The sequence below is a fragment of the Zingiber officinale genome, chromosome 1B, assembly GCF_018446385.1.
Source record: "Zingiber officinale cultivar Zhangliang chromosome 1B, Zo_v1.1, whole genome shotgun sequence".
NCBI lineage: Eukaryota > Viridiplantae > Streptophyta > Magnoliopsida > Zingiberales > Zingiberaceae > Zingiber > Zingiber officinale.
Genome location: NC_055986.1, coordinates 108,659,799 through 108,711,831, shown reverse-complemented (window position 1 = coordinate 108,711,831; position 52,033 = coordinate 108,659,799). Strand labels below are relative to the sequence as shown.

The 52,033-nt window shown below is 39.1% G+C and overlaps 1 protein-coding gene and 1 long non-coding RNA gene across 2 annotated transcripts; both read right to left on the bottom strand.

Moving 5' to 3' along the window:
• Positions 1-13,094: 13,094 nt before the first annotated feature.
• LOC121986197 lies at positions 13,095-14,386 on the bottom strand. Its single transcript, XR_006113358.1, has 3 exons — positions 14,080-14,386; positions 13,785-13,970; positions 13,095-13,457 (listed from the first exon to the last, which is right to left on the bottom strand). It is a non-coding gene; the product is annotated as an uncharacterized LOC121986197 (long non-coding RNA).
• Positions 14,387-32,319: 17,933 nt separating this feature from the next.
• Positions 32,320-35,518, bottom strand: LOC121986122 (plant UBX domain-containing protein 7-like). The gene is made up of 10 exons (XM_042539971.1): positions 35,360-35,518; positions 35,035-35,141; positions 34,821-34,934; positions 34,493-34,652; positions 34,108-34,185; positions 33,964-34,032; positions 33,700-33,843; positions 33,247-33,352; positions 32,693-32,952; positions 32,320-32,612 (listed from the first exon to the last, which is right to left on the bottom strand). Exons 1-10 carry the CDS (start codon positions 35,459-35,461, stop codon positions 32,448-32,450), a joined length of 1,305 nt encoding a protein of 434 aa, XP_042395905.1. The 5' UTR covers positions 35,462-35,518; the 3' UTR covers positions 32,320-32,447.
• Positions 35,519-52,033: the final 16,515 nt, after the last annotated feature.

The following is a 52,033-nucleotide window of genomic DNA, read 5'->3' as shown; positions in this document are numbered from 1 at the left end:
ATATATATGGAAATGTTCGGCTGCACATTTGGCGTGCACGACTGAGTCGGGTTATTCCTTTTCTAAGTAATATTGAGGTAAAAAATAACTATATAAGGAATAAATAGAATTTTTGTCGAATAAATCCTATACAGGCTAAGTATGGGAGGCAATCAGCCTAAAAATTCTGAAAAAAGTTGGGCAATGGTTCAAATATGAGATCCTTTATAGGCGAGACTCATTGGAAGAGAATATATTAAGTATTAGGTTAAAGAATAATGTATCCTCTCTACCGACCTAGTCTATTCAAAAATCTCGTAATTACGAAACCCTAATATCTTAATTCAAAATCACAAAAACTACAAAAATAATATAATTTAAAAAAAAATCTCACATAACCCCTTCCAAACCACAAGCAACACACATCCCCAAAAATTAACACAAACCTTCTAAATTTGGTATCAGAGTCATAAGAATATGTTGACCATGGATGAATGACTTCTATAGAATTTCAAGACTTTCATAAGCTAGACTATCTAGATCTAGCTTTACAATCTTTAGCTAGGAAGATTATAACTTCATATCAAGAGATTTCTTTGGTCTTGTCCTTGTTGTCGGATCTTTCTTTGCCAAGAGGCTCCTTACGTCCGGTTCTTCATCCTTGCCAAAAAGCTTCTCTCTCCCAGGACTTCACTTGACAAGAGCTTCTCGCTATGGGACTTCATCCTTGCCAAGAGCTCCTCGCTCCGGGTCTTCATCTTGCTAAGTCACACTTGGACTTATACAACCAAGCCTCAAGCTTGGACTTACGCCGCCAAGACTCTCATGCTTGGACTTCACCTTTGTCAAAATCATACTTGGCTTTTCCTGGCACCTGTCACCTGCACACTTAACAGCGCATATCAAATACAGATGCAAACCTTAACTCAGGGACAGATCTAGAAATTAGAAGTGCACTGGGATGATCCTGTGTTGACCAGTCCACCATAGAAGAAGTCTGAGTTTCACTTTATGCAAACCTATTGTCATCTCTTCTTTAACTATTTGACCCAATTTTATTTTATTTTATTTTGTTTTTTATTATTTATAAAATTATTAAGTTAATTTATCAATAATAATATTTAATTCATAGACGTTGAAAATTTAGGACTATAATAAAAAGCCTAGCCGCTAATACTTGCGTTAAAGAGCATGTTGTCAACTATGAAATAGAGGTAGTCGATCCACAAGCATAGCGCGAGGCCGTGTTCGAGTTTCTTGTGCAGGACCTCAATCCACAACTACTCACCTCCTGCGTTGACATAATTGTAAGGGCACACCGACGCTTCTACATGTCGACCCGGTCATGGCCAAGGTGGCGTATAGTCGCCGCTGTCACTATAGACTTGCATCGTTGTCACTGTTGTAGCCTTATGTCGTTGTGGACTTATCGTCGTGGCCCCACACCAACTACGCTCTATGCCATCTTTGCACCATGTCTTCACAGTCATGGCCTCACAATGCAATTCTCATCGTGCTTGACATTGTTAATTGTCGTCATTGTGGCCTCAGGATGCCACCACCAACTCACGACTTCATATATCAATTCACCACACTATTGTTGATATTAGAAACGTGCTTCTTGTAGAATGAAAATAAAAAAAAAGAGAGACACACAAATTAAATGGATTACATATTTGCATGTGACGCACTGATGCAGAAGAAACTTTTATATTTCTTTTTTACAGCAGCCTATAGTTAATCGAAGATTATTAAGCGTCAGCCGCCTAACCCTATATGTTTAGGAGTTGGACTGGGCTATAGCCTAGGACAGCTCCTTACTAGATCCGTCAATGTCCTAATTTAAATCTTTTGTTCAAATATCAAAATCTAAAGGTACATTAATTGCTTCAACAAATTAGACTTAGTTGAAGTCCAATTAAATATTTCTGATGTTTCCTCTATCTATTTCATTATTTTAGTAGATGACATGGAAGAAGTAGAATTTTCCTCCGATTATAAACTAATAAAATCATTTCTTGACACTCCATATAGAATAACTGAGAAATATGGACCTAATAGTAATTTCCAACCAGAAATTGATGACTTAACAAATCAATGGGACAACGTGTTCCCCTCTGAGGGCAGTGACCTCATGCTTACACAAAGCTCAACACCAGTAAGAATTGATTTGTTGACATGTCTTCATGATTGGAACTCGAAAACAGGAACCAATAATGTTTCCTATTTTCTATATGATTTCTATCCAGCAATAAACAAAAGAGGAATATGCAAACTTCGTAGAAAACAAATTTGTAACCTATGCCTACAACAAACTTATGTCATTACAATCCCTACTACCCATCAAATACGAGGTAGTATAAGAAATGTACTCTTGAAATAAGCGTATTTGTTTTAGAAACTAGACTTAACCTAATGGAGGTTGAACTAGATAGTTTCAAACCAAACCCTACCTCTTTGCTTGATACTAGAGGCAAAGGAGTAATGATACATGAGCCTACTTTAGATAGTGATATGGTTTTAATAAAAATCCAAAGTATCTATAATACTAGTCGCATTATTGATATACGAGTCTGATGCTTGGTCAATATACATGGCCATGAATTCATACTTCACGCTTTTCTTGATAGTGACACTACCAATTCCGAAGCTACCATTCTCTCTATTTTACCTCCAACACATTAAAATTGCTACTTAACTTTTGGTCAGTACCCAATTTGATAGCCAAAAATTATCTTGTACAAAGTTTGTTACTAATATTCACTTATGCTTTTATAATAATTGTGATATTTTTAGCTCTCCTCTCTTCCTTCCTAAACTACGGATCAAGCCTTTGTTACATCCTAATATTCACTTAATTTAGGACTTAACTTCCTTATTGCTCCTGATAGAGCCTTGTTATTTATCAAAGATTATGCACTTTTTCTATCCACTCGTCCTAGTTCATCAAAGTATAGTTCCCAATCATTATCCAGTTTTTTTCTTTTTTTTTTCAAAGTTTTCAAGTTCAGCCAAGTCATTTGGAATTAAGTTGTCATTTTTGCTGGCATATATACATATTCATCTAGATCAAAAACACCTAACTGTGTATCTTGCTTAAGCATACAATTCATATTAGTTGTATGTTTGAATAGTAGTTGCTTAGCAATTTGTAGATGTTTCTTGCCTCTTTGTTGAAGAGTATACAAATTGTCTTCAATATGTTTAAAACCTCTAGAAAAAGTTTTAATATTTTTCTAACTTTTTTTGTATTTTCCCTAACATGTTTTTGACGTGATCAAAGGAGGAGAAATTAGGTATTAAGTTAAGGGGGGTGGTATAGAATTTTTTTCCTCTTGTATTTGTTGCACTATTTGAAGGGGAGCCTTGGCGTAATCGTAGGTTATTGCTTTGTGACCAAAAGGTCACAGATTTAAATTCTAGAAACAACCTCTTGCAAAAAGCAGGGTAAGACTGCGTACAATGAATCCTTCCCCAAGACCCTGCATAGCGAGAACTTCATGCACTAGGTTGTCCTTTTTTTATTTGTTACACTATTTATGAGAAATTTATTTGTTTACATTATTTTATTATTTGTTTTATCCTAATTTAATTTGGGTTGATGCACATCAAAAAGGGAAAGATTGTAAGTACCCTGGGTTGATTTTGATGTAATCAACTGAGTTAAGTTAGGTTTTGTGCTTTTTGATGCTTTGTGTCTAAATATACAGAGGCTTAGGAATACAAGAAGTCGAGCAGAAGACACAGTGAGAAAAAAAGATTACACGGGAAGCGAGTCGATAGACTCGGTGCATTTGAGAGATGAGGAGGTGTGAAAGAGTACACTAACTGATGAGAAAGGCGCAAGCGGCGTTTTTGAGAGAGGAGAAGTTGGGGAGGAAGACTACTCAAAGAGAAGGTCAGAGTCAGATTCGGGTAAGTTCAACACTAAATAGTCAGAATATCACCCAAATAACCAGACAAAGTCAACCACTGAGTTGACTGTATCCGGGCACATGGACCAGGTCTAGGCGCCCGGACTCAAGGCACCCAAACCTGGTACAAGCGCCCAGATTCCTTTGGGCCACATTAAAGAGCCATTGTCGAAGAGGATCAGCAAGGAGTCCACTTCAACCAACTCCAGGTATCCGGATAAGGTCCAAGCGCTAGCGAAGCCAATAATCTTTGGAAAAGAAGTCGTTGCGAAGTTGATCAAGTCAACCATATTCAAATGCCTAGGAGGTGTCACATTAGCTAGTGGCTAACTTCAACTAATGAGCTATAAATAGAGCCCTTGTCCTCAAAGTTTACAACAACAAACTTGTACTTTCATTCTGCATTCTATTTTTGTCGTTCTATGCTTTCAACACTTGTACAGAGGTTACTCCGCCTACTTGGAAGGAGATTTCTTATTGGAGCTTCCATTGCTTTGGATTAGCAACCTCCCCGGTTGCAAACCAAGTAAATTTGCTGTGACTCTTTTTTCTTTAATTCATGTTGTTTATTGTTTTTAATTAACTATGTGTCTTTGCTAAGCCGATAGCAAAATAAAATTTTTACTCTTTGTGCAGGCTACGCTCACCACCATCGCTCCCCTCACGGCCCCATCCACGACGTTCGCGCACCCATGTTGCCGCCGCTACCCGCTGCCAACCAACACCTTATCCTCTTTGTCCCCCTCCTCCGCAAGCCACTGGCGCCACCTCCTCGTGTCCCTTCCATTATTGCTACCTGCCAAAACACATTCAAGGACGCTTGGTTTCGGTGGCATCTCGATCCTTTTAAATGTAAGGTCACCCAATTACACTCGATATTGTACGATTTCGATGATTCCATTTCGATTCCACTACAAAATTGATCTTCGATTATTCTAGATCGATTTCCTACTTTCGGATCATAGGATTGTATGATCCTATGATTCGAATCATGATTTTACAAACCATGGTTCCCATATCTCAGGGCTAATAGATTTTCTCCATATAAGTTTCACTGGCTAGACGGTATTTTGAGAGATCATTGTGGTTGTCCCATAACCAATTGTTGCCTTGAACAAAAGAACGCCAATATTTTAAGTGTTGACTAGTTTAGTAAGTGGTACGAAGGATAATCTTCTAGTTCTAACTAGAGACCATTAACTTCATGAATATCCATTTGGATTAAGTGTCATACTGGTTCATTTTGAAATTTATCCACTCAGGTGAAAAGCTTTCAAATGTCTCAACTTCAAGGGCATAGGTTAAAATAGTGCCCAATGTTTTTGGAAAATCTCAGACAAAATCTAGGTCATGTACCTAGAGTTTATACAGTAGTCTATAGTCCATATATGTGAAAGGAGTAATTAATCTGCTTTTAAATTTATGTGAAACAAATTTTTCATAGTCGATATTCGCCTTTCAGAAGGAGTAAATCAATTGGCATTGTCAGCCAAAGTTTGTTAAATTGTCATAGGATTTAGAAACCTTTTAACATTTCTATTTCTAATTGAATTCTACTTCATAAACTATTTTCATTCAAACTTATGGAGTTTCATGAAGCATTTTAAATAGCTCATATAAGTCTAAAAAGGTTTCAAATGTCAACTTTTCTGCTACGCTGTGAATGTAAGTAGAAATATCCTTTGGTATGGTATTGGGTAGTCCCATAAACCTAGACTGCCTTTTCTTTGTCTGAAAACCTAAAATCATATAATCGAAGTAATAGCTTGCCTCCTGTACTCTTCTGAGTTAAACCTCTGAGACCAAATATGATTAATCCTAAATGAAAGTAGTTATGTCTATGTGTTAAAAGTTCTCTTGTTGACTCTTTAGTCATAAAGTTTAATCTTTCTTCTCCTCCATCAGGAAGGTGAAGAGATTGTGCCCTATGCTGGTAAAAAAATAAAGTAGTAAAAGAAAGTCTTCTAGGATTTAGTGTAGTTAATTGTTCAGTTGAGAATATGGGAGTTCTATATCTATCAATTCTTCTAATCAAGGATTAGAAATACTGTTACATCTTCCTGTTATGATTTTGTCTATTCAAGAAGTTGTATTTGTTTTAGTTCTTCGTCCTCCTAATATTTAGGAAGGTCCTATAAAAGTCTCAATTTGAGATCTTGTTAGACTCATTTTGAATGAGGAGTGTAGAAAGGGTAAGTTTTAGGTTGTCTCCAAGGAATCATGTTTCTAGTGAATAACCTACTTAATCTTTGGTTAAGTTGTCTATACTTTCTTTCCACTTTGTGACCTGAGTTGTCTTTTGAATTTGTGTTTCAACTTAAAGTAATTTATTTTCTAATAGTGTAAGTTTATGGTATAACGATGTTAATAATTCTATTATGGTTTTGTTGGGTCAAGATTTGATCACCTTTCCTAGTTAAGTGTACTGTGTAATAGCCATCGTCTTTAATTTTTTAGTATTGTTGTGTGTAATCTAGTTCTTCATCATAATGTATATTTTCAAATTTTAGTTTGTTCATTTATATTTTATGGCTTCAAGTATAGTATGTAGAAGTTCAAGCTCTTCTTCTATCTAAGTTTTATTTGTTAAATTAATTCTTTTATTTGAATAAAATAGTTTTGAACAGGAGTTCAAAATTTTTAGGTTTGTTTTCTTCAATAAGTTTAGAAAGACTTAAGATTTCTTTCTTGATAGGGATACTAAGTAAATTTAGTTGATTAAATCTTTTGTTTAAATAATCTTGTGATTTTTTCAGGAAGTCTATGTTTCATCTTAAGTCATTTATTATCTGAGTTTGTTATAATAAGTTATTGGACACTTGCTCCAATATGTGATCAGTCCATCTTTGTTGGGATTCTAGAGATGTTCCTAAACTAATCAATAGATCTATGATCATCTTTAAGTGTGGATTATCATTATGTAAACAATGATTATATGATCTAGATATAACATAATAACTATGTTTATGTTGATATGAAGTAGTAAGTTTTCTAACTGGTGATTGTAATGCTAAATCTAAATAGTCTAGTTTTTGTAAGTTTTAAAAGTCTCTAGAAGTAGAAGTCATGCATTGCATAATGGGCTGGGGATCTTAGGGCTTTGATACCAAAAGTTAGGTCAGTCAAAGGTTGGGTAAAAGTTTGGTTTGTCAAAAGGTTGGGTCAATCAGATTTTTGAAGGTTTGATACCAAAGGCTGGGTCGAAGGGTTAAAGGTTGAAGGTCAGGTTGGATTTTTCAAGGTTTAATTTATTCAGATTTCTCAAGTTTTAGTCAAAGGTTTTGATTTTGAGTATTCTAGGAGTAGAGCTAGATCAGAAAGGATGCTAGGTTCTCCTCTTTGTTGTACTTTCTTTGAGTGAGCCCCATCTATTAACGAACGACCATTTGAGCTATAGTCCCGGCTATTTTCAAGTTTTGCCACTTGCATACCTTACTTAGCTTAGCTTGTACAGGTCTTATATGGTCAAGGTTGATCATCCTTGTATAGTTACCATTCATAGCAGCATTGCTTGGATAAGGACCAAGAAAGATTGTAAAACTTTAGAGAAGAAGAAAGCAGAGCCTTTCTTAGACTTAGAAAAGAGTTTAGTTCTTCATAAAAAACAATAATGCATATTAAAAATTTAGTAGAGCTACACACATAAGCATGAACTACTTGAACTTTCAAACAGGGTTTTTAAAGGAAAGGAGCTTACAATAGGAAATTACATAAGGACATTATGGAAAGAAACTTGCACAATTACAGAAATCTCGCACACTAGTACTACTTTGAACTTGCACACTTGTTCTCTGCTATTTTATCTATTATCCTTCTACCCATAGGTCTTATTTATAGAGCAGTCGGGTTGCTTCAGACACGCCAACTTCTTTTCTATTCTACTTCTAGAAAAGTAGTGGAGGGGTCACTAAGTAGCATGAGTGGAGTGTATGAAGGTCGCTGGAATTCCGTTCTGTTTAAATTTCTCTGTACAAAAAAATTATATAAGAACAAAACTTTTCCTAGCAACTCTCATATTCGATCAAACATGTGTTTGATCAATCAAGCAAGTTCTTGAATGATCAAATCACGCATTGATCGAATTACAAGATTGCTGGCCTCTTGTGTTGGTATTCAAAATAGATACGCAAAATCGATACAAAGAAAAATGAAACTAGATACGCAGTGGAATTAAAGAACTAGTTGTACATTTTCTTTGTAGCTAAAGACCTCTTGATCTTCTGTCATATTCCTCTCCTCTCCTTGGACGTCATGTGGGCGATGATCTACCAAGAACAAAACCACCCTCCTTCTCTTCTCTTCCAAAACCACCGGCCACCAAGAAGTAGTCTCTAGGATGGGGCACCTTCTAATCTTCTTCTTCTTCCTCTCCTTTTTCTTCTTCCTTGCGTTCCTCTTCTTCCTTTTCTTGAAGTCGACGACCACCAAGAAGAAGAAGTGCCGCCGGCCCTAGCTAGGAGAGGAAAGGGCCTTGCAATGTGAGAAAGGGGCGGCCCTTGGTGGAGGTGGCGCCGACCCTAGGTGGGGTTGAAGGTGGCGCCGGCCACAAGGAGAAGAAGATTGTGGAGAAATAGAAAGTTAGGTTTTAGGAGCCACATCCTACTCCTTTTTATAAACTTGCCGTCGGTTATAAGTGTTAGAGTGTATACTAAAAGCCTAGCTTTTGTAAACATTTATTTTTGAAATAAAAGAATCACATTGGTCAATATCTATATTTATTTGTTAAATGTAATTGTTTAATTAATTTATATTGTAGACAACATTGTGTGTGGTGTCACACATAGAAGATCATGTTGTCGGTTCTTTATAAATTATAAACAGTTACTCACGACTAAGATGGAAAGGAACAAACCATCAGAATAGTCGTAGTGTAATTAAGTATTAGTTTATCTTGATTAAATAAATTACACTGATACACTCTAAGTGTATTGAGTAGGACCATTTTAGGTAAGTTCTTTTTGTACTGACTTAATAAAAGAACTAGACCTTAGTTATTATGGAAGTGTGTGCTCTTAATCTTAATATAATAACAAGCACATATATTTAATATTTATTTCTTTGACTTATCAAAGGGTGAGGTTTAGCTCGATAAATCAATATGCCCGATAAGTTAGGAAATGATATTACTTATAGTGTGTGTTGTTGATTATAGAAGGCATCTGTGTCCTAGTTATCTAGGTTGAGAATGCCCCCAAGAGGAGCTCATAAGGATTGTCATGTTAAACCCTACGGGTGGACTTAGTCCGACATGACAATGAAGTTGAGTGGTACTACTCTTGGAGTTAGATATTAATTAAGTGAGTTGTCAGTAACTTACTTAATTAGTGGACATTCGTTATCTTAAACACAGGGAGACTAACACACTCATGATAAGAAGGAGCCCATAATATAATTTGGGATTGGTGCGGTAGTGCGATAATAACTCTCTAGTGGAATAAGTTATTATCGATGAACTTGAGTTGTGTGTTTGGAGCGAACACGAGATACTCAAGCTCATCGGAAGGTCAAAACCAATTTCTCCTCTAGGTCCCTGTCGTAGCCTCATTAAAGCCTCAAGTACATCCAAAGAAAGACCCATCTTGGTGTCCAAGAAGGGGGCCGGTCCATTGCTTAGTGACCAAGCAATGGCTGACCACATCTTCTCTTAAAGGGTCGGCCCTTTGCTTGGTGCCCAAGCATGTAGGGGCCGACCACAATAATTCAAACAAGGAGGGGTGTTTTGAATTTTTAAAATCTTCTCTTTGTAGAAAACTACAAGTTTTAAAAGAGAGATTTTAAATTTAAAAACTTTCCTTATTTGAAATAGGCCACATGTTTTAAAAGAAAGTTTAAAAGATTTTAAAACATTCCTTTTTTAACCATCCTCATGGTTTAAGAAAAAAGGAAGAGAAGTTTTAAAATTTAAATTTTCTATTACCATGTTAAAAAGGAAATTTTATAAGAGAAGTTTTAAATTTTAAAACATGGTTTTAATTTTTGAAACTTTCCTTTTTTAACTCCTACACTACAAGAAAAAAGCCTAACAACAACGGTTTTTCACCGTTGTCGTAGCCCCTTTCGGACTGTTGTTAAAGGTCGTGTTGTTAAAAGGGGTGCCCAAAGACAACAGTTTTTAACCGTTGTCTTTGAAGGCAAAGACAACAGTTGTACAACGGTGAAAAACCGTTGTCTTTTCCTTCAAAGACAACAGTTTTTCACCGTTGTCTTTGAGCGTCTACCTTTAATAACAGGATCTTCAGCAACAGTTTTAAACTATCTACGACAACGGTGAAAAACCGTTGTCTTTTTTAGATAAAAAATAAAAAAAATTAATACACAATTTTCCAATATTATAAATCATTCAAAATACTAAATTTCAAAATAAAATTTAATATATAATTTTCTAACATTCAAAAATAATATCTATAACATTATGAAGAAATTTCATAAGCAACCAACAAAATGATAACACTATTAAAACAAAGGTAGAACAATATAACACGAGATTTTCTAATCTGTTTTGACTGTTGAACTTTTGCTCCTAATCTGTTTCAAGGACCGCAGCGCTGCTACGTGTTAGGATCCTTTGTACGGCTAGAGAGGGGGGTGTGAATAGCCGACCCCAAACTTTCGCGTTTCTTCCTACGATTAGGTTAGTGCAGCGGAAATACAATGTAGAAAGAAAACAAGAGAAGAAAGACAAACCATATAACGAGGTTCGGAGATGAACTCCTACTCCTCGGCGTGTCCGTAAGGTGGACGAAGCCTATCAATCCGTCGGTGGATGAGTCCCCGGAAAACCGGCTAACAAGAACTCCTTATGGGTGGAGAAACCTCGCCACAATCTTTTGCAAAAGCAATACAGGAGATACAAAGAAGAGCAAGAACAATATGAATGTAAAACAAACAAGCTTGCCTTCTCGTCTGGAGTCCGTTGATAAAGCAGCAGCTTCACGGATGCCAGCAGCTAGAAAACCAGCACGAAGCTCACGCGAAGCTTCAGCAAAGAGGAGCTCAGCAAAGCTCAAATCGCAGTGTCGTGAGGAAGAGAGTTGTTATCTTCTTCGTCTCCTGTAGAGGTCTTATACCTGCACCTGTGAAGAAGACACAGAATCTAGCCGTTGTGTCGCAACGGCTAGTGTGTGGACCGATCAGGCATCACCCTGATCGGTCTGGGGCTGGTCTGATCGGTCGTGGGGACCGATCAGTTATGCTGATCGGTCCCCGCACCGATCAGAATAGCATGCAGAGTTGCCCAACTCTGCAGGACTCGATCGGTCCCGTGGATCGATCAGGGCTCCTCTGATCGGTCATGGGGACCGATCAGGCCCCATCTGATCGGTCCCCGGACCGATCCCACTCACAGAGAGGTGGCTCAACTCCTCTGATCGGTCTCCAGACCGATCAGATGTCTTACAGAACCCTTCTGTTTGTTATCTGATCGGTCACCAGATCGATCAGATACACAAACGTATCGCTGGATCGATCTGCAGACCGATCCAGAGCTTGGTTTTTGCCCAAACCAAGTCCCAAGTCTCCTAAACCAACATCCGGTCAACCTTGACCTGTTGGTACATCATGCTTAGCATCCGGTCAGTCCCTTGACCTGCTAAGACTCTCCACCAAGTGTCCGGTCAATCCCTTTGACCCACTTGGACTTTTCTCTACACCAGATGTCCGATCATCCTTGATCCATCTGGATTTTCCCTTGCCTGGCTTCACTCACCAGGACTTTCACCTGGCTTCACTCACCAGGATTTCCACACTGCCTAACATCCCAGTTAGGACTTTCTCACTGCCTGGCTTCACTCACCAGGACTTTCCAACTGCCTAACATCCCAGTTAGGACTTTCTTACTGCCTGGCTTCACTAACCAGGACTTTCCAACTGCCTAACATCCCAGTTAGGACTTTCCCACTGCCTGGCTTCACTCACCAGGACTTTTCCACAGCCAAGTCTCCATACTTGGACTTTTCCCGTGCCAAGTCTCCATACTTGGACTTTTCGCGTGCCAAGCTCCCTGCTTGGACTTTTCCAGTGCCAAGTCTCCATACTTGGACTTTTCCAGTGCCAAGCTCCCTGCTTGGACTTTTCAGGTCAACCAGATCAACCTTGACCTATGGTTGCACCAACAATCTCCCAAGTTTGTATTCTTGTCAACACATCAGAATACAACTTTTCTACTCTCGTCAAACATTGTCAAACATCAAAATACAACTCGAGTCAGGTCACCCTTTACCAACTCGAGTCAGGTCAACCAAGTCAACCTTGACCTAAGGTTGCACCAACACTACGGTGCTCTTCATGTATAAGCTCTGCATATATTTAATCTCCTCCAACTCCGGAACCCTCCCACCTGATTGTGCCGGCTTTGGCACTCCATTTTGTCCGTCGCATTCTGTTGAAATTGACAGGTTGTTGCTGGGGAAGAGGTGGTCGAGCATAGCCACACACTCCTTCACGAGTTTGTATAGGAGATCAGTTGTAAAGAATGGCTGCTGCAGCACCTTTTCGATGAAGGGCTACCTGATAAGTGTTGCTGTTCTCTTGTCATACTTCTTCAGTATTTTCACTATACCTGAATTCATCACAACAAGAATAATAAACCATCTAAATGAGTGTACAAATTTTTAAAAAAAAAAGAACCAGAAGAAAGAACAGAACAGTTAATCAATAACACTCAGATAATTGTAAACTATAATTAGGCTCTGATCATGACTATGCTAACATGAGTTTCCTTGTTAACAAATTGAGAAATAATGGTTTGGAGAAATTAACAAACAAGACATGTAATATCTAAAACAAATGGGAGAGTTTGATACCTAAATAAAATCAACCTTGTTCAGTCAATGTAAAATCAGTTAAACTACATTGGTAGTAGGCAAATAACATAAAATTTTCTGTTGTGGAAGTTATAATGAGAGTGGATTGATTGTTTCACCAATGACAAGAGAAATATTACTGTGTGATTTGAAGAAGAAATCCAAACATCTATTCTGCTGAATGCTAATTTATCATAACCTAGCAAAACAAATTTACCAAGCTACTCCAACACCCTTCTTAATCAATCTAATCAATTAGTAAACATGATTGTAGAATAAAATCCATAAATTGCCTTTTAAGCGAAAGTGCTCAGTTTATACTGGACTGAATGTAATTCATACACCATATGGATTGTTTGCAATGAAAATTACAAGCTCCAAAAAAACATAAAGTGATATCAATCCATCACAACTTAGATTGTTTGGAGGATCCACAGAAGTGTATTAATTTACATGTTAGAATACTGAAAATAAGCTACAGTGAAATCTTTAATGTGTACCATGGACTACATAAGAATAGATCAAGAAAAAGTTGAATTCTTACGGAAACCTACCCGTGTAGTTAATTACGTGATCTTCTCCTTAGCCTTTACTTTCCTTTGAACATTCTTCCTTGATAGTGATCTTCAAAATTATATTAATTGTCAAGATGCATGCTATAAAACTGTTCAAACAATCACTTAGATAAAGCACAAACAATCACTTTGTTTGTGCTTCAAGATCCTACAAAGATTGAATTGCACATGGCAAAGATGTCGTCAGCCTGCAAACTTCTCGCTTAAATCAATTTCCAAACATGAAATACTAGTAGCGATATTGAACTATTTTTCTAGTTGTCAGTCTTTCTTGCAAAGGATGCAGTTTAATTTTCATTGACAGATAACATGTTGCATAAATACTTGACTAGCTGTAATATGAGTATGAAGTACTCGGGGATTAACTGTTGGAGTTATCTTTCAAATGTCAAATTAATGGAGAAGGACCTAACCTATCATAGTTTTCAAATAAAACATCTCAATAACCTGGGAAATGATGGGATAAAATGATTATCACGGCAATTTATATTAAACAAAAAGAGATTCCTACTTACATTGCAGGATAAGCCTATGAGTTTTTTGAATTAGATGATGATGCAGATTGACTGCCTTTTGTTTCCTTGACATTCTCTTTCATATCAGGACAATCTTCATTTTTTGGGTTCAAGGTACTTGAATCCATCTTCTAGACCTCCTCTTTTGTGTATATAAAAATTTGACGGACCATAGCACAAAATTCCCTACAGAAAATTATACAACACCAATTGTCAACATATCCACTTTATACATAGAAAATGGAAGATATATATACATAAGAGAATAACATTAGGAATGTAGAAGCATGCTTACTGCCAAGGGTCATCTCCAACAAGCATCATATCATCCTAATTATCAGTAAATACAATTATCCAATTTTTATTTGGAGCCATCAATTCTCCTTTGAATTCAAATAGCTGATCTAACTCCTCGATCAATTGGTCATAACCATCAAACTTTGTCAAGTCAACAGATCTTCCAAGTGCAACACCTTGCTTATGAACCTGATATCAAAATGGAAACAGAATCATCTTCTCCAATAAAAAAGAGGTACATTCTATAGCATGACATTCTTGATCTACTAAGGGACTGAATGGAGATGGACACTACACATTAAGTCAAATCTAAAAATGTGATTTAAAATCATTGGATCTTGCATATACACCAAAATTCAAAAAGCAAAGGAACTAGAAAGATAGTAATCAGTCAGAAGCGAAGAACTAAATGGATGTTACTGCAAAAGGGAGAAATCATTTGATTTTAATGGAAGTTATCAGTTCTAGCATAGGCAGCATAAAGACTGCTGAAGAGTCACAGAGAAGTGGAGGGGATCGTCTTCGCCTTCGGCGGAGGAGGCGTCAGGGTGCTTCTCAGTGAGGGCGCTGTGGGGGAGTTGCGGCTGGCGGTTGAGAAGGCGGCATATGTTTTTTGGCCGGACGGATCTGTAATAAATGATCACACAACCAAACTCAACATCCCAAACAATGTATACAATCAAGTCAGGAGCGAAGGAAGAACGTCCGGAGGTGAAGGTTCTTGCCGGAGAACCCCTCTGGCAAGGTGGAGTTGTTCGGATCTGTCGCCGAAGGTTGCTGCCCCCTGCCGAGTTGTTGCTGCCACTCGCCGCTGGAATCTGAGAAGAAGAAAAGAGTGGACTGTATTGGCTGGCCGGCCGGAGGCAGTGAAAGCAAAGGAGAAGCCGCCGGCCGGAGAGAAGAAAGAAGAAGGAGGCACGGTGTGGGGAGTTGTCGCCGCTGCCCTAGCTTGGCGCGAGGAAGAGAATCGCGCAAGAAGAGGGATTCCAGGGTTCTGTTCTGTGCGTGAGGAAGAAAAGGGGAGGTGGGTTTTCTTAATGGGTTCGGGTTTTGGGTTAAGGGGAGGAATCCGAATCCAATAACCTAGGATTAAAAGTGGGCTTTTGGATTTTGGATATTGGGTTGAGAAGTTGAGATTTCGGGCTAATGGGATCCGGATCCATTAAGAGGATGAAATTGGACTTTTGAAATTGGGTTTGAAGAGTGGACTTTTGGATTGGATTTGAATTGGAGCTCCACTTCTTGAATGAACCCTTGGATGCCTTAAGCTCTAGATCAACGGTCCAGATCGCTTTAAATCATGATGAAAGGCTGGATCACTTAGATCTGAATGAAGGGGCAGGATTTCACTGGATCTTGATCAACGGTCCTCATTAATTTAGCTTGATCTTCCTCATTTAACCTCCAAATCAAGCCAAATTTGATCCAGTTCAACCCTAATCCATGACTCTTTGAATTTCCTACAAAACCACATCATAATATGCAATTAAATTCCACAATTTATAGAAAATTTATAATTAAGCCCAAAATGAATTCCTACTCACAAAATATAATATAAACACCAAATTAAGCTTGTGAGAAGGTAAAAATACTAAGTCTAAGAGTCAAAATAACTAATAAAAATGCTCATTATCAGTGACCTAGCCTCACGCGAACAAAAAAACTCTTTGTTCGTGAGGTTTTTTTCGTGAAGTTAAAAAAAACTACTATTTTTTTGGGATTCAACAACATTCAATAGACAACAGTTTAATAAAACTGTTGTATATTATCATGTAAGCAACGCTAAAAGACAACAGTTTTTTAAAACCGTTGTCTTTGATATACATTAGACAACAATTTTTTAAAAATCGTTGTCTTTGACATACATTAGACAACAGTTTTTTAAAAACCGTTGTCATTTTAAAAAAATTATGGTGAACAACAACGGTTTTCAATAAAATCGTTGTTAAATGGCAAAAAGACAACAGCTTCTCGAAAAACTGTTGTCTATTAGGTGTGGTTAAATCTAAAATTTCTTGTAGTGCTACTTTAGGAAATTAGAAGAGAGCTTGTAAAATTTTATAAGGGCTTATAAAATTTTATAAAAAATTTTTTATTTCTTTCCTTGATGAGGTGGCCGGCCACCTTGCTTGGTGCCCAAGCAAGGGGCCGGCCAAAACAAAATAAAAAAAAATCATCATCCAATTAATGTTTGGTGATTGATTCAATCAAGAGGAAAGAAAAAGAAAAATTAAAAGGGAAAAGGAAAACTTGAGGAAGATTTTAATTTTTGTAAAAATTCTTCCCTTATTTGCCTTGGGCAAGTAATATAAAAGAAGGGGTGAGGAGGCCTCATGATACAATTCTTATTCTCTTGGTGGCCGGCCCTCCCTCTCCCCTCTTCTTTTTCCTTTGCTCTCTTCTCCTTGGTGGTGTTGGTGGCCGGATTTTAGAGAAAGATGAAGAAAGCTTTTGGGTGGTGTTCATCTTGGAGGATCGTCGCCCACACGACGTCCAAGGCGAGGTGAGGAATACGACAGAAGATCTCGAGGTTATTAGCATACAAAGAGAAGGTATAACTAGTATTTTTCTTCCGCATCATACTAGTTATTTTTCTTTGTAAGAATTCCAAACACAAGAGACATTAGATCTAGTTTTTCGAATTAGTTTTTCGAGTTTATGTTTTCTTCATTTTTCAAATTTGTGATTCAATTGTTCTTTTTGGTTAACCTAGAGTTATTTAAGGAAATTAAATATTAGCTTTCCTTAAAAGGCTTTGTCTAGGCGGTGGTGGTTGCTCCCATATCCAAGAAGGCCATGTGCCTCGCCATACAATCCTGGAAGCCAATTTTAGAAATTAATATTTAATGGAATTAATAACATGGTGGATTTGAATCAATAGTGTTAAGTTTCGCTTGCGATTCAAATCTAAACTATTAACAACAGATAAGTTAAATTTGGAATCAATGATGTTAAGTTCCGTCTGCGATTTCTAATTTAATTTCTAAAGAACACAATAGGTTATTTAAGGAAAGATTCGACACTTGTACAAAATTTTTGTACAGTGGAACCGGTACGATTTTCCTAGGACTAACCAACAACAAGGAAAGAAAAATTAACAAAATTTTGTTTAGAAAAATCTAAATAAACTATGTTAAACCAAACCAAGTTAAGTTAAATTAAATCAACCCAAGTTAAGTTAGACTAAACTAAGTTAAGTTAAACCAAACCAAGTTACACCAAACCCGATTATGGATGGGTGGATACGAGGCTTTATATATAGAGGCTATAACAGGGACCTAGAGGAGGAATCAGTTTATGTCTCCCGATGGGTTTAGGTTTCCCATGTTCGCCCCGAACACTCAACTCAAGTCCATCAATAATAACATATACCACTAAAGGGTTATTATTGAACTACTGCATCAATCCCATATTACAATATGGACTCCTTCTTATTATGAGTGCGTTAATCTCTCCGTGTTTAAGATATCGTATGTCTGTTAATTAAATGAGTTACTGACAACTCAATTAATTAACATATGATTCCAAGAGTAGTACCACTCAACTTTATTATCATGCCAGACTAAGTCCACCTGCAGGGTTTACATGATAATCCTTATGACCTCCTCAAGGGGATATCATCAACCTAAATAATTAGGACACAGTTTCCTTCTATAATCAATAACACACCATATGAATAATACTATCTCCCAACTCATCGGGCCTATTGATTTAACGAATAAATCTCACCCATTGATAAGTTAAAGAAATAAATACTAAGTATACGTGCTTGTTATTATATAGGGATTAAGAGGACACACATCCATAATAACAGAGGTTCTGTTCTTTTATGTAGTCAGTATAAATCGAACAACCTCAAATGGTCCTGCTCAATACATACATAATGTACTAGTGTAATTTTATAGTCAAGACAGACTAATACCAAATTATACTACAATCGTTTCAATGGTTTGTCCCAATCCATCTTGGTTGTGATCCACTATTTATAGTTTATAAGGAACGGATAACATGATCTTCTATGTGGCACCACACACCATGTTATCTACAATATAAATTAAATGGACAACTGTATTGACATATATATAAATATAAAATGCAGACATTTGGCTAAAGTGATTCTCATTTCAAAATATTTCAAAATAGATGTTTATACAAAAGCTAGGCTTATAGTATATATCCCAACAGTGTCCACTGAGGAGACTTGTCCACTAACCTATCGGTGGAGAGTAAAAGTAGCATGAGTGGAGTCTTCACTGAGGAGACTTGTCCACTAAGTAACTTGTCAGTGGAGAGTAAAAGTAGCATGAATGGAGTGTCCATTGAGGAGACTTGTCCATCAAGTAACACCCGTCAGTGAAGAAGTAGTGTTGTTGGACGTCATGACTTACGTATTGAATTTGCTATGACATCAGGGCTTGCGTCTTCGTTTATGGCTTCATCATGTTGTCGAGATTATGTTCACCAATAGTATCTAAGGAAGGTGGGACAAAGCTAGTAGCTTTGGCTTGAGCATGGAAGTAGGAGGTGGCCACCCTTGCTGAGCTGGCCAATTTAATTAAAATCCATTAATGTTCATTTTTCTTTTTTAATAAGTTCGAGTTCTATCTTCTAAGTGTGCTACCACCTCAAGAAGTAAACTGAAACAATGCCTACAACTTAGCAAGAGAACTCTGGAAAAAATTCCTAGAGTTACACTAAGGAACATTGGAAGCAAAATTAGCCAGGAGAGATATTCTCCAGAGTCAACTGAACAACCTCTAGCTTAAGAAGGGGAAATAGTTGCTCGGCTATACACTAAACTTAAGGAGCTGATCATTAGAATCACCAACCTTAGAGAAGCAATAACAAATTGAGACTCATTAAGATATGCACTTAATGCATTCTCAAGGACCCTAGACTGGATGTCGATAATAGATTCTTACTTATATCTCTAAGAATCTTGAGGTAAATACCTTAAAAAGATTATTTTCAACCTTAGAATTACATGAAATTTGATGTGCATGTCTAAGAAAGAAAAAAAGAGCTAAGTCAGAACCTAACATTCAAAGCTAAAGAGATCGATCTAGACTCAAAATCGTCGCTCAATGAAAATGAAGAAGCTTACATGGTAAGAAAGTTTAGTAAATTTTTAAAAACTAATAAATTTGATAAGAAACATACAATGAAGCTAATTGAAATAAAAGGAAGGTTTGGTGTTACAACTGTCAAAAAGAAGGTCATATCAAGGATAACTGCTCGAAACTGAAAAGCAAAGGAAAGGAGGAAGACAGAAGGTCAAGACACATGAACCTTAAGGTAACTTGGGACGAAACATCATTATCCGAATCCAAGAAGGAGCAATACGCCAGACTACTATTAACGATAAGTTACCAAGAAGAAGACAACGAAGCAACTTCGAAAGCAAGCAATGATGAAAGGGGAGCATCTACTTACGAGTCCGACATAGTAAGTGAGGTATAATTACTACCATCCATCAATTATATGAAGCTATAAAAATGGTAAGCAGATCTGTAAAATACCGGAAAATAGGCGAATCTTAATAAAGGAATTTTCCAGAATTTTTGGAGATTTTTCGGGAATTTTTCGGAGCTCGTACGGACGAGTTGACGGGGATAAGAACGGGGCCCGGGAAAAGCCTGTTTAGGCTACACGATTTAAGTGAGTAAAAGTTTATTTTTTTTTATATTCCTTTTTCTTTTTCCTTTATTTCCTCTCATTGTCGCCGATTCCCTCACTTCTCCCTCGCGCACCCGCACTTCCCTATTTCCCCGACGCCGCCGCACCCTCTCGAGCCCTAACCGCCGGCCCCGACGGTTCTCTCCTCTGCCGACGCCGGCGACCCTCCTCTCTGCCTTTGTTCTACAGCCGGCCGAACCCCGAACCTTGTTTTCCTCTTCTTTCCGTGTGCCCTAGCGCCGCCACCCGAGAACCCGCGCCTTCTCTCGACTGGTGGCAGCGCCGAGACGAAACCGAGCGCCGGCCACAGGTTCAACACCAGTCTCCGGTGCCTAGTTCATCCCTGTGTACTGCCGCTGTTGCTCTTTTGCACAGTACCGGCCAATTTCTTCTCTGCCGCCGGCGACTAGAGCCATCGCCGATCGCTCTGTGCCCTTCTACTTCTCTGCCGCCACTCTAACCGGAGCCGAGACTTTCTCACAGCAGTGCTGCCGGCCGGAAATCCTCTGTGCCCTAGTTGTGAGCATTTTCTTCCTCCTCAGAGCAGTGGTGATACGGTATTGTGACAGAAAGGTAAGGGTTTAGGTCGTGATCTAGTGTTCTGTTCTTGTTCTATAGCTACTGTTGATCATAACATTAGATCGGTACCTTTTGGTTTTTCAGATCCTTGGTACAACAGATCGGCGATATTAGAGTTGCCCTATTCCAGCAGCCACTTTTTGTAGCAATCGACAGCACCTTTCCTGCCTGTTGAATTAAGGTAAGGATTAGGGTTTTGATATTTGTGGTAGATTATTGCTAGTTGAGTTAGCAATAATTAATAACTAGGTTTGGAAGTTATGTAATGGTGTAATTGGGGTTAACAAAACTAACCCTAACTGGTTAGTGGGTTAGAAATTCATTTAGCTATTTGTTTGTAATTAAATTAGCTAAACTGTGTGATTTAACACAGGATTTTGATTCGAGACGAGCATCTCGACGTCCGAGTTGGACCATTTCGATTGGAGGCGGGTACTTTGACTTATGTCTTTTGATATGCATGATAATATGTTTAACATATAACAGTAATTGTGTTACCTGTTTATTTCGGTTGGTCACTACATGATTAGTACATGTTGTTTGTTTATTTATTCTGCACTGCATATTATCTACCTGATCACATATGCCTTAGGTAGTGACCTAACCACATGCTCGGTTATATTCTGGATCTAGGGTTTATTTGATACCCTCTTCGATTAGTGTACCTTCTATTTGATACGTCTTCTTGTGGTACACACTTTGTATCTATTTATATGGATCATGCCATGTTATTCATGAGATTGCCATGTTTAGTATCATGCATCATGATTGCATGCTGTGCGATTTGTCGGCTCTACTTTGGTTGAGCTCATCGCCAGTTACATGTACTGCACACATCACCCATGGATTTGTATATCTGGCTGGTGTGTGGCGGTTCTGCTGTTTGGCTCCGTTGGTCAGGTGACTCAGCGTGGTTGATCTGTTTGGCTCCGTTGGCATTTAGGGTAGCAGTGGTGGCCGCAGATGGTGGACTCGTTTGGCTCCGTTGGTCGAGACTCAGCGTGGTAGCGGCAGAGATATCCTCCCCGTCAGTGTACCGGGAGATGAGAGCATTGAGCCCCCATTTATGATTTGGGGTCACAGGACAGGAGTACTCCGACATTACTCTGTCATTGCACAGGAGCATTGATTTGAGTATGGGGTTGACATATGCATTTATTGCATTTTTATTTGCTTGTGATTGCTGCACTTATATGCTGCATTTGTTTGGATGCATTGATTGACATGCATACAGGATTATGACTCACTCGGTCCGACGACTTGTTACCTTTATACTTTGATCCGGTCAATACAGTTATCTTCGATTTCATTTCAGTTGCATTTATCCTCCTCCTATTCAGGAGACTGTACGCATGATTAGTGTTGTCTGTTATTTGTTTTATTATGCATATCAGTTGTATTGTCCGGAGCAGTTCGAGTCGCTGGCCCCCCATCTGCACGTAGAGCTAGTTCTCTACTAGGTTGTTATTTGCTTTATTTTGGTTTTCATCCATCGACTATGTGTTAGTTTTGTTTTGAATTTTATTTATGGATATTGTACGGATTGTTACCGTTTGATGGACTTTTGGATGGTTTGGTTTTTATTCTACTATATGCCTGCCTGGACGGCAGAAGAGGTGAGTTCGTTGGATTTGAGCTTTACGAGTGTAGTGGAGTAGGGTGGATTTCGAGTCAGAGTCCTACTATTATTGATTACTGTTATTAACTGCGTGGTTGTGACAGCCAGAGGCTGGATATCTTTATTAACTGCGTGGTGTTTGTCTTTATTTTTTTTTGTTATCATTCCAGCCGCCTGTGGCTGATGTATATGTGATATGTAGAAAGTTTCATATTGTCCGCCGTACAGGGGAGATGCTGCCGGAATTTCTTCGGACAGAGACTCCTTTGGGGCGTGACAATTTAGTGTATATTCTTCGGACTGATAGATACTGGTAGCTCACATTCGTTTATATCTCGCACTTTTATGCGGGAGGTTGGTAGATTACCCACTCTCAGACCCCAGCGATTGACCGTCTCCCTACCGTCCGGTGATTCATTGGATGTCACCCAGGAGGTCCGAAGTTGTCCGTTAGATTTTGGCAACCTAATACTTACGGTGGATCTTTTAGTATTAGAAATGGTCGATTTCGATATTATTCTTGGCATGGACTGTTTGTCAGTATATCATGCCACAGTTGATTGCCAGACGAGGGTGGTCACATTCCGGCCTCCGAACCAACCCTCGTGGGATTTCACTGGCATTAGAGACGACGGATTATCGATCATTTCGGCGCTTCAGGCTCAGAAGTTATTGTCACATGGCTGTCAGGGTTTTCTGTTATCTTTGATCAGTACTGAGGACAGCAGCAGTTCGCAGCTCTCCGACGTTCCTGTAGTCCGGGAGTACCCAGATGTATTTCCAGAGGAGCTGCCAGGTTTGCCTCCTAAAAGGCAAGTGGAGTTCGCTATTGAGTTTATTCCGTGGACCGCACCGACATCGAAAGCTCCTTATCGTATGGCACCAAAAGAGTTGAACGAGCTGAAGGTTCAACTCCAGGAGCTTTTAGACAGGGGATTCATTCGCCCTAGTGTTTCTCCATGGGGTTCTCCGGTGTTATTCGTCAAGAAAAAAGACGGCACCATGAGGTTATGTATTGACTACAGACAGCTGAATGCAGTGACCGTCAGAAATAAATATCCATTACCACGGATTGAGGATTTGTTTGATCAGCTCAGAGGTACATCAGTGTATTCTAAGATTGATCTGCGATCCGGATATCATCAGCTGAGGGTCAGAGACTCAGATATTCAGAAGACAGCTTTCCGTACTCGATACGGTCATTATGAGTTTTTGGTAATGCCATTTGGGCTTACCAATGCTCCAGCGGTGTTTATGGACTTGATGAACCGCATATTTCTGGAGTACCTGGATCAGTTTGTTATCATTTTTATTGATGACATATTGGTCTACTCTCATTCCGAGGAGGAGCACGCACAGCATCTTCGCATAGTCTTGGAGATTCTTCGACGACATCAGCTGTACGCGAAGTTCAGCAAGTGTGCGTTCTGGTTATCCAAAGTCGGTTTTCTGGGACACGTGGTTTCTAGTAGAGGTATTTCAGTTGATCCTCAGAAGATCGAGGCTGTCACCAGTTGGGAGCAGCCGAAGTCAGTTCAGGAGATCCGCAGTTTTCTGGGATTGGCCGGATATTATCGACGTTTTGTCGAGGGTTTCTCGCGTATTGCTATGCCGCTGACACGCCTTACCAGGAAAGGCGTGAAGTTTACGTGGACCGAGGATTGCGAGATCAGCTTTCAGGAGCTGAAGCGGAGATTAGTGTCGGCTCCAGTTTTGGTTTTACCTTCTGGAGAGGATGGGTTTGTACTTTACACCGACGCATCTCTTCAGGGTTTGGGCGCTGTTCTGATGCAGCACGGCAGAGTAGTCTCTTATGCTTCTCGTCAGTTGAAGGAGCATGAGAAGAACTACCCAGTTCATGACCTAGAGTTAGCTGCCATCATTTTTGCTCTGAAGCTATGGCGACATCATTTGTACGGTATTACATTTGAGATTCTTACTGATCATAAGAGTCTCAAATACATTTTCACTCAGAAGGAGCTTAATCTCCGACAGAGGAGATGGATGGAGTTCCTGAAGGACTACGATTGTACCATTAGCTACCACCCGGGGAAAGCTAATGTGGTTGCCGATGCACTCAGCAGGAAGTCCAGAGGGACTTTGGCTTGCCACCGGACTTCAGTCACAGACTTGATTCAGAGTTTTTCCGAGTTAGACCTTGAGGAGCAGGGATCTACAGAGCAGGGTATTCTTGTTACCATGGTTGCTCAGTCGTCGATCAGGACGATGATCCGAGAGGCTCAGGCTGGTGATCAGCATTGTCAGTTTATTGGCAGTCAGATAGCTTCCGGGCAGCAGACCGGGTTTACACGAGACGAGGAGGGTGTTATATACTTCCGAGGCAGATTATGCGTACCTCAGTCTCATCCGGTCTTACAGGAGCTACTTCAGGAGGCTCATCGTTCTCGATTTGCGATCCATCCAGGTGGGACTCGTATGTATCGAGATTTGAGACGTTCCTACTGGTGGAACGGTATGAAGAAAGACATCGCGGATTTTGTAGCTAGATGTCTTGTCTGTCAGCAGGTGAAGGCTGAGCATCAGAGACCCGCAGGATTACTTCAGCGGATTCCTATTCCTGAGTGGAAGTGGGATCACATTACCATGGACTTTGTGGTAGGTTTGCCGAGGACACGACGAGGTCATGATGCGATTTGGGTAATCGTTGATCGATTAACCAAATCCGCGCATTTCTTAGCGATCCGGAGGACTGATCCCCTGGATCGATTAGCAGATTTGTATTGTCGGGAGATTATCAGACTACATGGTGTTCCGTTGAGTATTATTTCGGATAGAGATCCACGGTTTACGTCTCGTTTCTGGCAGAGTCTGCAGCAGGCCTTGGGCACACAGCTCCGACTTAGTACAGCTTTCCATCCACAGACAGATGGACAGTCAGAGCGGACTATTCAGACTCTTGAGGACTTACTGAGATCATGTGTTATGGATTTTGGAGGCAGTTGGGAGGACCATCTGCTGTTAGTAGAGTTTGCTTACAACAACAGCTTTCATTCGGCTATCCAGATGGCACCGTTTGAGGCGTTGTATGGTAGACCTTGTCGGACACCTGTCCTCTGGGATGAGGTTGGAGAGGCCCAGTTGTTGGGACCTCAGAGAGTTCAGCAGGATGCAGAGTTGGTCCGTACTATCAGACGGAGGATGTCAGAGGCGCAGGATCGCCAGAAGAGTTACGCTGATCGGAGACGCAGACCACTAGAGTTCTTTGTTGGTGACCATGTATTTCTGCGAGTTTCACCCACGAAAGGGGTGAAGAGATTTGGTATCAGAGGTAAGCTAGCTCCGCGGTATATTGGCCCTTTCGAGATCTTGGAGAGGATCGGAGCAGTAGCTTACCGACTGGCATTACCACCGTCCTTGTCAGGCGTTCACGATGTATTCCACGTATCTATGCTGCGGAGATACGTGCCCGACCCGACGCATGTGTTGGCAGATATCCCAGTTCCAGTTCAGCCTGACATTACATATGAGGAGATTCCGGTACGGATTCTCGACCGGAAAGAGCGTCAGTTGCGGAACAAGACTATCCGGCTGGTTAAAGTCGGATGGCAGCATCATTCGGACGAGGAGGCTACTTGGGAGCTCGAGGATACTATCCGAGCTCGATATCCCCATCTTTTCACTTGAGGTATGTGAGTTTATTTACCGTTCAGCATTTATTATTATATCTGTTGTTAGTTCTTGCTGATGGTAGATAACGAAATTTGGGGACCAAATTTTTATTAGTGGGGGAGAATGTAAAATACCGGAAAATAGGCGAATCTTAATAAAGGAATTTTCCAGAATTTTTGGAGATTTTTCGGGAATTTTTCGGAGCTCGTACGGACGAGTTGACGGGGATAAGAACGGGGCCCGGGAAAAGCCTGTTTAGGCTACACGATTTAAGTGAGTAAAAGTTTATTTTTTTTATATTCCTTTTTCTTTTTCCTTTATTTCCTCTCATTGTCGCCGATTCCCTCACTTCTCCCTCGCGCACCCGCACTTCCCTATTTCCCCGACGCCGCCGCACCCTCTCGAGCCCTAACCGCCGGCCCCGACGGTTCTCTCCTCTGCCGACGCCGGCGACCCTCCTCTCTGCCTTTGTTCTACAGCCGGCCGAACCCCGAACCTTGTTTTCCTCTTCTTTCCGTGTGCCCTAGCGCCGCCACCCGAGAACCCGCGCCTTCTCTCGACTGGTGGCAGCGCCGAGACGAAACCGAGCGCCGGCCACAGGTTCAACACCAGTCTCCGGTGCCTAGTTCATCCCTGTGTACTGCCGCTGTTGCTCTTTTGCACAGTACCGGCCAATTTCTTCTCTGCCGCCGGCGACTAGAGCCATCGCCGATCGCTCTGTGCCCTTCTACTTCTCTGCCGCCACTCTAACCGGAGCCGAGACTTTCTCACAGCAGTGCTGCCGGCCGGAAATCCTCTGTGCCCTAGTTGTGAGCATTTTCTTCCTCCTCAGAGCAGTGGTGATACGGTATTGTGACAGAAAGGTAAGGGTTTAGGTCGTGATCTAGTGTTCTGTTCTTGTTCTATAGCTACTGTTGATCATAACATTAGATCGGTACCTTTTGGTTTTTCAGATCCTTGGTACAACAGATCGGCGATATTAGAGTTGCCCTATTCCAGCAGCCACTTTTTGTAGCAATCGACAGCACCTTTCCTGCCTGTTGAATTAAGGTAAGGATTAGGGTTTTGATATTTGTGGTAGATTATTGCTAGTTGAGTTAGCAATAATTAATAACTAGGTTTGGAAGTTATGTAATGGTGTAATTGGGGTTAACAAAACTAACCCTAACTGGTTAGTGGGTTAGAAATTCATTTAGCTATTTGTTTGTAATTAAATTAGCTAAACTGTGTGATTTAACACAGGATTTTGATTCGAGACGAGCATCTCGACGTCCGAGTTGGACCATTTCGATTGGAGGCGGGTACTTTGACTTATGTCTTTTGATATGCATGATAATATGTTTAACATATAACAGTAATTGTGTTACCTGTTTATTTCGGTTGGTCACTACATGATTAGTACATGTTGTTTGTTTATTTATTCTGCACTGCATATTATCTACCTGATCACATATGCCTTAGGTAGTGACCTAACCACATGCTCGGTTATATTCTGGATCTAGGGTTTATTTGATACCCTCTTCGATTAGTGTACCTTCTATTTGATACGTCTTCTTGTGGTACACACTTTGTATCTATTTATATGGATCATGCCATGTTATTCATGAGATTGCCATGTTTAGTATCATGCATCATGATTGCATGCTGTGCGATTGTCGGCTCTACTTTGGTTGAGCTCATCGCCAGTTACATGTACTGCACACATCACCCATGGATTTGTATATCTGGCTGGTGTGTGGCGGTTCTGCTGTTTGGCTCCGTTGGTCAGGTGACTCAGCGTGGTAGCCGGCAGTCAGTTCCGCTCTGTTTGGCTCCGTTGGCATTTAGGGTAGCAGCGTGGTAGCCGGCAGATGGTGGACTCTGTTTGGCTCCGTTGGTCAGGAGACTCAGCGTGGTAGCCGGCAGAGATATCCTCCCCGTCATCGTGTACCGGGAGATGAGAGCATTGAGCTCCCCCATTTATGATTTGGGGTCACAGGACAGGAGTACTCCGACAGCATCCCGTTTACTCTGTCATTGCACAGGAGCATTGATTTCAGAGTATGGGGTTGACATATGCATTTATTGCATTTTTTATTTGCTTGTGATTGCTGCACTTATATGCTGCATTTGTTTGGATGCATTGATTGACATGCATACAGGATTATGACTCACTCGGTCTGACGACTTGTTACCTTTATACTTTGATCCGGTCAGTACAGTTATCTTCTGATTTCATTTCAGTTGCATTTATCCTCCTCCTATTCAGGAGACTGTACGCATGATTAGTGTTGTCTGTTATTTGTTTTATTATGCATATCGGTTGTACCTGCTGAGTGTTGGACTCCATTGTTGATAGTTGTCCGGAGCAGTTCCAGTCGCTGGCCCCCCATCTGCACGTAGAGCTAGTTCTCTACTAGGTTGTTATTTGCTTTATTTTGGTTTTTCATCCATCAGACTATGTGTTAGTTTTGTTTTGAATTTTATTTATGGATATTGTACGGATTGTTACCGTTTGATGGACTTTTGGATGGTTTGGTTTTTATTCTACTATATGCCTGCCTGGACGGCAGAAGAGGTGAGTTCGTTGGATTTGAGCTTTACGAGTGTAGTGGAGTAGGGTGGATTTCGAGTCAGAGTCCTACTATTATTGATTACTGTTATTAACTGCGTGGTTGTGACAGCCAGAGGCTGGATATCTTTATTAACTGCGTGGTGTTTGTCTTTATTTTTTTTTGTTATCATTCCAGCCGCCTGTGGCTGATGTATATGTGATATGTAGAAAGTTTCATATTGTCCGCCGTACAGGGGAGATGCTGCCGGAATTTCTTCGGACAGAGACTCCTTTGGGGCGTGACAAGATCACCTTGTAAAACTAAGATAAAATATTTATATTCAAAGAAAAACCTCGCCTCATTAGTAGAAAATTTTAACAAATTAAAAATGGAAATGCAAAACTAAAAGAGTGAACAGAGTTACTAAAAAAGAATGATGCATGCTCAAATTTTTCACCAATTTCAAATTTTAGGCTAAATTGATATATTAAGAATTATAGGCATCAAATTACAAAAGTAGTTAGAAATTATATTCTATAAAATACTTGATAAATCTAGTAGGTAGGAATTTATTTTGAGTTCCTAAATCCGTTCTAAACTATTAAATTGATTTTATTTACATATTTAAATATTAATTTAATTTAATTTTATTAGAAAAATTATTTATTTTGTAAATATGTTATTCATGTTTTCTGTTGAAAATTTATTTTGTGATGCACAAATGGATTACTTGTTAGTATAATTTTTTTTTTCCAAATTTTCTGACTAGAAATTAATTTTTTTATAATTTTTTATTAAAAAATTAAAATTTCTTAAAGATTTATTTTGGAAAACCTAATTTTTCAGCTAAAGACCATTATATTTTGAATGATTAGAAAAATCATCAAGATTTTTAGATGACAAATTCTATTTTTCATCATTTAATTTTGAAAATGATTATTATTGATCAAAAATATTTATTGCAGCTAAAACAAAAATATTGTGTGCGTAAAATTTTTTATCATGTTTTGAATACTTATGATTGTAATTGACAAAAATTTTAAGGTTTTTTTAAAATATTAAAATTATTTTTAAATTATTTTTACGAAACTGTGGATTAATTAATAAAAATTATTCTTTTTGAGAATTAATTTCGATAAAAGACATATAACTGATTTTTTTAAAAAAAAACCACTAGAAAAAGTTCTAATATTTTTTATATTTTTCCTAACATGTTTTTGATATGATCAAAGGGGAAGAAATTAGGGATTAAGTTAAGGTGGAGGTATAGAATTTTTTTTTTCTTCTTGTATTTATTGCACTATTTATGAGAAATTTATTTGTTTACATGATTTTATTGTTTGTTTTTTCCTAACTTAACTTGGGTTGATGCATATAAAAAAGGAAGATATTGTAAGTACCCTAAATTGATTTTGATATGATTAACGGAGTTAAGTTAGACTCTGTGCTTTTTGATGCATCATGTCTAAGTGTACAGAGACTTAGGAACACAAGAAGTCGAGCGGAAAACGCAACAAGCAAGAAGAATTGCATGAGAAGCAAATTGATGGGCTCAGAGCATCTGAGGGACGAGGAGTTGCAGAAGAGTATACCGACGGACAAGAATGACGCATGCGACGCTTCTGAGGGATGAGAAGTTGGGAGGAAGACTGCTCGATGAGAAGGACAAGTTGGGTTTAAGTGAGCTCAAGGTTGGGTAATCAAAACATCACCCAAGGGACCAAACAAAGTCAACCACTGATTTAATTGTATCTAGGCACCTGGACTAAATCCAGGTGCCTGAACTCCAAGCACCCAGACTTGGTCCACGTGCCCAGATTCCTATGGGCCATATCAGTGAGCCATTGTGGAAGAGAATTCGAGAATTAGCACGGAGTCCACGTCAGTTGACTCTAGGCGCTCGGACCAAGTCTTGGCACCAAGGAAGCTAATAATCTTTGGAAAAGAAGTTGTTGCGGAGTAGATCAAGTTGACCATGTTCAGGGTCTCGGACCGGGTCCAGGTGCTCGAACCAGTTCCAAGCGCCTGAGAGGTGTCACATCAGCCAACGACTAACTTTGACTAGTAGGTTATAAATAGAGCCCTGGTCCTCTAAGTTTATAAAAATGAACTTGTGCTTTCATTTCACATTCTATTTTTCTCGTTCTGTGCTTTCAAAGCTTGTAAAGAGGCTACTCCACCTACTTGGAAGGAGATTTCTTATTGGAGCTTCCATTGCCTTGGATTAGCAACTTTTTCGGTTGCAAACCAAGTAAATTCATTATGCCTTGTTTCCTTTAATTCATGCTTTTTATTATTTTTTAATTAACTATGTGTCCTTGCTAAGCCGATAGCAAGAGAAAATTTTTAACTCTTTGTACTAAATAATGATGTAACTAATTATCATGTATAACTTTTGTTCTGTGATTACCAAGTAATCACATAACCAAGGTTATGGGAAATAAAACATAATCAAATGTTGTTTGGTTCAACCAAGGTAATGCAACAAAAACTTGTTTATTTAAAGGTTTTAATTAATAACCTAGTTTAATATTTTACTATATTACCCTTAGTTACAAAACCAACCATATATTATTATTATTTTTTTAACTCTAGGTTTATTTTTATTTTTTCTTTTTCATGTTTTTCTTTATTTTTATGTGTTTTTTTATTTTTTTTCATTTTTTCCATTTTTTATTTTTTAAAATTTAAAAAAATAAAATATTTTATGTTTTTAAATTTTTTATATTTTTTTACATTTTCCCTTTTTTTATTTTTTATATATTTTTTATTTTTTTACGTTTTTATTATTTTTTACGTGTTTTTATTTTTAATTTTTTTTTATTTTTTCCTATTTTTTATGTTTTTTATTTTTCCCCATTTTTATTATTTTTAAATTTTTTTAATGTTTTTTCTATTTTTGAAATTTTATGTTTTTTTACATTTTTTATTTTTAAAAGTTTTTTATATTTTTTATTTTTTATATTATTTTATTTTTTTATTTATATTTTTCTTTTTTATCACATTTTTCAAACATTAGAAGGTATTTTGGGTAAAAAAATTTCGTTAACTCCGGAATCAAGAAAAACTTCAATTTTCCGATTCCGGGTTGCATGTCCCTTTTACTGACATGTCAGGCATGAAATATTACTCATGAATCATCGATTACCTAAACCAAACAGGGTTTTTGTTGATAACCTTGGATGGATAACCAAGGTTATCCCCCAACCAAACGCACACTTAGTTCAAGTTATCATATATAATTTTGGTTATGTGATTACCAAGTAATCACATAACCAAGGTTATGGAGAATAAAACATAACCAAATGTTGTTTGATTCAACCTATGTAATGCAACAAAAACTTATTTGTTTGAAAGTTTTAATGAATAACCTAGTTTAATATTTTACTATATTACTCTTAGTAATAAAACCAACCATTATTATTATTATTATTATTTAAACTATACATTCTTTTATTTTTCCTTTTTCACATTTTCTTTTATTTTTTTGTGTTTTTTTATTTTTTATTTCTTTTCGCTTGTTTAATTTTTTCGGTTTTTTTTATTTTTTTACTTTTTTTATTGTTTATATTTTTCTATTTTTTTATGGTTTTTATTTTTTTATTTTTTTAAAAAAATAATGTTTTTTATTATTTTTACATTTTTTTTACGTTTTTTCTATTTTTTATGTTTTTTATTTATTTTTAAAAAGTTTTTTATCTTATTTTTTATTTTTTTTCTTTATATTTTTATTTTTTATCACATTTTTCTCTTATTTGAGGATATTTTGAGTAAAAAAATTTTGTTAACCCCGGAATCAAGAAAAACCTCAATTTTATGAGGTTTTTCGATTCCAGGTTGCATGTCCTTTTTGTTGAGGTGTCGAGCATGGAATATTATTCGGGAATTATCGATTATCTAAATCAAACAAAATTTTTGTTGATAACCTTGGATGGATAACTAAGATTATCAAGGATAATTTCGAACCAAACGTACCCTAAGAGTTATGAGAAATTGTGGAGTGAATGTATTTTACTAGAGTGTTAATGTTCCAAGTCTTAAGTTGGTCAACCAATTTGATCTAGTTTACAATGGCTATAAGCCAAGTGAAGGTTGAATCGATTGGGCAAGCATACAATTTCTGAGTATCTAACTCTTAATGAAAATAATTTTAAAAAGGTTTAAAAATTTATTAATTGAAATATACATTTAACGCCCCTGTAGAATTGTCGTACTACTGATAAATTAGACATGCATAACTTTGCCCGTGCAGACGCCCCTTAAACTACAAAATAACTGCTAAAATTCCATGCCCAGTCAAACAATTGGGGTTGGGGTCTTCCTGAAACTTCAGTCCCAAACTAAGCTGATCAATGAGTTTGACAAACCGGCGGCATCAAAAGTCAAATCCTTCTCGTATTCAAGACTTCTCGATGCGCCAAGGTAGAATTGGATAAAGTGGAAGGGTCGTTTTAGTCCATCCTCCAATTTTGAAGAGCAGAAAGACCATAACAGCTGCATTGTAATCACAGACATTGAGCTTGCGCACGGTTAAAATTAACTGAAAATATTAAATTTCATTGCATAAACTAAACCTTGATTGAATCGGTGAGGAGAAACTTTCTTTGGAGTCTGCACCCATCGGGGAGACGAATCGCGACTCTGCATAGTCCTTTGCTGCCTTGTGGTTCTTCGAGAAGTGGTGGGTAAGTTAGCTTTTCATTTGAATTGGTTGCATGAGATTTCTCTGGCCTGGATTCTTCATCCGTTACCAATGGCCTAGGACCTCTTGTGTCCTCGAGGGAGGTAGCTATGGCCTGCACCATCTCTACATCATCTTTCACGTCCTCTTTGCCTAAAATAGAAGCTGACATTAGCAAATTCAAATAATAAAGACTTAACAGTTTGGGAGCCCACTATTTTAATAATTGTTGACAATTAACACAATATCACAAGTTTTTTTTTCTTTGCTCTTCACATGAACAACACAATTGGTTTCGTGCTCATTACTAATAAAGAGTTAACAGTTTAATAAAGAGTTAACAGTTTTGGTTTCGTGCTTTCTCAGGGTGTGTACTGATCTAGATGCATAAAGCAATCGAAGGTATTAGTTAATTCTAGTTTCTTCATTAACCATCTTATAACTCACCTGCTACATTAATAACAGCAGAATCATGTGCAGCTCTTTGCTTTTGTTTTTGAAGAAGAAAAGCATGGTGCTCCTTTGGGCCATTGTCGAGGAAGGGAAGTAACCCCTGGATTAAAAAAGCACTAAATATCAGACTAATTACAGTGCCACGCATCTTAGAAAGGTTTATCGCACAGCTGGGGCCCTTCTAAGTTTCTAACTTGAAATTAAAAATCAACATCCACTAACATGAACACCATCACTAATCAGTTTCCACAGTAAAGAAATATTAATTTGCCAAATCAGCTAAACAGACTTTTCCCCCTTATTTTCACCAAACTGGAAAGGTTAAAACTAAAAGAATCTTATCTGAAACGGGTCTGCTGATTCTACTCAGACAACTAGGAAAGGAAGGGAATAACAATGCTACACTAAAAATATAATTATTTTAGTCTAGGCCTATATTTCTCTTACCTCCAGCAACCTCTCTGGATGAACCATGCCAGTCCATGCATTCATCTTTTGTCCAGTGATGGGATCAATGAGTAATACAGCAGGAAGCTTAAACAAGTTGTAGTAAGTGCACACCTTCTTTCCTTCGATATTATCATGGTATACCTAAAATTGCAATAACAATGAGACGTATGAAGAAATAAATTACACAACCATGGGCAAATAAACACAAAAAAATCAATGCATATGAGCTAACAAATATGCAATACCAGATAATCAACTAACCTGCCAGAAAATGAAATTAGAATGAATAGTTTCTGCGACAGCTTGGTTTGCCCATGTATCGCGGTTGAGCTTTAACATGAAATACTTCCAAAGTTACCATTTTGTAAAAATGAAATCAAAGAAAAGTAGTTCAAGCCCACCTACCATGTGCGAGCTAAATTCTTCATGAGACTGCAGATTGAGTAGCAACCACTTGCCACGACGGGATGCCTCAACCTTTGCCTACACAAACGAATGAGCATAATATATAACACATGAGCAAAATCCCCAAATTTCCAAAAATCAATATTTTCAACAAAAGACAGTAAAATGTATACAAGTAGAAGAAGTTGGTGAACAAAACAAATACAACAAGCAACGAGTCCTAACTTTTATGAGCCTATATGGATCTCCTGCGGTCATTGAACTTTATCTAAGGATTTAGATGAGTATAGAAAAGGTGATAGTGAATATATATTCTACAAATTCATTCAGCAAAAGGATAACTGTGTAACTACAACAACAAGAGATGTTTACATAATCGTCGTACCTGGTCAAAGCGCCCTTGGAACATCAAGGAAAAAGGTGGAGTATATAATGAAGCGAGATTGTCATGGGTGCCATTTGATGTTGACAAAACGCTCTCGCTTGATTCCCAAATAGCAGAATGTCTTGATATGCCGAAGGGAACATCTAAACTTGGTTGAGGCCTGCATGTGGTGTTTGGTATTAAATAAAATTGAATGCCAACAAAGGAAGCATCAAATAATTGAACTTTGAAAATGTATCAGCACGCAACAATAGATAGAATTATGCAAATTAAATTAATAGAAGTGCACAGATTTTGCAAAATGATTGCGACATAAGAAGCATCAGACCTGAAAAAAGCAGGATCTTCATTAAGGATATCTCTTACGACAGGCAAAGGTGCTCGCACTTCATCTTCAAGAGCACCTTGCACTGAACTACCACTGGCAAGCATATTTTCCACACTGAAGAAACAGATATTTCAAAAAAAATGAGAAAAGAGTCATCGCAAACTATATCCAACAAAATCACGCTCTAATTTTCACAGTTTTAGTCGAAGACCACCTAGTAATTCCATTAGTCTGTCGAGGTAAGAACGATGACTGCACACCACCACTTTCATTGCTGACATAGAAGAGCTGTACAGCCTCATCAAACTTCCAACCTGTAGCCTGTAAAATACATCCGAATTAAATACTTACTATTACAGTACCACATAACAACCCTAAAACTCAGAATCAGCCCTGCTCAAACAGGGATCCTCGGTAATTGTAGTTCAATGTAATTAAAACAAGATCGGAAAAAGGGTGGCTAACGAGAAATCAAATCATCGCTCTAGGATAAGCGCAATGCACGAACGATCAAGAGCGAGAGGACGACAAGGCAGAACCTCAAGAAATCGTGCGGCGACATCGGCGGTCTGGCCAGCGGCGACCTCGAGGAAGAAGGAGACGAGCTGCTGTCGCTCCGCCGCCGATGGGAGAGTCTCCATTGACCACCCGGATCGAGAAGTCTGGACGAGGTACGCGATCGGCGATGTCGAGAGCGTAATCGGAACGGGGAAGGAAGCGAATAGAGAAATCCCTGGGAAGGTTCGAACATTATATAGCAGCGACGAGCGCGCTTACAGAAAGCCCCCAAAAAAAAAGGCCACATAAACAGAAATATCCATAAACGTTCTCTACGATATATTTTAAGATTTTTTTTAATATCGGCAAAATATTTATTAATTTCTATGAATCATTCCATGTTCACAAAATATTTTTATAAATTATAGTTTTAATTTTATGGAAGTTATTTTTTTTTTAAAAAAAAAAGGAAACTAATTTTTATATAATAATCAGTTCAACCAATTATTTTACTAATTAATGTCGTCTGATATTTATTTATTTATTTAAAAAAGTATGAAAAAAATATGAGATTATTTTATACAAGATGTAAAATCATGCATTTTGAAGTGAAAGGTCCATGAAGAAATTTTAGAGTATACATATTAATATTTCTATCTTTAAGCTAAAAAGATTATTTTAATAAATTTGGATATCTATTTTTAATATATCATATATTAATTTTTCTATTTTTTTATAATATTTAGTGAATAAAATTTATTTTAGAAAAATATTATTTATGAATATATAATTTAAAAAATAGATAGAATAGTTAATGTAAAGATTTTTTAATTATTTTATCTAAATTTTAAGAAAAAAATTGTAATAAGATATCGTGGATTTTTTTTCGTAGGAAAAAAAAAACTCGACAAGTACTGCATAAAAATTCTCCGCGCTTAAAGTTAATCTACTGTGTAAATTGCTTCTCCCCCTTGCCTGACGCACACACACCCCCTTTTGTCTCGCTTTAAAATGTCTTTTCTATCTCTCTTCCATTTACTTGTAATTTTTTGTTTTCAACTTTATTTAATTTTTATTTAGTTTTTTTAATCAATTTTATTTATTATTTTTTAATCAAATTTTAAAAAAAAAAAATTTATATAATTTTTAACATATGACACTCGTTATATGTCACATGTTTATTTATAGTACGAAGTAATAGGTACACCTTCAAACAGGGACGGATTTAGGAATTAGAAGTGGCCTGGGCTGATCCCAAATTGATTGAGTCAGCTAAGAACACCATAAAAGAGGTCTAAGTTTACTTCGTGAGCATATTATGATCTTATCTTTTCGTATATTTTACCAAATTTTAAATTTTAATTAAATATATTATTTTCATTATTTAATAAACTGTTTAGTTATTTTACAGATAATAATATTTAATTCGTAAATGTTGAAAATTTAAGAGTGACCATTGCCACCGATGTTAGAGAGTGTGCCGTAGACAGTGAGCTAAAGGTAATCAGTCCACGAGCATGGCGTGAGGCCATACTTGAGTGTCTCGTGCAGGACCTCAATTCATAGCTGCTTCCGGTGTTGACGTAAAGGTATGCCAGTGTGGACGACACCTCGATCCGATCAAGATAGTCAAGGGTAGTTATGTTGACGAATACGCCTCTGGAGGCGAGGGCCTTGCCACGAAGAGAGTGGACGTGGTTGTGAGTGACAACAAAAAAATTATATGAGGACAAGTAAGCGAGGCAATAGAGGAAGACAATATCAAGGAGAACGGGTGAGGACGACGAACATAATTAATTGATTTGAAAGTTCAGTGTTCCATATGTTGATTAGAATAAATTCATACATTCAATTTATGTTTTTATTAATGTAATAAAATTATTATATGATTTGATCATTTATATGGTGGATAGATTTTTTTAAGGAATTATTTTAAAGGAAATCATAATTAAAATATTGTTTTTATATGATTCGGTGAAGGAAAAAAATTGAAGTGATTTATGATTTTCTCGCCTAATTTGTTTGGACTGACATGTTTTGATTTAATATTAATTAACTAGCCCCTACAGAAATGAATCATCATTTCACATGCATGCACCCCTGAGAAGAATTACACCATTTGGATCATTTGGATTAATGGTATACTTGGGCTGGGCTACAGCCCAGGACTGCCCAAATGTAAATCCGTCTCTGCCTTCAAATACGTAGGAGTAAAATTTAAAGATAATATTAATTAAAAATTTATTTTTATATATTTTGGTATTTTTTTTTTGTGTATTATTATATGTCATCGGGAGGAGTAGATCTTCTAGTTAAAAAAATTAGAGCAAGGGATAGACCACCCTTAATTACGGTCGGATCTTAAACGCGATCTGGCCGCAATTAATTGTAATACCTTTTTGGATTCACCGTCTCATCTAGATTATAGTTTGTGTCGAAGGAGGCGGCTGGAGGTCATCCGAAAGCCGCCTACGCTCGACGCCCAGCAGCCTAGCCACTTGCCCACCTTTGGCGGCTTTCAAGCGGTCTTCGGTCACCCGCTCCGACTCAAATTATAACCTGGAGGATACGGTGAACCTAGGAAGGTATTGCAATCAATTATGGTCGGATCGTGATCACGATCTAGCCACAATTAAGAGTGGTTCATCCCCTGGTCCACTTTTTTGTGGACCAGGAGATCTGGCTCCGTCCTCGGGATTATGATGTTGCGGTAGGATATTTAAATTATTACCCAGGCACCCCGCAATTCAATTCCTAACTTTTTAATTTATCCTGATAGCCAGTGGAAAGCTTCCGTAGGACCAGATCAATCACTCAGGGATAATTAATGAGATTAACTGGAATTATCATTTTTTCCATTTTAAAAAATATGTATTTATAAGTTAATGTATTTAGTATTAATTATTAGTATTTTTATTAGTTTTAAAATATATATATTATATTTTTTAAAATTTTTACCAATAATAACTACTAAAATTTACGGTAAAAATCATTGCGAACATATAATTAAAAAAATTATTAAAAAAATAAAATAAACTAGTTAAATCAATCAAAGAGTATAAGCATAAATAAAATTAAAATTTGAGGTGGGATAAAAAAAAAATATATGGTGCAAAAAAATATCTTTTTTAAATTATTCATCCTTCACTTCTTAATATATATCAAATATCACTATTCTTTTAAATTACATTCTCTTACTTTTGACCAGGGCATTCCTCCCTTTACATTAACTCTTCCAATAAAAAAAAAATTGATAAAATAAAACCAATAAAAAATAAGTAAAACTCAAAAAAAAAAAAAAATTAAGAAAAACGAACAGAAGTGAGATTGAAAGATATAAGTAGAAGATTGAAGATGGGGCAGGGAGGAGAGCGTGTCAGAGGGTTGCGAAAAGCACCTCTCATCTGATGTGGGCCTCTGCCGAAAGTTGCGCGGCTTTTGATGCACGTAAGCAGCTGGGCAGACATTTAATGATTGTTCTCTCATTTTTATTGGACGAAACTACCTTTTGCAATTTGTCCAAATTACGCTTTTACTGGAGAGCGCCGTGAATTGTGGGAGGGGAAAAGCAATCTATTTAACACTTTTATTGGAAAAAAAAACTAATGTAATTTTTTTTACAACAACAAAAAAACGTTTAAATTAAAGAAACATTAAATAGACATTTAAAAAAAAAACAAATGAATATCGGAGGAGTAATTTTATCAAAAATACTCTTAATTTAAATTGATATATCAACTACTAATAAGTACTCTAACATATAAATGTTCCTGAAATTATGATATCATGATAAAATATTTAAATTATCATCTAGATATTTATAGTTCGATCTTTATCTATAACATATTTATAAGAATTTTTCTTCAAATGAAAAATGTAACCAAAGGATGCTAGGCTTCTAAGCTGGCTATCGCACGCGCTTCTCGATTTACTCTAATGACTAGTAGAAAATTTCGGTAAGATTGGATCGGTCACTCCCAGGAATAGTAAATGAGGCTAACTAGATTTATCATTTTTTTTCTAATATATAAATACTGTCACCAGGGTCATGATGTCATGATAGGACATCCAGGTTGTCATCTAGGCATTCACGGTTCAAACTTCAGCTATGACGTATTTATAGAAATTTTTTCTCCAAATGGAGAGCGTAATGATTTATTTTACTTATTAAAATATTATTTAACCATACTATCATTTTCTAATAAACAAAATCAACAAAATATAATGATATTATTGTAAAAACTAGCAATTAGTTATTACATATTATAGTAGCTACCTACTTAGCTTTTATCTAGTCGATTGTGATAAGCAATATTTATTTAAAATATAATCCATGTAATATAATCTTCTTAGTTTGTTTTTATTTTGTTTATTGAAATGATGTTTATATAAATTATCATTATCTAATAAACAAAATAAATATAAGATGATAATATTGTAAAAGCTAGCCATTAATTATTACATATTAAAGTAACTATATGCTAGCTCACAATTCAAATAATATTAATTTGAAATATAACTATCATTTTTTCTAATATATAAATACTGTCACCAGGGTCATGATGTCATGATAGGACATCCAATTTGTCATCTAGGTATTCACGGTTCAAACCTCAGCTATGACGTATTTGCAGAAATTTTTTCTCCTTATTAAAATATTATTTAACCATACTATCATTTTATAATAAACAAAATCAACAAAATATAATGATATTATTGTAAAAACTAACAATTAGTTATTACACATTGATCCGGCGTTTAGAACAGGTGACCCCCATTTTGAGGGGTCAACGCCACGTGGAAGTCAAAGGGCCAGGTGGCCGACCGGAGAAGGGCGGACCGGTCGGCCGACCGGAGAAGGATGGGCCGACCTCCCGGCCGGCCGACCGGTAAATAACCGATGGTAAAAGGCGCCCTGACAGGAGTCGGGGTTCCGGCGCTCGATTGAACAGTAACGAAGGGCCAAGCGGAAGTCATGCTCGGCCGTAGATATTGTAGGACCGTTGGGCCGGCTAGAAGGGTGGGTAAATAACTTGTCAATTAAAAACAGACAACCCTTCCTCGAACGATTAAGCTAACACTTGTAAAATGAATTAAGCAGATAAATAGAAGCATAAAAGAAAAGACGATGCACCAGATGTTTACTTGGTTACAACCGGGGAGGTTGTTAATCCAAGGAAGATGGTTGCACTAAGAACTCCTTCAGGCGGAGAAGCCTCTTACAGCGTTTAGACACAAAAAATAGAAGCAACTAAAGCATACAAGTGTTTGGAAATAGAATGATCGTGATTGTTGAAAAGCTTCTGGACCAAGGCTATATTTACAGCCTTGGTCGGGGCGCCTGGAAGGGTTCCGACCATAAAATTTATCCCCAGATCGAGTCAAGCTCGATCCTAGAAAGTTCCGGGCGCCTCCCGGGCGCCCGGGCCTCCGGGCGCCCGGACCTCCAGGAGCCCAAAGTCAACCCAGTTGACTTTTGGTCCATGCTCTTCTCGGTTCAGCTCGCCTCTGGTCCGGGTCTTTCCAGCTCCGCTTGCTTGGATGATCTCGACATCCGGAATAGGGCTCACCCAACCCATCTTCCGGTCTTCTCGGCGTGCTTCCTCGGCTTCGTCCCTCGAATTGTCGTGTGTCCTTCTCGTCCACGTACTCATCCACAGGACTTAGTCCCTCGGTGCACCCGTCGACCTTCGCTTCTCGTCTCTTGCTCCCCGAGCAATCTTCCGCTCTGGCTTTCGTACCTCGGAACCACCGCGCGCACTTCCTTCTCGTCCGCCGGTGTACTCTTCCGCAGCACCTCGTCCCTCGGACGCACCGCGTGCCATCCTTCTCGCTAGCTGCGTCTTCCGCTCGAGTACCTGTGCTCCTAAGCTCCTGCACACTTAGACACAAGGTTAGAAACAATGCAGGACCTAACTTAACTTGTTGATCACACCAAAACAACCTTGGGGTTCCAACAATCTCCCCATTTTTGGTTTGATCAACCCAAGTTAAGCTAGGGTTACAAATAGACATAGAATAAAAACAATTTATTGCAATAACATGCAACATGATAGAAAAAAATTGAATTTCAAAAATTTTCAAATTTTAATTTTCAATTTTCTACCTCCCCCTAGACTTATACTTTCCCTTCTTCCCCTTTGATCACAATAAAAATGGGGTTTCAAGAAAAACAATCTAAGGGTTTGACACTTAGAAAAATTATAGAAATCTATTTCAATGTTTTTCGGAGAAAAAATATTTCCAAGTTAAAGAAAAAAATTTCTAAGTCAAAGAATGACTTTCGAAAAATTTCTAAGTTTTCACCAGAAATAAATCTTTCTAAGCCCAAAAAATTTATGCAAGAAAATTTTAAAAAAAATTGATAGCATTAAAAAAAATTTCTATGCATTTATTTATTTATTTTATATTGATACTTATATCAGCAAGTTTTAAATTCCATTTCAATTTTTCATAACTTCTCAAATTACACTTTTTCAAATTTAAAGCCACAGATATTAAACATACAATAATTTGTATCATGTTAATTTCTATTATTTTTTGAATTTCAACTTCACAAAAATATTCAAATAATATAGATTCTAACTTGATAAAAATTTTCGACAATATAAAAAATTCTTTCGGCAATGTGCAAAATTCGTTCGAAATAATATTTTGTAATTTGCAAGAATTTTTTAACAACAAAAATTCTAATTTACAGGAATCTATTAACAGATTTCTTAATCCGAAACACCTTTTCGGTGACTCAATTTCTAAATTACAAAATTCTTTCGAGAGAGAAATTTGTAATTCGAAAAATTCTTCTAATTTGCATAATTCTTTTGTCAAAATATTTTTAAATTTACAAATTTCTTTTGATAATATTTCTAATTTGCAAGACAAATTTGACAATTGATTTTCTAATTCAAAAAACTTTTTCAGTAATTCAATTTTTAAATCACAAAATTCTTCAGGCAATTTTTCTATTGAATTAACCGGTTGTTCAGAAGGTAGAGATCATACCTTACTTACCTCGTCGGTCGTTGATTCTCCCCCTATTGAGTTGCTTTCTTCCAATATCTCTCCCCCTTCATTGATGCTCACTTGGGATGAGCTTTCTGTGTCCTCGGGATGGAGATCGACTATCTCGACAATTTCCTCATTCTCGGACTGTTCTGGCGTTGAATCGGTGTTGGATTCATCCTCGACATTGGCTGGTTCTTCGTAGATCTTCAAGAACTTTTCCCAAAGTTCTTTTGCATTTTTGTACTCTCCGACTCTGTCGAGATCTTCTTTTCGTATTACGGTTAGAAGATGGAATTCAGCTCGCCCGTTTGCCACAAACTCGTCGCATTGCTTCTTGTTCCAGAGGCGTAGATCGAGTTCTTCTCCATTCGTTGTCTTTGGTGCTTCATAGCCAGATTTTAATATGAAAGAAATACCAACATCAGAATTAAGATATACCTCCATTTGTTTCTTCCATAAAGAAAACTCCCCCTTGAATGCTGGTGGCCGGATATTCGCTAGCTTCGGCCATCGTTTTGTTGCTTCAGACGGCGGTTAGTCCTTCTGAGGCGTACTCGGCTCTGATACCACTTGTAGGACCGTTGGGCCGGCTAGAAGGGTTGGTAAATAACCTGTCAATTAAAAACAGACAACCCTTCCTCGAACGATTAAGCTAACACTTGTAAAATGAATTAAGCAGATAAAAAGAAGCATAAAAGAAAAGACGAGGCACCAGATGTTTACTTGGTTACAACCGGGGAGGTTGTTAATCCAAGGAAGATGGTTGCACTAAGAACTCCTTCAGGCGGAGAAGCCTCTTACAGCGTTTAGGCACAGAAAATAGAAGCTTAACTACAACTAAAGCATACAAGTGTTTGGAAATAGAATGATCGTGATTGTTGAAAAGCTTCTGGACCAAGGCTATATTTATAGCTTTGGTCGGGGCGCCTGGAAGGGTTTCGGGCGCCCTGGGGGGGGATAAAATTTATCCCTTAACGGTTGGATCGAGTCAAAGCTCGATCCTGGGAAAGAGTCAGTTCCGGGCGCCCCGGACAGTTCCGGGCGCCCCTGACAGCTCTGGCGCACCGGACAGTTCCGGGCGCCCCAGAGCCAAAAGTCAACCCAGTTGACTTTTGGTCCATGCTCTCTTCTCCGGTTTAACTCGCCTCTGGTCCGGGTCTTTCTGCTCCGGCTCCGCTTGCTTGGGTGATCTCTAACATCCGGAATAGGGCTCACCCGAACCCATCTTCCGGTCTTCTCGAGCGTGCTTCCCTCCGGCTTCTCGTCCCTCAGAATTGTCATGTGTCCCTTCTCGTCCACCAGCGTACTCATCCGCAGACTTCGTCCCTCGGTCGCACCCCGTGCCGACCTTCGCGCTAGCTACGTCTCTTGCTCCCCCAGCAATCTTCCGCTCTGGCTTTCGTACCTCGGAACCACCGCGCGCACTTCCTTCTCGTCCGCCGGTGTACTCTTCCGCAGCACCTCGTCCCTCGGACGCACCGCGTGCCATCCTTCTCGCTAGCTGCGTCTTCCGCTCGAGTACCTGTGCTCCTAAGCTCCTGCACACTTAGACACAAGGTTAGAAACAACGCAGGACCTAACTTAACTTGTTGATCACACCAAAATAACCTTGGGGTTCCAACAGACATAAGGTAGCATACTGCTAGCAGTCCCCACATAGCACCTTACCGAGGATCTCCCCAGCATACCGATGCATATGGAGGGCCGGACGTGATGTGAGTGCCGGCCGGCCGGACGTGAGATGAGTGCCGACTGGCCGGACGGGAGATGAGTGTCGGCCGGCCGGACGGGAGATGAGTGTCGGCCGGGTCCGGTCGGCCGACAGGAGAAGGATGGGCCGACCTCCCGGCCGGCCGACCGGTAAATAACCGATGGTAAAAGGTGCCCCGACAGGAGTCGGGGTTCCGACGCTCGATTGAACAGTAACGAAGGGCCGAGCGGAAGTTATGCTCGGCCATAGACATAAGGTAACATACTGCTAGCAGTCCCCACATAGCACCTTACCGAGGATCTCCCCAGCATACCGATGCATATGGAGGGTCGGACGTGATGTGAGTGCCGGCCGGTCAGACGTGAGATGAGTGCCGGCTGGCCGGACGGGAGATGAGTGCCGGCCGGCCGGACGCCCCGGCATGGTGTAGGGAGAGAAGGACAAGGAACATCTTATGACAGCTGTCAAGTCCTATGACTAGGCCATACTCCAAATCTGGCGGCAAGGTGTTCTGCTGTCCCATCGAAGACGTGTCTGGACTGTAGCAGTATGGTGTCAGGTAAGCTTTCTGACAAACACATACTGAGGTATGGGCTAAGGACATGTGTTTGCCTCGGTAGGTGTGCGTGAGCTCTTTCACCGCTCTATATAAGGAGCCTTATACTTCGCCGGAGGTACGCGTTCTATAATTTTAGCAGCCACTTCTTCACTATTAGCTTGCCTGACTTGAGCGTCGGAGGGTCGCCGCCGGGAACCCCTTCCCGGCCCGACTTCTGTGCAGGTTCGTTGGAGGTTCGTACGATCAGCCGACGATCTACGTCAGCGACCCGGAGAGCGCCACGTGCCCAGCGTCCGTTGATTTAACTTTCGGACAGGATCAATTTGGCGCCGTCTGTGGGAACGCTCCTGCATCCGATCAGAAGCAGTGGACGAGGCTAGACGACCGCACACTGTGATGCTCTCCACGAAGGAGCTCAACACTCTAATCAAGGCAAGAGCAGCTAAGCTCGTGGAGCAACAGAGAGAGAATGTGCAAGTCGAGCGGCTGAAGCAACAAACAACGTCAGCATCAGGTGGTCGAGCGGAGGCAATGATCCCCGAGCGGACGCCTCCCCTGAGACAATGATCCAACCGACATTCAAGGGGGAGCACCGCCGAGCGGATGAAGATGGATTGGGACTTGGATCAACCATGAAGCGTAAATTATCTCCAGCCTTTCCGGGGCAGGGTGAAAGGTGCACCAATATAATGTGTGCTGTATATTTTTCGTTTGGCTGTATATTTGAAATGCAGGAAGCAAAATGTTAAACGCAATTGGCATTATCGGCCGAGCGGCCTATCTCCATGATGTATAAGATCCGAGCCACCGACTCAATGACGAAGACCCGTTCCGATCGGCCGGGCGTATGGTTACAACAGTCAAGCTCGATGGCGAAGACCCCGTGTCGTTCGCCCAGGCGTAAAAATTATCCGAGCCAAGTCATTGAAGATGAAGACCCCTCACCGCTCGGTAGGGCGTATGTCATCAGTGTTAAAATTAGTCGTAAAGGTCGTCGAGCTCCGACGTTAAAAATCGAGAGACGAGCCGGCGTCTATAAACCCTCCGAGCGGAAGATCGTCGAGCTCCGACGTTAAAAATCGAGAGACGAGCCGGCGTCTATAAACCCTCCGAGCGGAAGACCGTCGAGCTCCGATGTTAAAAATCGAGAGACGAGCCGGCGTCTATAAACTCTTAGAGCGGAAGACCGTCAAGCTCCGACGTTAAAAATCGAGAGACGAGCCGGCGTCTATAAACCCTCCGGGAAGACCGCCGAGCTCGACGTTAAAATCGAGAGGCAGGCCTATAAACCCTCCGGCGAAGACCGCGAGCTCCGACGTTAAAAATCGAGACGAGGGCGTCTATAAACCCTCCGGCGGAAGACCGCTGAGCTCCGAGCGTTAAAAATCGAGGCAGGCGGCCTATAAACCCTCCGGCGAAGACCGCCGAGCTCGGCGTTAAAAATCGAGAGAGGCGTCTATAAACCCTCCGAGCGGAAGACCGCCGAGCTCCGACGTTAAAATCGAGGGCCGGCGCCTATAAACCCTCCGGCGGAAGACCGCCGAGCTCCGACGTTAAATATCGAGAGACGAGCCGACGCCTATAAACCCTCCGGCGGAAGACCGCCGAGCTCCGGTGTTAAAAATCGAGAGGCGCCAGAAACCCTCCGAGCGGAAGACCGCCGAGCTCGACGTTAAAATTCGAGAGACGAGGCGGCGTCTATAAACTCTCCGGCGGAAGATCGCCGAGCTCCGGCGTTAAAAATCGAGAGACGGAGGCGGCGTCTATAAACTCTCCGAGCGGAAGACCGCCAAGCTCCGGCGTTAAAAATCGAGAGGCGAGCGGCGTCTATAAACTCTCCGAGCGGAAGACCGCCGAGCTCCGGCGTTAAAATCGAGACGAGCCGGCGTCTATAAACCCTCCGGCGGAAGATCGCCGAGCTCCGGCGTTAAAAATCGAGAGGCGACTATAAACCCTCCGGCGGAAGACCGTCGAGCTCCGACGTTAAATATTGAGAGACGAGCCGGCGTCTATAAACACTCCGAGCGGAAGGCCGTCGAGCTCCGACGTTAAAAATCGAGAGACGAGCCGGCGTCTATAAACCCGCCGAGCGGAAGACCGTCGAGCTCCGACGTTAAAAATCGAGAGACGAGCCGGCGTCTATAAACCCTCCGAGCGGAAGACTGTCGAGCTCCGACGTTAAAAATTGAGAGACGAGCCGGCGTCTATAAACCCTCCGAGCGGAAGACCGTCGAGCTCCGACGTTAAAAATCGAGAGATGAGCCGGCGTCTATAAACCCTCCGAGCGGAAGACCGTCGAGCTCCGACGTTAAAAATCGAGAGACGAGCTGGCGTCTATACTTGAGGGGGAGGCAAGTGATACGACGTTAATACAGGGGACCCCCATTTTGAGGGGTCAACGCCACGTGGAAGTCAAAGGGCCAGGTGGCCGACCGGAGAAGGGCGGACCGGTCGGCCGACCGGAGAAGGATGGGCCGACCTCCCGGCCGGCCGACCGGTAAATAACCGATGGTAAAGGCGCCCCGACAGGAGTCGGGGTTCCGGCGCTCGATTGAACAGTAACGAAGGGCCGAGCGGAAGTCATGCTCGGCCATAGACATAAGGTAACATACTGCTAGCAGTCCCCACATAGCACCTTACCGAGGATCTCCCCAGCATACCGATGCATATGGAGGGCCGGACATGATGTGAGTGCTGGCCGGCCGGACGTGAGATGAGTGTCGGCTGGCCGGACGGGAGATGAGTGTTGGCCGGCCGGACGGGAGATGAGTGCCGGTCGGCCGGACGCCCCGGCATGGAGTAGGGAGAGAAGGACAAGGAACATCTTATGACAGATGTCAAGTCCTTTGACTAGGCTATACTCCAAATCTGGCGGCAAGGTGTTCTGTTGTTCCATCGAAGACGTGCCTGGACTGTAGCAATATGGTGTCAGGTAAGCTTTCTGACAAACACATACTGAGGTATGGGCTAAGGACACGTGTTTGCCTCAGTAGGTGTGCATGAGCTCTTTCACCGCTCTATATAAGGAGTCTTATACTTCGCCAGAGGTACGCGTTCTACAATTTTGATAGCCACTTCTTCACTGTTAGCTTGCCTGACTTGAGCGTCGGAGGGTCGCCGCCGGGAACCCCTTCCCGGCCCGACTTCTGTGCAGGTTCGTCGGAGGTTCGTACGATCAGCCGACGATCTACGTCAGCGACCCGGAGAGTGCCACGTGCCCAACGTCCGTTGATTCAGCTTTCGGACAGGATCACACATTATAGTAGCTACCTACTTAGCTTTTATCTAGTCGATTGTGATAAGTAATATTTATTTAAAATGTAATCCATGTAATATAATCTTCTTAGTTTGTTTTTATTTTGTTTATTGAAATGATGTTTATATAAATTATCATTATCTAATAAACAAAATAAATATAAGATGATAATATTGTAAAAGCTAGCCATTAATTATTACATATTAAAGTAACTATATGCTAGCTCACAATTCAAATAATATTAATTTGAAATATAACTATTATTTTTTCTAATATATAAATACTGTCACCAGGGTCATGATGTCATGATAGAACATCCAATTTATCATCTAGGTATTCACGGTTCAAACCTCAGCTATGACGTATTTACAGAAATTTTTTCTCCTTATTAAAATATTATTTAACCATACTATCATTTTCTAATAAACAAAATCAACAAAATATAATGATATTATTGTAAAAACTAACAATTAGTTATTACACATTATAGTAGCTACCTACTTAGCTTTTATCTAGTCGTGATAAGCAATATTTATTTAAAATGTAATCCATGTAATATAATCTTCTTAGTTTGTTTTTGTTTTGTTTTTTGAAATGATGTTTATATAAATTATCATTATCTAATAAACAAAATAAATATAAGATGATAATGTTGTAAAAGCTAGCCATTAATTATTACATATTAAAGTAACTATATGCTAGCTCACAATTCAAATAATATTAATTTGAAATGTAATGAATATCATAAAGTGCTCTTTTGTTTGACTTATTGAAATATTATTTTAATCAATTTATTACCCTAGTAAATAAAATCAACATAATCTAATGATATAACAATTGTTATAGAAGCTAGCAACCATTTGTTATACAATATAGAAGCTAGCAGTAAGTTGATACATCCTAAATTTTAAAATTAGTCTAAAGATATTTCGAATAGTTTACCTTAAATGATAGATATTTTTTTATTTTTTTTCTGATTTCTTTTAATAATTCACATATCTAAATTTCACCTAACTAATCTAAAACGAGGCAGACTTCTCCCAACTGATTCACTTATCGAGTAAATCCAAAGCATAATTTAAGATCTAAGATTTTAAATTAGGGGAGATCATATATTAAATTATAAAAATAATTATTATATATAGTATATAACTTTCAATAATAAAAATATAATAATTTAAAAATAAAATAAAATTTAGTTATTCAAAAAGCTGACTTTTCTTACAGAGAAGTCGAAGGTAATTACGTACTGATGATCCATGGCTTCAATCTAGTTAATTTTTTCCTCTTTTGATCAAATATATAGTGTGTTCGTCGTCTACACATTTGCAAAGATGTTGTTGTTGGATTTTTAGTGGATCTGGGAGGAGTAAATAAGAATATAGGAGAAACATGATAAGAAAATATTATTGGTGTAATTTTTCCTAAGTTAAGATTAACCTAGTTGATAAAATTTGAGTTGGCTCGAGTTTGAGTCTGGATGTTTGAGTTTTGATAATATATGGAGATTATAGGTACAATTATCCGTTTGGGGAGATTGGTCAAGATTTACCAGTTTAATATGAAGAAGAGTCAAGTAGGTTAAAATTAACTGGATACTTGACTAAAAAGTCATAACTGGAGATTAGGTAAGGACAAGTCCAACAAAAAGGTTGGCAGAAGATGAAAATTCAAGTGGGTCAATGTTGACTAAATATTTGGTGAGAAAAATCCTAGTGAGCAAAACCAGGTGAAAGACCCAGTGAATGAAGTTAGACAAAAGAAAAATTCTAGTAAGTGAAGTCAGGTGAAAAGTCCTAATGAGTGAAGGTAGTCGGAAACGAAGTCTTGGTGAGTGAAACCGAGCATGTAAAAATCCAGATGGATCAAGGTTGACCAGACATCTAGTGTTTGGAAGTCCAAGTGGATTATAGAGGACCAAACACTTGGTATAAGACAGTAAGTTCAAGTGGGTTAAGGTTAACCGGACACTTAGCATAAGGAGAAAAATCTAAGTGGGTCAAAGAATTGATCGGATACTTAGTGACAAAGTCCCAGCAGGTTAAAATTAATCAGATGCTAGGCACAAGGAGTCCCAACAGGTCATGGTTGACCGGATGTTGGACGTGAGAACCCTAGACTTGAGTTTGAGCAAGTTTGGGGTGATCAATCGATCAGTTGATCAATTTAACCAAAGCTCAATCAATTAGTTGATTGATTGAACCAAAGCACAATCGATCCACTGATCGATTGGGCAGTGCTTTTTAACGCGAGGAGCTCAATCGATTAGGTGATCGATTGAGAGGAAAGCACGTGAGCACAAAAGGCCTCTCAATCGATTAGGCGATCAATTAGGACATTTCAATCAATCAATTGATCGATTAAGGAAGACTTTCTCACAAAGGTGCAAGACAGCTCAAATCTATTGGTCAATCGATTTCGAAGAAATCTGTGAGAGCACAGAGACACTTTGAATTAATCGGTTGATCGATCAAAGCCTCCCTAATCGATTAGGATATGACCATTACACAGGATGCGAGGTTTGAATTGTTGAGATCGCATGAATCTGACGTGGCAATTAATTGGGAGCAAATATAAAGGCGACAGCGAGGTTCAAACAATGAAGAGACTTCTCCATTTTTCTTCTCCGATTCTCATCGTCAATTCTTGAAGGTTCTGTTGAAGCAATCTGGGTACCCTAGATTTTGATGTTTGGGTAAAAGTTTAAGTTAGGTTTATTGTTATATTTGGTATGCATCGTGAATATGCAGGATACAGGTACGACAAGGAAAGTCCCAGGGTGATCTTAGCAGAGGAAAGTCCAAGGATAAATCTTGGCGGTGTAAGTCCAAGCATGTAGTTTTGGCGGTGTAAGTCCAAGTGTGACTTGGCAATGGATGAAGTTTCGGAGGCATGACCTCTTGGCAAAGGAAGACCCGACAATAATGACAAGGTCGATGGAAGCTCCAGAAGGCAAGACGTGAAGGATGGGGAGGCATCCGAGGGACGCAAGGCTGATTGAGGAGGCTAGAAGGCTAGGTTTAAGTTGGTCGGGCGAGGACGAGTGCTGAGTGAATGTACTCGGGGGTTAAATCCTAGGATTATGGTTTACTGTAGCATAATATAGCGTGACTGTAGCAGCACTATAGCGTTACTATAGAAGAAATGTAGTGTTACTGTAGTAGTCGACTGATATTTTCATCAGTCGACTGGTGCGGTCGATCGGGCAGTCGACTGGGCGCGAACAGAATGCTTCTGTTCGTTCGGTTAGTGTGGAGCAGTGGACTGGTATATAGCCGTTGGGTTGTAACGGTCGAATCTCCACAGAGGGCAATCGACTGATGGTTTTAGCAGTCGACTGGTATGTTAAAGTGTATACTAAAAGTCTAGTTTTTTATATAAATATATAAGAATCACATTGGTCAAATGCCTACATTTATACTAAGTGTAGTTGTCCATTTAATTTATATTGAAGATAATATGGTGTGAGGAGACACACAGAAGATCATGTTATCATATCCTTATAAATTATAAACAGTTGCTCACAACCAAGATGGAATGGGACAAACCATTGGAGTGGTTGTAGTGTACTTAGGTATTAGTTTATCTTGACTAATAAATTATACTAGTACACTATGAGTGTATTGAGCAGGACCAATTGAGGTTGTATCTTTTTATACTGACTATATAAAAGAGCAATACCTCTATTATTATGGAAGTGTGTACTCTTAATCATTATATAAAAACAAGCACATATACTTAGTATTTATTTCTTTGATTTATAAAAGAGTGTGATTTAGCTCGTTAAATCAATAGGCCCTATAAGTTGGGAAATGATATTATTTATATGGTGTGTTGTTGATTATAGAATGAAATTGTATCCTAGTAATCTAGGTTGATGATGTCCCCTTGAGGAGCTCATAAGGATTGTCATATAAACCCTGCAAGTGGCCTTAGTCCGACATGACGATAAGGTTGAGTGGTACTACTCTTGGAGCTAGATATTAATTAAGTGAGTTGTCAGTAACTCATTTAATTAGTGGACATTAAATATCTTAAACACAGGGAGACTAACACACTCATGATAAGAAGGAGCCCATATAGTAATATGGGATTAGTGCGGTAGTGCAATAATAACTCTTTAGTGGAATGAGATATTATTGATGAACTTGAGTTAGGTGTTCGGGGCGAACACGAGAAGCTCA

What these genes read in the sequence shown, in the direction of transcription:
- LOC121986122 (XM_042539971.1), bottom strand. Translation starts at nt 35,461, where the DNA reads ATGGAGACTCTCCCATCGGCGGCGGAGCGACAGCAGCTCGTCTCCTTC. An exon ending in CAGACTAATGGAATTACTAG is followed by an intron (nt 34,935 to 35,034) that starts GTGGTCTTCGAC and finishes CTGTTTCTTCAG; the next exon opens with TGTGGAAAATATGCTTGCCA. An exon ending in ATCCAGAGAGGTTGCTGGAG is followed by an intron (nt 33,353 to 33,699) that starts GTAAGAGAAATA and finishes TTTTTAATCCAG; the next exon opens with GGGTTACTTCCCTTCCTCGA.